The following is a 72,089-nucleotide window of genomic DNA, read 5'->3' as shown; positions in this document are numbered from 1 at the left end:
TTGTCAGTGATCTTGAAATACATAAGGTTACTACAGTGACCTTGAAGTACAGAAGGAATTTGGAAACAGGAATGTGGAGAAAAGGTCATTCAGGTTGAGAAAATACAATGAACCAATTCCATAAGGAGAGAAATCGTCAACAATATCCAGAACACAAGAAGACATTTTGTTGGAGAAGTCAGTCCTCATTTGTGCTCCTCACCAATTATTTCCAGTTCTATGTCTGGGCACTAGGAAGAGGTATCCCTCCTTGATCCCTTAAAATTAGAGGTTGCCATGACACTTGATTCAAACACAGAGATTTAAGTGAAAGCGAGATTTACTACATTTCATTTTTCCTATGTTAGTAGTAGTGCAATGTAGAGTTGGAGCCTCCTTCACCCTGACTCCCTGCCAGTGATCCAGACCTAAGTTTCCTCAGCCAAAGGCACTAAAATGTAGGGGTTGTTTGTTTTCACAGTGAAGTAGGCAGAATTCTAAGAAGGACTCCTGATTCCTGGCCCTGGTATCCACACTTTTGTGTAATCTCCACCCCTTGAGTAGAGACCTGTCTCTAATCAATAGACTGTGGTATAACTAGTGGAAAAATCACATCACTCCTGTGGTTACTTTATGTAATGTAAGACCTCATTTTTAATAGATCTCTATCTGGCTTTGAAAAGGAAAGCTTCCATGGTGTGAGAAGGTCAGGTAGCAAGGAATTGTGGTGGACCTTTAGGGGCCATCAGTGACCTCTAGCTGATTAACTATAGGAAGGACACAAACTACTTCACCTACGTACAACTGCAAAGATTTAAATTCTGCCAAGCACCACGTAAGCTTGGAAGATACCCCCAAGTCCCCTAAAGGGTTAGCAGTACAGCCTACACCTAAACTGAAGTCTGTGAGACCATGACCAGAAGGCTCAACTCAGCTATTCCAAGATTCCTGACCCACAGAGACTGTGAGATAATAAATATACATTTCTTTCAGCTGTAAGTTTGTGGTAATTTATTACACAACTAGAGGCCCAGTGCACAGGCTCATGCACTGGTGGGGTCCCTCGGCCTGGCCTGTGGGGATCGGGCCAAAACCAGCCCGGTACACAGATTTATCTAGGGTGTGTCCGGCCTATCTCACCCAGTCCAGATTGGGGCCAATCTGGGCTGGAGAGGGACCGTGGGAGGTTGGCCAGCCAGGGAGGGACCACGGGAGGGCTCTAGGGCATGTCTAGCCCATCTCGCCCAGTCCCGGTCAGCCAGACTCCAGCAGCAAGCTAACCTTCCGGTTGGAGCATCTGCCCTCTGGTGGTCAGTGCATGTCATAGTGACTGGTCAAACGGTTGAACGTACAGTGGGACACTTAGCATATTAGGCTTTTATTATATAGGACAATAGAAAAAGAAGGTATGCAGCATAAACTAGCCTTTCCTGATTAATACAAAAATGATGACAATTAAGTCAAGAAGACTTGAGGCTTCCCCTTCAGAAGGCCTTAGATGTCCAGCTTTTGAGGCAGAGCTGTTCTGTGGACCATAAGAGCCTTCAACGGTGTTTGAGCAGAGGGACTGTGTGGTTAGAATGATGCATTTAGAGGAATGATTTGCAGGCATAAGGATGGAAAGACACATTTGAAAAGAGATGGCCATTTATATATATTTTTAGATATCTAGGAATCAAGAAAATAAAGACAATTGCATACTCTTATCAAATTATTCACATACAGAAAGTAACCTGTTGAAAGAAATAATGCTGGCATTTTTTCCCATATCAAGAATGATGCTGTTTCTACCTGGAATCCTACTTTAGCATGATTAAAATGCCTCTAGTCGGCCCCTGGAGTTAAAATGACAAATGTACCCAGTTGCACGCCTCCATCTTGTCACCAGGGGCCTGTTCCATTTGTTAACAGGCATTGCTTTTTGCCAGGAATTTCGTTTTCAGTCCAAAGTAAATTGCCTTTCATCTACACCAAAATTTGAAGCATGTACAGAGTGGTTTATGTTTTATTTACCACTTATACTAGAAAGGAGGTGGGTTTAGGAGAGCTTCAATTCACTTTCAGGAGTCACGTGGGCTTCAGTAAGAAACTGTACCGCTGCCTTTTATTTGCCACACGCTAATGCTCATGGGGGCCAAACTATTTGGCTTGTGTGAATCTCAATACAGCAAGTGCTTCAGAGACATAGCCAAACCAGCACAGGAGAATTTTTCTTTTTCCAGTGAAATTCTCTTTCAAAGAAGCATAACTCAGATGATCTTGAGTTCCTCAGTCTGAGTTTCTCAGACTTTAGTGGTCACTTTTCCCTTTAAAAGGTTACAGTTTTTGCCAGACTGGTTGGCCAATTCCTGGTCAGGGTCAGGACACATGACCTGGTTGCAGGCTTGATCCCCAGTAGGGGGTGTTCTCATCGTTGATGCTTCTATCTCTCTCGCCCTCTCTCTTCCTCTCTGAAATCAATAAAAATATATTTAAAGGGGAAAAAAAAAGGTTAGAGTGGACATATGCTCACTCTTCATTCTTTCTATTCCGTACCTTTTTTCTGGCGAGCCATCCTCAACCCCACTTCTACTCTGCATGGATCACCATCACTAACTTGAGGGTGAATTGGGTCTAAGCTGAAAAGCAGCCCCTTCTCTAGGCCAGCTTAAACTGGCTAAGCCCGGGAAATCTAAGGCCCTAAAAAAAGCAGCTCTTCCTCTTCACCTATATGAACATAAAATGATGCACTGCCATGATATCGCCGCTGTACAAATCTGCAAAATAGCAGACTACGAGGTCCCAGTGACAGTGTTTGAGCCTTTACTCCAGCAAAGCCTGAAGTGAGGCATACCCCTTGGTTCTGCTTTATTTATCTGAGCCAACAAGCACTCCTGTTGATCTCTGCCAATCTGAGGAACGCACACTGGGCACTTGCCCCTGCTGCCAACGGACTTCGTTTTGCCCACAGTTGTTTCAGAACTGTGTGTATCAGCTCTTGCCCTCCCTTAATTAAATGTCTACTCACATTTGCTCCCTCTGTCTTCACAACACCATAACCAAAGAGGGTAATCCAGACAATAGGTAATCATAGTAGTTCATGGTGCATTTTTCAGGGTCGGCCTTGGAATGGTTAATTCACAGACTATATATAGACAAGTGCTAGGGTGATACAGATTGAAGACTTGCATTTTGTATTCTGTTTCATTGAATGGGGTTATGAAATTACTACCAGATCACTTTGTGCTCTATGAGAAGAACCTTCAGGTAAAAGAAAGCAACAACAATCTGCCTCATTAATTGGTACTTCACTATCAGGGAACTAACCAGTTTATACACAAAGGAGGTAAGCTAAGTGAATCATCTATCTATATCTATCTATCTATCTATCTATCTACCTACCTACCTACCTATCATCATTGCTGTGTGTATGTTAATGGTAGGAAGATATGCTGAAGAAAAAAACCTCTTCTTAGTTGCCTATCTAAAAACCCTTCCCATTTCATTCCTTTCTTGCTGACAGAGAATCCCTCACACACATGCATGCACACACACATACATTTGCACACATACACACAGCTGAAAATGCCAGGTACTTATTTTCCAGCTTCCTTCGCTGAAAGCATAGCGTATATAGCTAATCCTGGTCACTAGGGCCCATGAGAATTGGGGGCTTGGAGACATGTTTCCTTCCTCCTCTCAAAGAAAGAAGATGGTGAAGAGAAACTGCCCCTTTTCTGCATATGGGATCCACAGTGAGAATGTGAAGCCTGGAACTGCAGCAGCCTCCTGGGCAAGCCTGGCCTGACTGACCTAAAGGGGAAAGCCAGCAGCCAGAGGAGAAAGGGAGAAGGAGGAAGCCTAGTCATGGCATTGATGATTCAACAGGATTGATATGAGACTAATGTGGCTCTAGACATTGCATGCAAAGTAGTAAATATCTCTATTTCTTAGCATGTTTAGATAGCCTATTCTCTGTGGTTTCAAAGTGCCCGGCTGATAGAGGAGTAATATGATGAAATGAACAGGACTATCAGGAAGACTGAGAGACCAATCTGAAATACAAAATAAAAAAATTATGTTTAGAAAAGAAAACTGCATCTACAAAGTTAGGCCAACTATGGAGGAAACATACACATATGGCAAAAGGATTTAATACACAGTACTATGAAGAAAGAAACCAAGGATATTCATAGGCAAACTAGATTTCGAAAGAGATCATCTAGAATTAGGTCTTATTTTTTCCTGTTATTATGGGTATTGAAGAAGCCACATAACCACTTTAGAATCACCTATAGTAAGTCCTCATTCAAGGTCATCTGTAGGTTCTGCGACTTTAAGCAAAACAATGTATAACAAAGTCAATTTTATCATAAGTTAATTGATATAAACAAAAGTTAAGGCATCTTATCAGTGTTAAAACAACATCAAATGAAATGAGGATATTCGAGGCCCTACTGTATTTAATTTTTAAAACAGAGAATAGCAGCAACATTACCTCCTATTGTTTTGTTGATGTTGTTGGTATTGTTGCTGGTGGCAATGGTGGTAATAGTGTGTGTGTGTGTGTGTGTGTGTGAAGGCCAAATGAAAAATATAAGTGAACACTCTTTGTAAACTGTGAATCTCAAATAAATGTAAGAGTTGATGAGGAGGAAAAGTTGTTGTCATCATCATATTCTTCTCATCAGCATATGTGTTAGAGATATGTGTGCATAGGCCAGGATCTGGGAGAAGTACCAGATCCTGGCCTATGCACACATCCTCTAGGAGATGAGAATATTGGCTGAGAAGAGCTACAGCTGTTCCCTTCTCTGAAGCATGACCCTTGTCTGACAAGGTCTGCCCTAGCAGGGACCTCATGCTTCTCCTTTTGCAGGTGGCCTACAGCCAATGACTGACTGATTAGGGACGTCCAAAGGGTGGCCTTACTCTGTGGCATGATTCACACTCCAGAGCTCCCCAGGGGAACAGCTGAAGCTAGACCCCAGCTGAAAACCACATCCTCCCTGACTTCGTTCCCTTCCCCGCACTGCTTCCCTCACTCCTCTGCAGGATTCCTCTGGAAGCACACCCTCCGTAAGTCGCATGGACAAGATTCCCCATCATAGGCTCCACTTTTAGGAACTTTTTCCTAAAACATCTTCTTAACACTTAGAAACAGAATTCAGAAGTTAGGGAGGCATATCCAGTTTCTGAATGAATATAACAGGAAATATATGTGTAATGGCATTAAAACTTATGAAGATAAGCAATGAAAGAAATAAAAGTATTAATATGATCATCAATACAAGACAAGAGAGAAAAATAATGGAACAAATAAATCTTCAATTCTTCATAATGGAGTAAAAAAATATTGCCTAAAGTTGATGAATCAAGAAATGGTACACAGGCATATTTTTAGATATATGGGGTACCTTTAACAAAAAAGGGTAGAAATGAGAGTCACAGCTGAAAATCCACACACTTAACTGCTTAGCAATACTGCCTCCCAGATCATTCACAATGCCCTAGCCTTCCCTGAGGGAAGTCCTACCCTGAAACTAACATTTGAACTTTTCTGACCATGCCCAAAGGTGTTCATTTCTTGAGATGTAACAATAAAAAGAGAATGAGTTTCAAAACAGTTTAAGTACACGCAAGTGTCAGTATACAACTACTTTCCCATGTTTAATTTTTTAAAAATTTTTATTGAATTTATTGGGGTGACATTAGCTAATAAAATTATATAGGTTTCAAGTGTAAATGCCTACAATGCATCATCTGTATATGGTGAACACATTGTATTATGTGTTCACCATCCAAAGTCAAGTCTCTTTCCATCACCATGTATCCCACCTTTACCCTCTTCTACCTCCCCTCTCTCTCCCTAAGCATCATACTGTTGTCTTTGTCTATGAGGTTTTTTCTTGTTGTCTTTTTTTTTGCTTAGACCCTTCAGTGAATTTATAAAATAAGAATGAGTATTCTAGTTGATGAATTGAATGCTTTGCTATTTTCTATTACTCACAGATTTCCTGACTTTTCAGATCTATTTCAAAGCCTTGGTAAGCTTGCATATAAACAACTATGTGTTTTCCTGTAAGTATCAAGCAGTGCTCTTAAAATGTTTTAATCATCATCTGCTGATAATACTGGGTGTAAATGATGTGAATTGTCCAATTAGGGCCTGTGGATACATTTACAAAGAAAATAGTGTGCCTAACTAGATCCTATTAAAAGGTTTTGTTGTGGTGGTGGTTGTTTTTGCTTTAGGAAGAGCTGCAAGGAGTACCCACAAGAAATAAATCTTGCCTTTCATTCTATACATTCATTTTCATTTTTTCTCTAGCGGAGATGCCATAAAAACCATCCAGCTCAACTTTAGAAATTGAAAATGAATCTTGGAATGTGTTAATGGCTAAGAATAAGAGCAGAACATCCTGGAATCATAGGCATTTCTTGCAAATGAGCCAAAAGAAAAAAAGATAATTTATTGCCCTGTGAAACCCCATGGCTGGCTTAGTTGATATATTTCTTACTTTGCTCAGAGAAAAGTGAATAACTGAATGTCTAAGTATCTTCCAGCCCCTCTCCTAGGAAAATCTGGACATGGTCTTCACCACTCATGGAAGAATGGAGCCCTGAGGTAACCAAGGAGAACACATTTTGCATATGAAACAGCATAACAACCCGGCCCACTCATGCATTCTGAGAGCACTCCAAAGGTCCCAGTGATCTGGTCCTGTCTTCCAGACTCATCTTATCTCCTGCCTCACTTCTCTGGCTCACTGGGCTGCAGCCACACACACTCTTTCTTGTCCTCAAACTCCAAGCTGTCTACTTCTTTTTCAATTGCTCTCCTTCCACTCGGAGAGCACCTGAGTTCTCCACATATTCTGGTCACAGCTCAGATGTCTCTGAGATATCCAGGCTCCTTTCACATACATTTTCTCTACCTCATCCCAATCTTTTATTGACTTCCCCCAGTCTTTAAAAAATTATTTAAGTCCAGAGAATGGTTGTATCTTGGGGGACTCAGGTAATATAATCTTTGGTTGTAACATGGGCAGTGGGTGGGGAATTTGGGACCGACCGGGCTCCCACTTCATCTTCTGCAGTGAAGTGGGTGTGGCTTAGAGAAAGGTTTCATTTGTAGATTAGTGGTTTGGATTCTAAGACTGAAAACAATCTATGCCCACAAAGCTCACCATCTACTTTGTCATGACTTTACTAGTCACCTGTCTTCATCAGCATAGATTCACTATTCCAGAAAAATTTGCCCAGAAATACAAAAGTTGCAAGTAACTTTATTGTGCATTCCAAGAACTTTCTGGAAGATTCATCACTCTTTAATAGAGAACATCATCTGACTTTTTATACCCCAACACTCTTTCAGCAGCTTGCCTCAAAATCCTTGCCTTGATGTGTCCACCAGTTTCAAACTATTATGTCATGATCCTCATCCAATTCTAACAAGACTCCCCTATTCTCTTGAAGGACTCTCCTTAAACCAAACTTCCAAGTCTCAACAAATACCCTGCCTGTTCTTCCCCCTCTGAAATGCAATCATGACTGTCGAGGTAGGCAGTGTTTTCTCTCACCGCAGTGAGTGATACACTCAGCTTTGACTTACCAACAGGTTAGTCATAGATATCTGGGGGAGCCTGCATTGGGCGGTATGGTTTTAGACTATGTCCTTCTTGTCTCCAGGGTTTTATTTATAAATTAAGGAGGTTGGACTCAGTAATCAGTAAGAGACCTTCCAGCTTTGATTTCTTTAAGACTCTTTTGGAAGGCAATTCCCTTTCCACTTGGTGGTCTCCTTCCAAGCTGTCCGCTTCTTAAAGAAAAGGACAATAGCCTCCTGTGGTTGGCAGACAGTGGATTCAGGTCAGGTTCTTGGGGTGGCAGGGAGTTCAGTGGCTGAGCTTTCAAAAGCTAGCTTTATACTTTCCCTCTACTTGTCACCTCCAGGAGACAGAAGGTGGCTATTGTCTGTCTTTGTCTTGCTACACAAAAGAGGATGCCAGTTGGAGGGTAGAAAGAGGTGCTGCCTCCTTGGCCAAGAGCCACAGGATGCCTGAATGGAGCTACCTCCAGGGTGTGCTTCTTCTCATCCCTGTGGGGGGGAACCTTTGGCTGCGGCCACAGCAGCAGGTAGCTAATTGTCTCCAGTGCTCTCTTGGCTGTGGGAACAGAAGCAAGAAGCCTTGTGAAGGTGAGAACTGAATTGACCCCATGTCTCTTCGAACAATGCTAAGATGGATGATGAATGGGTATTTTGGAAACCTAACAAACACAATGATTTATATTCATGATGGACTAATCCCAGAGGGACTTTTGGAATGGGCATATAGCAGAGTTCTTTGATCTTTCAGAGTGTGAACTGAGTGAAAAATGATTTGAAAAGCCATTCCCTGTGAAGTCCAGGGACAAGAGGATTGGGTTCTTTATAATTTGCTTTTTAACCAAACCTCAGATTTGGAAGGTTGAAAGAAGGGCAAAATAACTATTAAAATGCGATTAAACTAAACTGGGGGGGAGGGGGAGAATTTTTTAAAAAAAACTTTGAACTTGAAAATGCAAGCTTTTATCATCATTACTATTATTATTGTAAATTTGAATTAGGTAAGAAAATACTTTTGAAACTCCATAAGCATTTGTTTGACTAATTCAATCATTATCAAATCTGGTTTGGAAACAGAGGATTTTTTTATACTAACAGAACATAATCCCCTCTCCAAGCTCCATGACTATCCCCGTTCCTTTTTTCTACTTTTTCACATGTCTCTTAATATGTGCCCTTGTTAGAAACGACAGGTGGGTGTTTTTAACTATACTCTCAGTCCATGTCATAAGAGGAATCAAATCAAAACTTCTTTCATCTATAAAATGGGATCATAAATGCCACACCCAGTAGCTTTCTAAATATTCAGTTAAATAATGGGTATGAGAGATCCTGACACAGTGCATTACACAGAATTACTCACTGAATACCTTCTTCCTTTCTTTTTAACTTAAATAGAAGAGAATCTAGGAATCCACCACATAGAGAAAAGCTTGACAGAGTTCCCCTTGCCACATCTGTGGTAATCAGCCTTCCTACACTCAACAAATGATCACACACCTTCACCTATTTATAAAGATATGTGTGTTTGAAAAGGGGTGGGGGAGGAGCAGTACATCAAAATAAAATTACGCAATGCGATTATCTTTTCTCTGAATAGAGTTTTCATTTAGCCTGTTTTTATTCAGCCAGCATCTTGAGCATCCTTGCAAATTAACACGGTTAACAATAGGAAAGAATGCACAGTCAAGGCTCTGAATAATCTCATTACATATCTCACAACAATTAAGTGCATTAATAAAGTCCCGGCATCAGAGAGGATAGTGGTAAAGTGGCTCACATTCAGTCACGTCTTTCTGTGCTTCCTGTTCTCACAAGGTTTTGGACAACTCTGTACTGTACCTGAAAGGGTTTGGAATTATTACTAACAACATGATCCTGGATTATTCTGCATGAGTGGCTTCCAAAGTCCCAGATGTTTTTCTTTTGCTTCTCTTTGTAGCAAGTGGGACCATGGCACAGTAGTTTATAGTTTGGTTTCAGGGATCAGAAAACCCTTGGACTCACATCTTGGCTTACCCATTTCTTAGATCTCTGACATTTCTATGTCTTTGTTTCCCTATCTGTCATGAGAGAGCAATAAAAGTCTCAAGCCTGTAGGACTGTCATGAAGTTTACTGACCTAATTAAAGAAAGGCACATAGCTCAGAGCCTGGAATGTAGTAAATGCTCAATAAATCATAGCTAGTAGTAGTAGTAATAGTAGCAATAGCAGCAGTATAAGTTTAACAATGGAGGCCTTGTGATATATCAATAGAGCAAGGGGCCGATAAACAGCAGGCCCATATGTGGAAAGAGAAAATAATTTTACGGAATAGAATATGACCTGGGCAGTTACCCCCCACATGGGCTACTGTAATAACGGTCCCTGTGACATGACACTCTCTCAAATTATGAGTGGATGTGTCTAACAACATGATCATGATTTCTGTTGCCGGTGAAATCACACTAAAGCATGACATGATATTCTAGGCACCATAGGAATGGCAGATGCAAATACTAACTCAAACACAGAAGGTAATGCACAGGAAATAAAGTAGTGCGACAGTAATACCGCAGGGAATGTTGGAGACTGCAGCAAATGGGAGCTGAGGAGGTGGGTTTGGTGTTTGCCAGATGTGATATTTCAGAAAGTTTCAAAAAAATGTAGATTATGATGCAAAACTATAAAATCCCCCAATTTAAAAATATTGACAAATAAAAACAACAAAAAAATCACCTTGACCGCTGCTATAGAGAGCACATACAATAAGTCTGCAGGTAAAATCCAGGCCAAAGGCTGTCTATGGGTACCTCTCCTCTCAATCCTACGCTGGGGGAGTTAGTGAAGCACCCACAAAATCCACTCAGGAAAATTTTCAAATGCTGTTGCTGTTGTTATTACTAAGACATTGTTCCAGATACCATCCCAAGTATTTTAAATGTAAAATCTCATTTTATCTTTACAAGTACCCTGGAATAAAGGTAGTTACCCTTGTTACATTAGAGGGAAAAGAAGACTAGAAAGGCGGAGTGACTTGCCCATTTAGTTACCCATTTAGTTAAGCAAATTTGGTATATGATGAAGCAGGGATCTGAGCCAAAATTATCCCACTCAACAGCCTGTCTTATTATCAAATTACTTCGGTTTCATGAGGTAATGTTTGTGATGTCTTCCCTCTCTAAGAATCCAGGATTTTCTTAATCATCACATTGAAGCTCACATGATCCTCACATTCTCTTCTGGTTCAGAGTGGTTATCTAACCCTCTCCAGAATGAACTGACCTCCCAATGCCAGCCCCACGTGGACCTTAAGGATCTCTTAGAACCCCTCCATGGAGAAACCTCCCCCAGTCATTCTGAGCACTTGTGGTTTTGGGGAAAAAAAAGATTTTACTATGATAATCACCACAAAAATCTCCAGTTCCTTCATTATTCTTTCCAAATGGTGGCAGTGGTGAGGATGTCTGTGAAAGAGTGGGGACCATGGCGTGAAATGGGGAGGAAGTGATTCATACACACGTTTATGTATGATTCAGACTGAAGCTGACAGATGCTTAGAAAATCCTGCAGAAAATGGACAAAGTCAGAGAGCCCCAAGCACATTTGTTTAAAAATCTAAAGCTCTGCACATCAGAGACTCAAAAAATGTCTGAACAGGAAAGGCAGTGGGGAGGTTCAGAAGACCCGTCCTCTCCCCAGAGCTGGGTAATCTGCTCTATGCCCTGACCCAGGGATGCTGGCTCCTATTTTCCCTCTGATGTAGCCCATCAGTAATTAAATCACTGCCCTGACTCTCTGATGCTAAAAATGACTGGGTTTTAAAATAGATTCCCTGCTTGGCAGATTCTTTTGAGTCTGGGCTTTTCATCCCATTCTGATAAGCTTTCTGCCACCTACCGCTTCTCTCCCTTCACAGTTTATTAATTGGGGAGCTGATTCCTTGGAGCTTGTTGGTGCAGCTGGAGGCACTGAGTCGTCCAGGGCAGCTAAAACACATCCCTAGGATGTTTGGGCCAGGCAGGAACGGGTTCAGCCTTTTCATTGGTCAAGCGTGTAAATGGAGGCCCAGTAAAGGATCTGACTGCCACATGGGCAACAGTGACAGGAAGAACCAACATTCAGAATCAGCCCAGTTTTTGCTTTTTACTCTGCCTTGCTCATAAATAAGGAGGCAAGAACTCCTACTGCAATATGATCCTTCATAAATGCTCTCTGGTTTTTCTTTATGCCATTAATTCATATTTACTCGCTACTTACTATGTGCTTGGCTAAGAACATAAAAAGTGATATTGAAATCTCACTCAGTCGTCTCAAAAAATGCCCATGCTTTCCATTCTGCAGATGGAAAATGGGAAGCCCAGCATGGCTCAGTAACACACCTAAGGACAGAGCAAGAACTTGAAGCTAAGTCTCTTTGACACTCAAGCTGTCCTCTTAACCATATGTCACGTCAAGGCTGACAAGTGACATTTTCCAATCTCTGCTCATTCAGATTGGCCAAGAGGCTTGCTATTAAGTGTGATCCCCCCTGACCAGCAGAATCAACACCTCCTGGGAACTTGTTACAAATGCAAAAACTCAAGGCCCCACCCCAGGCCTAGTGAATCAGAGCCTGCATTGTGTAAGGTGCCCAGGAAAGGCACAGCTGATACACTGAAGTGTGAGAAGCAATGGCCTAAGGGCTTGGGCTCTTCCACATAGGGTTCCAGTTAGAATTGCTCTTTGAGAGCAGTTGGTCCAATACCCTGATTTCCTGGGAAAGAAACTGGGGCTTAAAAGAGTGACTTGCTTGGCCCACCTCTAGATCCTTGAACACTAGATTCCTTTTCTTTGGACAATAAGACTGAGAGAAACAAAAAGATTAGGAGCTTTTCCCTGTATACCTTCTTGGCCTCGCCACCTCCTCTCCCACTTCAGGTACTAGGTAAGCGGCAGGGTGTATAGTCCTTTATCTCTAAACCACTCTCTCCTAAGAGATCAATGGCACTTGAATGCAGTCTGAGGTCTTTGTCTCACTCCATTTCTTATATTCTTATTAAATTCAGGCCCAGCTAAGAAGACAAAAAAACACAACAACTATATTCAGAGAATTGATATTTTTCCTCTTGTTAAATTGAGCTGTGGGAGGTATCATATGCTGAACTAGTACATTTCAAAAGACAAAAACCCTAATGTTTTAAGGAGTGTTTTTCCCCGTTAACATGTTGCTAAGCAACATTTTTACAATATCAGCAGCTCTGTAACTACAAGCTGAATGAATATGTGGAAAAGGAGAAAGAAACAGAGGAGCAAAGAACAATAATATCATCCTTATTAGTGTACATAGACTTCCTTTGTTACTGGAGTTGGAGTGGTCTCAGATATGTTAAAGGAGAGATAACAGAGCACTTTCTCCCAATGTAGTTAATATAATCATATCATATTCACAAAGGTTATTCCCTAATTTCAGTAATTTTTATTAGTTTTTATATTATGAAAAATTTCAAATATATACAAAAACAGACAGAATAGTATAATGATCTCCCATAGATCTAACAACCAGCTTTAAATAATTTTCAACTCATGGCCATTCTTATTTTATCTCTTTCTCCTACCTCCCCCCATTATTTGAAGCAATCCAAGATATCACCTCATCTGTAAATAGTTCAGTATTTATATTGGGGGAAAAAAGTTCTCTTTAAGAAGAAAAAAATGCATATTAATATTATACCTCAATCATAAGTTAATAATCATTCTTTAATGTTAATATTCAGTAAATGTTCCAATTTCTAATTATTTAATGATTTCTCTTTTTACCATCTCAATAAGGATCTAAATAAGGTCCATATATTGATTGATTAATGTGTGCCTTAAATTTATTTTAATCTATAAATTTCTGTCCATCTCTCTTTCTTTTTTACTTCTACTTTATTTAATAAAGAAACCAGATCACTTATACCATGGAGCTTCCTGCAGACTGGATTTTGCCGCTTGTTTCCCTGGGCTTCATGCAAATTGCTTGGATTTAAAGCTTGATCAGATTGAAGACAGATTTTTTTTTGGCAAAACTAATTTATAAACAACATGATATTCTTATAGCAAGAGGCATATGAGGTCCGGTTGCCTCTCATTCTGTGATGTTAGCAGACTTATACATACCATGATCCACTAATTCATTACAAATTGCAATTGAGGATATTCATTTCTTAGCTGTCATACTTCAATTAAGTGAAATCGGCTTTCACCATCTATTTGTGTACCAAGTGATAGGGTTCATATAAGAAAAACAGGATAAAGGCTTAATTCTTCTCTGCTATTTTACCAGTCTTCAAAATAAAGGGTTGGTTTATTAGGACCCTCCAATAGTGACCAGTTGGGGTTTGTTTGTTTGATTTGGTATTTTCACAGATGAGACGCTTCGATGTTTCAGTCCTTCTCTGCTATTATCTTTGTTGAAGTTCAAATGGTCCTACATTTGGCCAGTGAGAGCCTCTTAAGTTGGCTTCAGTCCATTTTAAGTGTTACCCTGGGTATACTGCTTGGGGGGGGGGGGGGGGAGTTCTTAAGCAATTTTTTCTATTTCTTCTATTGATTTGTAATCTTTATAGACTTTCTGCTGGAGATCAATTTTGATAAATTATATTCTTCTTTAAAAGTACCCATTTCATTTAGGTTTTCAAATTTAATTGCATAGAGTTGTGCAAAATAGTATTTGTTGACTTTAAATTTCCTGTCTTGAAGATTATTTCCTCCTTGCCATTTTTAATTTCATATGTGTGTGTGTTCTCTTTTTTTTTTTCTATTTATATTAGCAACTAGCTTGTCTATATATATTTTTTAAAGAATCAGCTTTTGGACTCATTTATTAATTATATTCATTCTGTTTTCTAACTGAATTCTGCTTTTATGAATTTCTTTTGCTTTATTCCTCCCCTCCCCCATAGGTTTTGAACTGAGCTTTAAATTCACTACTTTCTTTTTTTTTTTTTTTTTTTTTTTTTTTAAATATATTTTATTGATTTTTTACAGAGAGGAAGGGAGAGAGATAGAGAGTCAGAAACATCGATGAAAGAGAAACATCGATCAGCTGCCTCCTGCACATCTCCTACTGGGGATGTGCCCGCAACCCAGGTACGTGCCCTTGACCGGAATCGAACCTGGGACCTTTCAGTCTCCAGGCCGACGCTCTATCCACTGAGCCAAACCGGTTTCGGCAAAATTCACTACTTTCATAATTTAAATTTTATTTATTTATATTTTCCATTTGCTATTCATATTTTATTAATTTGTGTGATGTTGAATTACGTTTCACAATTATAGTAACATGCACAACAGGCATTAACAGGTTTGGGAACAAGCAATTGACTTCTTAGGTACACAATTCCGCTGGTCCACAGATGTCCCGAAAATAGCCTTGAAAGGAAGTTCTGTGGACAATGGTTTACGAAAAGAATAGAGAATATGCAGTGGTTGAGTGGGTCCAATAGACAAATGTTGGTAAGAGCTTCTGCTGTATTTTTAAGCCAATATCATCTATTGAGTGATTTTAGCATGATTTTTCTAGTTACTATGAGCTGGCTTGTTCGTGTTTTTTTGTTTTGTTTTATTTGTTTTTGTTGTTAGTGTTTTAACTTGCCTTTCTTTCTGCTCAAATACCAAATCTGTCAAGAGCAAAGATTGTTTTATTCATTGCTGTTTCTCCATGTTCATTTAAATGATTGGCACACTGTAAGTGTTCCACAGATATTTGTGGGAAGGATAAGGGTTTTGTCACATAAAATGTATTTTATTAAGGTCTCTATACATTACAAACGTATAGATTTCAAGATATGCAAAAGTATATTTATTTATGTATTACAAACTATGATAAACTATGCAGCAAATGACATTTATTGTTGCTCTTTAATAACAGTAATACTTTTAGCACAGATTTCAAAGAATAACAGCATTCAGAGCTTGAAGTCACTTTAGAAGTAATTTCATTGCTGTAGGCATACACAGACACACACAAAACAATTTAAAGAGCAGTTTGACTGTTATTTCATTACTTTTTTTGCCTTTAGCTATTTTCTTTTGATGTTATAAAATATTTTCTTCCCTCTGATGAAAACTACTTCTTGTCAGATTTTTGAAGTTAAGGAAAGCTTGGAGTAACACATTGTTTCAGTGAAATTCATTTCTCTGAGGCTTAGAAGGTAACAATGGTCTTGTGTTTCCAATTTTGCCTTGCACCATTGGGTAAATGAGCACCTATTGCAAAGCAGTGCAACTAGCATGTGTCAATCTCTAAGCCTTTGAATTCCTGTTTCAAGCCCATCACTATGAAGGCTCTCGGAGGAATATAAAATAGCTGCCCACTCAACAAGCATTCAAAATTTAATTTTTAATGTTATGGGTTTATTTGTGGCCTTTATACTTGAAAGTCAGTTTGGCTGGATATAAAATCTATAATTTTCTTTCTTTTGAGAATCTTGAAAATGTCACTCCATTGTCTTCTAGTATAAAATTTTACTACCAGAAAATTTGATAACACATTTGATTTTCTCTTTTTTATAAGTACCCAAGTACTCAAAAGAATTTCTTTCCATTTTTCTGTAAAGTTCAGTAATCAACAAAAATATACTGTATCTTCTTATTACTCTGTTAATTTTCCCAGATACACAGTGTGTCTCACTATGTTGTTTCAACGTTTGCTTTCATTTTAAGAACAATTTTCCTGGAATATTGTTTTTAGTTTTTTTTGTTTCATTGCTTCAACCATCTTGTACGTGTGTTTTATATTCTTTGCCTACCTCCTGTATCTCCCATTTTGTCTCGAATTCCTCTTTCACTTTACTCCTTTTTAAAATTGTCATAATTTGCTTCAACATTTAATTTCCATTAGGCTGTCTGTGGTGTGTTTATTTGCTCTCAGGTTTAGTCCTCATTTCTTACATGAAATTTATTTTACTTAGGATTCTTGCCTAGATATCACCTCATTTCTGATTTTTAAAATTTTATTTCTAAGTTATGTGATTATTATATTTATTGTGTCATTTAATTTATTTCTTTTAGCTCATTGTGTGTAGGGATGTTTTTCTGCTTCTTCTTTTCCTTTATTCCTATCATAATTTTGTATGGGATTTTGAATGCTATTCTTTCTTATTGCTCATTGTCTGCATAAGATTAGTTTTACTAAACTTTTAGGAATAAAAGTGGGTCAGGATTTCTTTCCTACTGGACTTGCTTTTTCTTTTCTTCCTATTATACCTACTCTACTCAGTTTGGATTCTGTTCTCAGTAATTTTTCTTAGACCTAGAAGGTAGGCTCAGTGGTCAATTTTGAGAATTCTTAAGGTTATCTTGTTTTGATCCCCTCAGACCTTGCCATCAACCCCTTGTTTTCACTCCTGAATTGGGGTGTGGAAAGAATCCTTTTATATATCCTGTTCCTAAATTAAATCCTGTTCCCAGTGATTTCCTACTTGTGATATTGAAGTTCTCCTGTTTCATGCCATTACTTTCCTCTGATTTCTGCATAAACAGGATTTGTAGCTGTTGGTGGTTTGCCTCCAGCCTTCCATATTTTGTGTTTATTATAGATATTATTGATGAATGTTCGGTTTTGCTACTCTAGTTCTCTATTCCTACAGGGTAATTTGGAGAAATTCTTAAAAGTAAACCGTCATCATAATTTTCTCAGAAAAAAATCTAGATTGTCTAGCAATACAAATGCCTGATCATTCTTTTCTATGTTGGCAGTACATCTTGATATAAAATTTTAAGACTGTAGTAGTCTTAACAATCATGTTATCCCTCCACATTTTATCTTCCTACAAATGCTTTTATATCTAGTGATTTGCCAGCTTCTGGGAAACTCATGCTATTGGCAATAGTCTGTATTCACTAAAACACAGTTCTTTGGTTGAAATTAAATTACGTCATTATCCCACATTCTAGGATAACTAACTCTAGGCATATTTTCCTCGCTGGTTCACTTGGGGGAAAATATGCATAATAAAACAAATAAAGAAATTAATTCTCATGTGTCCTAGTTAGTATTACACTTTTCTGTAATACAGTATTACAAATGTCTATGCCAAGTCTGGTTAGATTCATCTTAAATATAGAACAATATTAACATGAGCCAAAAATTATTTAGCATGTACAATATATTCATTGTCCTAAGTATTTTACATATTTTAACTCAATATGTTTTTACATGTTTTAATTCCAAACAATACTCTTTGAGACATTCCATTATTATTTCCATCTTACTAACGTGGAAACTGAGGCATATTTAAACTTGCCCAAGATTATACAGTTACTAAGTAGTAGAGCTGGCATTCAAGCTCCAGCAATATTATTCCAAAGCTCACTAGCTTAACTATTTGATAAATACTTTTGTTGGGAAGGTATCTTCCTAAAGGCAGGATAAATATCTTCTGCTCATCCCAACAAGTTAGTTATAAACAAGCCATGCTTCCATTTTTATTATAATATAAATGCTACTCTATTAGTTCCCATAAGTCAGAGATCAGAGGAAATGGTGTATGGGTATAGAAAATGACTGACCTCTAATGAGCATTGCATTTACTTTAGAAGCATTGCTTTAACAACATGGATGGCTTCTTGGGACTTCTTATCCTTCAAAACTTCTTATTATTTCTCTATAACTTCTTCAGCAACTAATCCTTTTATATTACTTCAACTGCCAGTAACAAATATTTGAAAGTTTACTATATTTCTGAGCACATACGTTCTTTAGATGAATTCTCATTTAATCATTATAATAACATACTGAGGTAGGTAATATTATTTTCCTAATTTTACAAAGAGAAAACTGAATTCAAAGAAATTTTAAAAATTGCCCAGATTATGCTCCTAGTAAACAGTTTGAATCTTAGTCTGTTGATTGGAGACTCTCTTAACACTTAGATTAAACTGACCTGAGTTGTAGTAAGTGCTAGTGGTGTGTTTGTGGAGGCAGAGTATTAGTTTACACAATGGGCTAATGGATGTCAACTAGCCTAATGCTACATCGGTCCCAGCTCGACCATGGAACAAACACTTTGGACACTGGCCCCCTTTTGGATCCACTGGAGTCCCAGCTGATACTTTTTCACGAGTGTGTTAAGGGACATGGGACTTTACAAACCAAGAAATATAAATCCATGCCAATAAAATCCATTCATTCTCCCGTGAGGGCTTCTGGAAATGCTCATTCCAGCAGTACCCCAAGAACCCCACTCCCACTAGTGTCGGGGAAATTGGACCCACTGATTTCTATGGCAACAAATGGACCTTGAGTCCATTATGCTAAGTAAGATAAGTCAGAGAAATGCAAGTATTTCATGATACCACTTATATATGTAGAATCTAAAAAAGCCAAACTTGTAAAAACAGAGAGTAAAATGGTGGTTACCAGGGGATGGTTAATAGGGGGATAGGACAGGTGTTGTTGAAGGGTACAAACTTCCAACAAGTTGTAAATAAACCCTAGATATCTAATGTACAATACAGTGAATATAGACAACAATATTTTATTAAAATCACTAAATTTACTTAGAGACTAGAATTTAATGAGTACACACACTAAACACTAGTAATAATAATTATGTAATATGCTAGAGGTGCTAATTACTAGCCACTACAATGGCTATTACAATATATAAATGTATTAACTTAACATGTTGTATACTCTACACAGTGATATATGTCACATATATTTTAACAAAAAAAATACACATCTTGATTGTGGAATTTTATTTAATAATTTTTTTACTCCATCCCCTTCATATCCAATGTCAGTTTGCTTATTCAACTTAACCAAAGAACAAATAGTTTAAAGAAGTGGTTTCAAAATCAAATCAAATGCTTTTGTTTATTTATGTATGTATGTATTTATTTATTTATTTAAATCCTCATCCAAGGATATTTTTCCATTGATTTTTAGAGAGAGTGGAAGAGAAAGGGAAATACAGAGAGAAATATCGATATGAGAGAAACACATCGACTGGTTGCCTCCTGTATGGCCTCCTACCAGGGCCTGGGCCGGAGGAGGAGTCTATAACTGAGGTATGTGCCCTTGACCAGAATTAAACCTGGGACCCTTGGGTCCACAGTCCAATGCTCTATCCACTGAGCCAAACTAGCTAGGGCAAAAATCAAATGCTTTTAAAGGCCAGAAGGGTAACACATATGAGTGAAACAGGCTGAATGAGGACTGCCACAAATCATCTAATAAGGAGCAACAACTATTTGAACTTTGAACATAAGTATAAGTGGAACTTATCTTTGAGCCCCAGTCAAATCATGTGATTTTTTTTACGAAACCAGAAATCTGGATTTGATTATTAAATCCTCAGACCTTTAGATGACTGACAACTAAATATTAAAAAATGCTTAAAATCTATGTTGTCTAAGAAAAGGCCCTGCAATCCCATGTCTTGCCAGTTCTTGGCATCGTCCCTAAAGAAATTTGTATGAATGCAATTATAATAAGCAGAAGAAAACAAGATGAGAAGAGAGTGGTATAACCAATGGCTTTCATCCTTTCATTGGTACGCACCTACTATGTGCCAGGCCTCATGCTGACCTATTAGAATCTGATGGGGAATGAACCAGGCAATGTTCCAGCCTTAGTGAAGCTCAGAGACTATGGTGGCAAATAGGCAAGTACACAGAAATGACAACATGGCAAGGAAGGCAGGGCAGGGGAAAGTTCAGGGTGCTAGAAGCTCAGTCAAGGGACGTATAATTTAGATGTAATGAGTAACAGATTTTTTTTTTTTTCTGGAAAAAGTAGCAGCATAGCTGAGACTTAAAAGGATAACTATAATTATTAAGTACGGAATTATGAAGTGTTAATAATACTAATTACTTTCTAGACATGCTGCTAATGCATTTAATTTTTATAACATTCTATGGATAAGTTTGATGACGATGTGCATTCTACAGATTAGGGAACTTCAGTAACTTGCTCAGGATTCCACAGCTAGCAAGTGGCCACGCCGATTCAAATTAGATTTGATTCAAGTGTGTCTGACTCCAAAATCTAAGCATTTTTATAATGATAATACCAAGATTAATATTTATTAAGCATTTAGCACCTGCCAGTCACTGTCTTATGTGTTCTACATGGGTTACTTCCTCATTTCTTTCCCATGACAATCTTACCAGATACTGTTATTATTCCTATTTTCTTGATGAGGACACTAAAACTCAGAGAGGTTCAGCACTTTTCCCATAGTTTTATACCAATAGTAAATGTAAGACTTGGGATTAGAACTAAGGGAGGATTGCTCTTAACCACTGGACAAGGAGATAGATGGTGGGCTGGATGAGGGTGGTAAATGTTCTAGGTAGAAGAAATCCCAGATGTGTAGACTTGGAAGTAGAGAATATGGCCCTCAGAAGGGATTACAAAAAATTAGTATGGATGAACCTGACAAGAGAGTTATGAAACATAATTTGATATTCAACTTGGGTACAAAAATGAGACTGTATAGGGCTTGGTCTGCTTTTTTTCTAGTAAGTGCTTGGAGAGCTTCACCGTTCAGATGGGAACAGCTGATGGGACACCAGTTCCAGCTTAATTCCATCTGCTGATGTGCCTAGGAAAATTATCTTTCTGTTCCAGATGGGCAGAAGTATGGAATCCCAAAATACTTGTAAATTGGAGCCTGGTTTTAAGAGTCCAGGTTATCAAAGGCAGCATTTCCTAACAAAGAGTCTCTTGATTTTTGATTAATGCCATTTGGCCAGCAGTGCCTCCTCCTTATCACCCCATCTCTTTCTCCAGAGAACATTTAGTCCCCCACATTGAAAGTACCATTGTAGAAGGCAGGGTTCTCAGCCAGGAGATTTTGAAACATAATGCCCCAGCTCCATTTCACAGCACCAGGATGTTGTCAGCATGTGGTCCACTTGGGGAACTTTTTCCCTTCTTTATGCAGCATTTTAAAAATGTAAGAGAGAGGATCCCAATGGGAGAGGGGGGAGAAAGATGAAAGCCTTTTCCTCCTTGTATAATAAGGGCAAGACTCAAGAAGACTCGTTAAAAGAAGATACAGAAGATTTTCCTCTTTATGTGTGGTTTCGATTTTTCCAGCAATGCCTGTGAAATTTCCATTAAGACGAGGAAACAGAAAGGTGGTTGTCAACCAGGGATCAGGTAACCAGGTGTCCAGTCCTGCCTGTGCTACTGACCTTCTGGGTAATGTTTAGAATATCAGTTCACCTCATATAGCCACTGGTTTCTTATGTTGTACCCTATGTGGTTGTGCCTTTTGCAGAATTGGATTTATTTCTGATGCATCATGTTGCTCTCCAGCCCTAGTGTATAACATTGCTGAACCAGAGTATTTCTAACATCAACCTCAAACATTCAGTGGCTCCAACACTTCAACAGAGAAAATGAATAATCTCTGGCTGTTTGGGGGGAAAAGTTGTGTTTTTTTAATCAATAGAGAAAAATTTTATAAAGCATTGGATTTCTGGACATAGTACACACTAAATATTCAATAAATTAACTTATCTGGCTGCTTGGCATAGAACATTTATTTTATAAACCAATTTCTCCTGAAGGTAGAGTGAATCGAAGGTTCAATTTTAATCATGAAAAACCTGAATATTCCTGGTAATAAATATTCAACAGAACTCCAAGGAAAGCAGTGCATCTCCCTAAGTAACGTGGAGCCAGGTTGAGAAAGCAGGAGGTGACAGAGCTAGGTTGGCTCTGGCTAAACCATGCTGATTAAATATGAGTAAGTAACTTATCTTTCTAATGGCTGTATTTTGCCTGAGGAAACATGAATGTGTGTCTGATTATCCAATTTCTATGATGTCATGGAAAAAGTATCGACATGCCAATAAATTAATAATAACTAACATGTACCAAGGGCTCACTATGTCCCTTGAACTGTGCTCAGCCCTTTTATTAACTCACTAGAGGCCTGGTGCACAAAAATTTGTGCACTCGGGGGGCGGGGGGGGGGGACCCTCAGCCCGGCCTGTGCCCTCTTGCAGTCTGGGACCCTTCAGGGGATGTCCACCTGCTGGCTTAGGCCCACTCCCCAGGGGATCAGGCCTAAGCTGGAAGTCAGACATCCCTTTGGCAGCCTGGGAGCCCTCGGGGGATGTCCACTTGCCAGTGGGGAGCAGACTTCAGCTGCAATCAGACATCCTTAATGCTGCTGAGGAGATAGGGGAGGCTCCCACCACCTGCTGTGCTGGCAGCCGGCAGCCTGGATTGTGGCTGAGCAGAGGTCCTCCCATGTGAGTGCGCCCTGACCACCAGAGGGCAGCTCCTGCATTGAGCGTCTGTCCCCTAGTGGTCAGTGTGTGTCATAGTGACCAGTCATTCCCAGTCCTTCTGCTGTTAGGGTCAATTTGCATATTACCCTTATATAGGATAGAGGCCTGATGCACGGGTGGGGGCTGGCTGGTTTGCCCTGAAGGGTGTCCCGGATCAGGGTGGGGGTCCCTCTGGGGTGCCTGGCCAGCCTGGGTGAAGGGCTGATGGCTGTTTTCAGGCTGGACACATATCCCCAGCGACCCAAGTTTCCAGCCTCTCCTTTTTTTCTTTTTCTGGGATTTATTTATCTTCTATAATTGAAACTTTGTAGCATTGAGCAAAGCTGAGGGCTGGCCAGGGCAGGTGGGAAGCTTGGCTTCCTCCATCGCCAGGGGCAACCCAAGCCTCCTCCTTGCTCTAGTTCTGTGGCCGCCGACATCTTAGTTGGGTTAATTTGCATACTCGCTCCTGATTGGCTTGTGGGCGTGGCTTGTGGGTGTGGCTTGAGCATAGCGGAGGGACAGTTAATTTGCATGTTTCTCTTTTAGTATATAGGATTTAATCTGTATAATAACCCTATGTGGGTACAGGTAGTTTACTTAGGAGGTGATCCCAGTAAGCAGGAGAGAGGAAGTAGGGAAAATGAGATGAGAAAGGGAAAAAAAGCAAATATGAATGCATTGATTTTAAGCAATAGGAAATAGATTCTTTCTATGAGAAGCATCCAGAATTCCTTCTAGAATTGTTCACATGAAGGCCAGGAGGCCGGGGTTTTTAGCCAGTCAAACCCGCTGAGGGTTTTTTGCAGGAGTATTAACTCACCTGAAATTCTGTGCTGCATCTATATACAGGCTAAGTGGGTCCTCTGGTTTGGGAGAGAGCCCTGAGTTATAAGAGATGGAAGACAATGGCAAGCCCTTGAGGTAGAACACTGTCAGCATGAATAGCACTGTTCTCCACATTGCAGCTGAAATAAAAGGTGGGTCAAGGGCATGAGGCAAGGAGCCTACCTTTTATTCATCTCAAGACTCTATTTTGGAGACTTTAACAGGAAGTCAGTAGAAAGGGAATCTGAGAAATGTAGTTGTTAAAGTCCCATGACCAGTAACAATGAGCAGAGTTTCAAATAGCAGGTTTTGTGCTGAGAGTCCTTAGGTAAATAACCAGCACAATATCCAAGTAGAGATGGTTAGTAGACCACTGGATGTGCAAATCAGGAAAGAGGTCTCAAATAGAGATATGCACCAGAATGTAGATGGTATTTAAAGGCAATATGGGATGAGATAAACAAAAAAGCACATGTAGATAGGAAGAGCAGTGGACACAGAATGAGGAACTCATCATCAAGAGAATGGGAGGAAGAGGAGGAACCAACACAGGATATTAAGAAGTGGTCAGGGAAGTAAAGAAAAACCAAGAGAGCGTATATCCTGGAGTGGGTGGAAAGTTGGATTTAACCAGGTTGTGTTTTGTTATACCATAGAGAGGGAGAAGAGAATCAAGGAACTGGTTACAACAATTGAAACAGGATAAGAAAGATAGTAAAGGCATAAGGGTAGGAAGGTTACTGTGAATTGGGAAGGATCATGGAGTGGAGGACCTGTGGGGTCAAGGACCATTGTAAGAGACAGTGAGTTAGAAAGAGAGTAGGATTTGTCAGGGAGTGGATAAATAATGGAGAGTCTGAAGTTACTGGTCATAAATAGAACTTAGGAAATCTGATTCCAGAATTCAGTTTATTACATCTTAATGATTCTTTGGCTTGGGATTTCTTAATAATTGCTTCAGTTCTGGCTTGTGTCCACTCTGCACATTTAAACACAATATAAATCAGCTAAGCTACTAACATACCTATGTGAAGCAACAGTGGTTTGGAAGATACAAGAGCGAATCTCATTTATTTTGTCATGCATCAAGATTGAAGGGATTTCATGCTGATTTTTACCCAAGTCCTTCTTATTACCTCAAATGACCTTGGAAAATTGCCAGGGCAATTCTGTGGATTCCAGTTAACATATCATTTTACAATGGGTTCAAAATGCTTCCTTTGAAGAGGAAGCCAGTTCCAAGGCTCCAAAAGAATGAACATGTTGCTACTTTTGATAATTCAGGAACTCACGGTTCTGTTACAAACTGGTGTTAGGGATGAGTTGGCTGTTTCCCTTTCAGCTTTTATTGCAACAGCCTCCTAACTGTTTCTTCTTCTGTAGTTTCTTTCTCATTGTAATCCATCTATCTTGCAAACTTCTTAAGGTGCTGATGTACCCTTTTTTCCCCCCTTCTTTTGAAGCTTTCAATTGCTCTCAGTGATTTAAGGGTAAAATTCAAATCTCTTAGCTTGGCATTTGAGGCCCTTCATGACTTAATTCCCATCTTTTTTTAAAATGTATCTTTATTGTTGAAAGTATTATAGGTGTCCCCCTATTCTCCCCATTGACCCCCTCCAACCTCACACTATTATCTATACCAGTCTTTTTAAATTACTAACTTAATACTATTTAGATTTCATCCAAACCAAGTACATGCCTCACATTCTGAATTTATGACCAGCATTTCCTAATTTGATGACTATTCATATTTTTCTTTATCTGCCAGAAAGGCCCCTCTTTCTCTGCATCTTCAAATATCTAATTTCAATATACCTCTTGGGACCCTGTGGAAGTCCTTTCTTCTCTCTCTCTCTCTCTCTCTCTCTCTCTATATATATATATATGGCTAATATGCTGTGTCCATCCAACCCATAGCTATTATGTGCACTGACCACCAGGGGGCAGATGCTCAACGCAGGAGCTGCTGTGATGAGTACTGGCCATTTACAGAGAAACAGCACCACGGATCTGGCGCCCACAAAGCAACACTCAGCTGCCCCCAAGTGGGACACAGGCCCCACCACCACCTCAGAGTGACACCCCACCAAATCGCAGCGACCCTGCTGAGACCCCATGGCATAAAATGCGGCCCCCAGCCCAGCCCAGCCCAGAAATGGTCACTGTGGGCACCAGGTAATGACATCACATAGCAACGTCCAGCTTCCTCTTCCTAGCAACTACCCTCCAGCCCAGGAACGCGACTTGCTTTCTAGCCAGGTGCAAACATTTTACACTTTAACCAAATGTCTGTGAAGCATTTTCCCGTGCCTCATCTCATTTGATCCTCACAGAAATCCTGGAGTAGGTAGATAGGAGACTTGGTGGAATCCTATTTTATTTTTATTAGCCAGAAAACGGAGATTTAGAAAGCTTAGAAACTTTGACCCAACTAGAAAGAAGAAATGGTGGACCTTGAAAATGACTTCAGGTTTTCTCACTGTGCAGAATATAGTCAAACACTGCTGCAGTTAAATATTTTACCCTTTGTTCTCCCTGCACAATCTACAATAATGATCTGCTTTGTGTTGATATTTACTGCTGTGTTGCTGACAATTACCTGAAAGTGAAGTCGGGGTGCTTCACTGGAAAAAGTTTAGCTAAATCAGAAAGCAGGTCTAATTAAGCAAGTTTATTCTATATACATATAAGGCTAAGTTGACTCACGCATGCACGATACATATAAAGCTCATGCTGGCGCCAATTGCACACATGTGTTTCGATCTGTCATTGTCGATTGTGAATTTGGTTGATACTTCTATTATAGAGAAAGGGCGAATAGCAATATTAAAATATTTCCTCTAATTAATTTCCTTTCAATGTGCACAAATTCATGCACTGGGCCACTAGTGTTCTTATAATAATCTCAACTGGAAGGGACCTCTCTCTTCTCTGTGTTTTGTCATGCACTCCATAGTTCTCCTTTGATACATGGTTTATGGGGGAAATTCCATTATTTATAGGTCACAGTCTTTATATAAAAGAAAGGACATTTTACACTTATCCCAAACCTTTATGGGTTGGTGCTGTCAAAGGCTTAAAATCCATAAATCAGGAGGTGAGGAATCCAAGGCACAGCAAGGAAGGATGGGGCAAACATAGAACCATGATGATAATGAGCAGCTTGAAGGCTCACCAGGTAAAAATATCTTTCCTAATTATGGAAACAGTTTATTTAGTCAACAAATATTATGGAATAAATACCACATTCCAGATTAAAAGGTAAGCAAAAATACAAAACAAACAAAAGTGATCCCTGACTTCATCAAGATTAAATCATGAGCAGGTGGAGAGTTGGGTAGGGTGCCCAGGAGCCTCAAGATCACCTTCAACGCTGATTCACTAGAAGGCTCACAGAACTCAGAAAAGCTATCACATACATGATTACAGATTATTACAGCAGAAGAATGCAGAGTAAAGTTACTAAAGGTAAAAGGTGCATGGGACAGAGTCTAGGAGAAGCCAGGAGCAAGCTTCCAGCTATTTTCTCCCAGTGGAGGCAAACAGCAGCGCATACTTTTTCCAGCAACAATGTGTGACAACATGTACACAGCAATACCAATCAGGGAAGCTCACCAAACCTTGGTGTCCAAAGTGGAGATCAGTCAAATAGGTATGGGATACCTGGATGACTAGCCTTAGCAATTCACTATTCACTACTGCTCCCCAGAGGTCAAACTGACATGTCATGGTCCAGGGCCCCAAAAGAATAAAAACCAGTACTTATCATAAATTATTACATTGTTAGCATAAACTATCGGGCATGGCCTAAGTCCCTACTTATACAAAGATACTCCTATCAGACAAGATATCCCAAGACCTTAGAAGTTGTCTTTCAGGAGCTAGTCAAGGACCAGGCTGTATGGGGTTTGAAGAGCCCAGGCTTACTGAGTTAACCCTTTGCTGTACGGATGGGATTGCATTTCCTAGTCATAAACAAAGATATTGGAGTCATTAAATCTTAAGGTTTGTGGGCATAGGTGCAGGAAGAGTATAAGTTTGTATACACCCAGTGCAGTCTAAGTCACCAGGTCTACTATGCAACTTGAGCCTTTGTAATTTTTAAGAACTCCTTCCCTTGATTCTGACATCTACTCTGGTTCAGGACCACAGCACATAGTTTAGAAGCCCAACTTCTGGAATCAGATTGCCTCATTTTGAATCTTAGTCTGCTACTTACTAGCTATTTAACTTTGGGCAAATCATTTACATTCTCTATGACTTAGTTTTCTCATTTTTAAAATGAGGATAATAAATTAAAGGGGTAATATACGTATATTTAGAACAGTGTCTGGCCTATAGTAAGGGTTGTTTGTTATTATGACAAAGAAGATTTCCTATTCTGATATTCTAGTACTTTGGGAAACAGAAATATAGCAGAAGTGGACTTTGGAGGTAACTTCATCCCTTAGAATTAACGAGCCCACCATGTGTCTCTTTTAGCTTTTTGCTGCCTATTATGCTGGGAGTTGGATAGTTGGATAACCAGAGGTGATGGCCAGCATCCTTATGGTTAAGCAGTTCCTTAGCAACCATTGATCATGACTAGCACTTAAATGGACTGCTCATCCTTTGCCATTGATGCCCTATTATATTTTAATAGGTAGTAATAATTCTTACAGGATCACTGGTTTCATGAGTTGAAAGCCAGCTAATAGATCTGATTTAAGAAATCCCCTCTTCACCAAAAATCTGCCTGATATTTTAGGATTTAATGTTTATTCAAATGCACACTAACTTATTGGCAACATATGGAGATGGTTTAGCATTAACTGATGGATTCTAGGGCTGACATGTTGCCTGATACACTTTAGATCAAGTATGTCAAACTCATGGCCTGTGGCCCACTACGAATATTTTTGTGGCCAGGCCAATATAATGGTATGTAAGAAACGTTTTAATAAAAATTTCATAATTTAATTTTTACAATATCCTGTTATATATAATTATTAATAACTACAATGTTCGCTAATGACTGATTACTGTAATCATGTTGCATTCATTTCTGTTATATGCCTTATGTGCAGGCGCACCATTTCTCTCCACTAATACTAGCAGTGAATATTTTAGCTGCTGATTGCCACATCATAAGTCTTGGACTGACTTGTTTTGTGTGTGCAATAGGAAATATTTCGCTTTCGGAGAACAAGAAAAATAGGTTTATTTTCGTTACGCTTATTAATTTGTGCAGATATTCAGTGTCTGGTAAGTTAATGTTCAAGAAAAAATATTAATTTTTATTAAAATGTTATTTTATGTTAATGATACTCATTTATTTCAGCCCTTTGTATTCAGCATGTCACTATCGAATAAACTGATATTTCTATGAAAATTGAAGCTTTGTTTTTTTTGCATCCCATATAAACTTAAACCTTGTTTATTTGGCCCGTGTTAGCCTTTGAGTTTAACATACTTGCTTTAGATAGATTGGTCCATACACACAAGAGAGTGTCAATCTTAAATAGCTTCCCCAAGAAATTTTTACTTCTTAAAGAAGTGATTTCCAGACATTTTTACTGAATACCATATCAGTAAAAATTATATTTACAAATAAATATGCTTATAGTCTGGAATATGCATACTTATTTATCCATAAATTACATATAAATCCTACTATTTTAACATATCCTGCCTCATAAAATATATTTAAATGTTTTAAATGATAAATAAACATTAAATTAGAGATTATAAAATAATAACTGAAATAATATTTGATTGTATATATTTATTATTGTCATAAAATGCAATAGAATATTAATTCTATAAAATATTGATATAACATTTTATGGCAATCAAGTTTAAAGCTTTGATTCTAAATTTCATGTACTTTTTCTGTTTAGGTCAATCCTTAAATTTATAGCTGAAAAAGGTTCTTGCAAAGACAAAATTTTCCATAACTTGATGGAAACAACATCTACATATATATAAAAGCCTAAGCGACCATTATGACCGAACGACCGGATGACCAGATGACTGGCCAGTAGCTATGACACACCTTGACCACCAGGGGGAAGACGATCAATGCAGGAGCTGCCTCCTGATGGTCAGTGCGCTTCCACAGACAACCTCCCATGGCTGGGCAACCTCCTGCGGTCCCTCCCGCCAGCCAACTCACCCTGATCTGCTCCTATTGGCACTGGGCAAGACAAACCTGATTGTCCCCGATCACCAGTCAGGTTGAGGGACCCCAAACGTGCACGAATTTGTGCACCAGGCCTCTAATCTATATATATAAAACCCTAATATGCAAATAGACCGAAGGGCGGAACAATCGAACACCTGAACAACTGAACAATCAGTCACTACGATGTGAGCTGACCACCAGGGGGCGAGCGCGGAACATGGCGGGCGCTGGCCACAGAATGGTGGAGCAGGTGAGTAGGGGTGCCAGACCAAAGCAGGGCGCCAGTCACTATCATTGGGGTGAGCCTCTGGTAGTTATTGAAAATTCTTCGCTCACATGCACCGCGGTCCCACCCAGTGCTCACACCTGCTGCAGGCGCTGGCCCCGCTCACTCAGCACCGTCAGTGGGTGCGAGCGACAGCTGCTGGCCCCGATTGCCGCTCAGGGCTTCTCCTCCTCCCCCTGCACCAGAGCCGTCATTCACACCCACTGCAGGCGCCAGCCCCACTCACACCCGCTGCTGGCACCTGGCACTGGTCCCAAACACTCAGCACCGTAAGTGGGTGTCAGAGGCGGCTGCTGGCCCCAATCGCCCCTGAAGTCTTCTCCACCTCCCCCTGCTCCTGAGGGGTGATCAGGGCAGCAGCTACTGCTTTCACCCACAGACGGCGCTGGCCCCGCTTGCACCTGCTGCTATCAGCACGTGGGAATGGCAGTGGTGGGAGTGGGGCTGCTGGCAAACAGGGAACTGGGGGCTGCAGCAGGAGGGGCTGGGCGGGGGCACAGAGGATGGGCTGAGACCCACCCCTGTGCTCACTGTAGCCTCATGGCCCACAGTTCCTTTCAAGGTGCACGAATTCATGCACTGGGCCCCTAGTGTCAAAAAACATCATACCTGACTTAATTTTGGGTTATCTGCACAGAGGCAGAGGCTATCTTAATCTGTGCTTTTAAAATAAGAATTTTTTTCTTTCTTTCAAAAAACAGTCTCTGAAAGTAAATATAGAAAAATTCCCCTTGACATAAATTCCTGATGTCAAATATCTATGAGCCACATTTTATATATTCTTTATTGCCCCAATCTGAATGACCAAATACATATTTCTTGTAAATCACAACATTGCAGCCACATGATTAATTTTCTCTGTTCTGTAATTCAGATGAGGAACCGTGCTTGATATATTCTGCCATGGTTAAGGACTTCTGTGCCAGATCAATTCTCCTATCACTCAGGTAAAGCTTGGTGGTGGACATATGCCCTAAATTCAGGCATTTGGTTCCTCTCTCTCAGAACTTTGCATCTTGGGGGGTGGGGGGGTGGAAGGAGGCAGAATATGAATTGGTTCCTGCATATGTCCATGACTGGTCTTCTAACCTTCCCGTTGGTTTTGTGTGTTGTCAATATCCTTTAAGTAAATATGTTAAATTAGCAAGATCAGGTTTTTATTACTTATAACTCTTACTTTCTTTTTTAAATATATTTTTTATTGATTTCAGAGAGGAAGGGAGAGGGAGAGGGAGAATGAGATAGAAACATCAATGATGAGAGAGAATCATTGATTGGCTGCCTCCTGCACACCCCCTACTGGGGTTTGAGCCCTCAACCAGGGCTTGTGCCCTGACTGATAATAGAACTGTGACCTCCTGGTTGATGGGTCAATGTCAACCATTGAACCACATCAGTTGGGCTACTTATAACTCTTGATAGCACTCTAATAATAGTAGCTTCCCATATAACCAACAATTTTGGGGTTTTATAGAGGGCAGTACAGAAAAAGATAGACCTAGATACACTGATCAGAAAAACCAACATTGAGACATAGTTTGAATTTGGCACCACATTTATATCTAACTTAATATCTGGAATTCTAAGCTCCATCCTTTTCTCTCACAACCAAACCTCCTCTCTCGGCTGATTAAAGCAGGCAAACATATTGAGTTACTAAGTTCATAATTGGGTTGTTGAATTAAAGAACTCTATTAATAAAAAACTAGAACCCCAAATACTTCAGATGTAGATGGCCTTAGGGAAGGGACAAAATCAATCTTCAACAAGTGGAAAAAGAAAGGAGAAATGAAGGTGAATTCATTTATAGGAAACAGTTGCCAGAGTATTCATTATGCTAACTGATTCTGATGAGTGGCCACTTGATCCAGGCAAGAATGAGAAAGGCTTATGGCTTATGGCAAAGGATAACTAAAAATATCAAGAACATTTATTTGAAATTTTTAACAGAATTTCCTGCCATTTTATAAGTAATTATTGGTGCTTTATAAATGAAAAGTAGTTATATTTCCAGCATGGAAATATCAATTATACCCCCATCTTGATATTGAATGTGAAGGTCTCCATGGAAGCCAAAACAAGAAAAAAAATTACAAATGTTCCAAACATGTGCTCAATTTAAAATCTAATGGAGATCTCCCAATTATTCTTCTTTCATTAATGAAGTTTAGAGTGTTAGCATGTGGTTTCACAAGCAGGAGGCCATGCACGAGGCATTCTAGTGCCAGGAACATTTCCAAAATGAGCACAATGTTGGAGCCATATGGGAGGTTGATGGGAGAGATGGACCCTTAGACACATCCATAATTTCCTTGATTTTATCACCATTCCAGTCCAGGAGTTTCTACCCTGCCCCAGATAAATTAGAAATGAGCCCCCAAATCACTCGTGATCAGCTTTGACATTGCCTATACCATGAAGAGAAATATATTGATCATGTTTCTTAAAACCACAGTGCTTTCCTTTCAAGAAGCAGTCTCTGAATATGAATGTGGAAAAATTCCCTTTGCAGATCCTGATTACACATACACAAAGCAACATGAATATGGTCTACCTCATATTGCTGGAGGGAAAGGAACGACACATTTCAAATTAACATTCTTGGAACTGGTTTTCATTAAGATTTCAAAAGATGGTTTTCTCACTTAAATACCACTTGATTTTTTAAAAAGCATATTAGCTGAGAAATACCAACCAGTAATCTATCTAGATCTTGTACATGATGCTTAATCTGCAGTATTTTTTTTTTAGTCATCACTTATGTTTGAAAACCCTATGTAATAAAGAGCTAATATGCAAATGGTCATCACGCCTTCACGCCCTCATGCCATCACACCATAATGGCTCAGACACTCAACACTGGGGAGAGAGGAATAGGGACCAGCCAGGCACAAATGAGCTCACGAGAGAAGAATGGAGACCAGCCAGGCTACAGACTGGGAGAGGGACAAGCCACTCACCCCACAGTCCTGGGCACCAACAGCTGCGCCTGTGCCTGCGGCCCAGGAGAGGGACAAGCCACCTGCCCCGTGGCCCCCTGGGGAGAGGGACAAGAACCTGTGGCTGTGGCCTGGGTAAAGCTGCCTGCCCACGGTCCCCTGGAGCTGTAGCTGGCCTGGGCAAAGTTGGCCCAGGTCCCAGGTGCCTGTGACCAGCTGGAAGAGGGAATCCTGGGTCCCGGGTGTGGGGCAAGGCAGAGGTGGTTAGGGGCAATCAGGCAGTCAGGCAGAGGGGTTAGAGGTGATCAGGCCGGCAGGTGAGCAGTTAGGAGCCAGTGGTCCCAGATTGCGAGAGGGTGCAGGCCAGGCTGAGGGACCCCCCCCCCCAACACACACACACACACAGAATTTCATGCACCGGGCCTCTACTAACATAAATAAAAAGAAAATTTCATGTGGATTAGAAAATGATGCAACTACATTTGGAATAATTTCCTCTGAAAACTGGATAAACAGGAGATTGGTGCCACATGCTGAGAGAGTATTTGTGAAGTTTATCAGTACCAAAACTTTTGATAATATTCAATCTTTGCTTTACACAAAGATTTGTAAATGATAAAAAAAAACTGATTTTTTTGTCATTTGGACATCTTTTGTTTTGTTTTATCTTGTTTTGTTTTGCTTTTGCTTTTGCTTTGGGGGTATGTGTCTGTGTCTGTGTGTGAGAGAGAGCAAAAGTAAGAGATCTTGAGGAAGATGAAGGGGACACAATAACTAAATACTCAACATTAAAGTAACATGAATATGGTCCACTTATACAAAATGACATAAAATTTGGAGGGATAAAACACACATTGATTCTTAGATCCGTATCCTGTTGGTCATACTTGACCACCATTCAGTAGAGGGAAAAGGTGTCATAAAAGCTAAGCATTAGAAAGAAGAACTTGGCAGTGCATGAGGTCAGGCTGATTCAGGATGGCAGTGTAGGACAGTCCTGGATCAGGAAGACCTTGGACACACCTCCTCCCATGGACACAACATATATACAACTATGTATGGGATAATTTTCTTTGAAAATGGGATAAATAGAACCTCTGCACGAAGGAATAAAAGGGCAGAATCCAGATGGGTAGGAGAGGCAGAGACATGCCTCACCAAAGGTGGGGCCCACCACAACCATGGAGATCTATACTTATAAAATATTTCAAAGGTACAGAACTTTTCTCTGAGGAGGAAGGGGTTGTGCTCCCCACTAGGCACCCTGACCTCTACATTCTGCACAGGAGAGATGAATCCCTAGAACACCTGGCTTTGAGAACCAAGTAAGAGTATGTCTAGGAAAACCACAGAACTATATAGAACCTTCTCTTAAAGGACTCACATACAAACTCACTCACCCCAGGACCCAGCTCAAAAGTACCAGTTCAAAGGATGCCTAGACCCTATGTGAGGAGGATCCACTTACTAATCTTATACATTGGCTAGAGAAGGAGAAAACTGTTACGACTCTCTCCAGGGAGGAAGGCGTAAGCAGGCACTATTTTTGTGATCTCATCCTACTTTGCTAATGCCAGTGGGGACAGGGACCTTCAGATGCTATTTTGGAACTCTCCTTCTAATCTGGAGCCAGTGAGCATGCTCTACTGAGAGCTTCACCTACTGCCTTGTCACAGCAGCAACTGCATGCCCCACAGCTGGAAAAGCAAGAGACCCCCTACCACCACTGCAATGACCTGCTGTCCACCATATCAGGCAGGTTCACAAGCTCACATAGGGGATGGCCTGAGCACATAGCTTTGGTGGCCAGAGAAGATTGTGCTTCTGGGATCCATGTGATACTGCCTACACAGGCTGTTCCTTTAAGACTGGGAAAGGTAGCTGGTTTACCTAATACATAGAAACAACACGGAGAGTCTGACAAAATGAGGGGACAAAATAAAATGTTCCAAAACAAAGAATAAGATAAAAACTCAGAAAAAAAAAACCAAATTAATAAAATGGAGATAATCAATCTCCCTGAGAAAAAGTTCAAAGTAATGGTCATAAAGATGCTCACTGAACACAGGAGAAGAATGGGTGGACACAGTGAGATCTTCAACAAAGAGACAGAAAAATGTAAAAAAAGTTACAGAGCTGAAGAATACAATAACTGTACTGAAAAATACACTAGAGAAGTTCAATAGCAAAATGTATGAAACAGAAGAATGGATCTGTGAGCTGGAGGACAAAGCAATAAACTCACCCAGACAAAGGAGCAAAAAGAAAAATAATTTTAAAACACAAAGATATGTTAAGGGACCTTAGGGCTAGTATCAAAGAAAATGACATTCACTTATAGGGGTTCCAGAAGGACCACTACTAATATAGTAACCTAGATGTTCCTTGCCCGTGTGATCTTACACTACATAAAGTATTATGCCGTGACCCCTCTCTTTTAGACCATTGGCCATGATAACTACAGAACAGTTATGCCCAGCCTAAGTCTTAGGAAATGAGAGTTCAGGAGATTCTACTACTTCGTTTGAAAGTCCCCCCACACCCTCAAATCCTGTTATGTTTGTACTGATTGGTGCTAGAGGCATGTAATGACAGAAACAAAGAACAATGTAGTTTCAAACACCAGTCTACTATACTTGGAGTTGGTAGAGATAAAGCATCTCAATCATAATAAATAGATGAACACCTACTTTACTTTTCCCAAGTAAAGCATGAGGCCCTCAGGACAATGAGGTTCTGATCAGCTCCCCACAGATGGAGAACTGTGAGTAGACTTTATAATCTAGAAGCTAGTAAGCATTTCTAGAGGAGAATCTGGTTTTCTGCCGTAAATCACCTAGATGTCTTTGTTTTCCACAGTGAAAATTGCCTCTGATATGATCCCTAAGGACACTTCCAGCTCTGACATTCCTCAAGGCAATGCTCAGTCCTGTTAAACCCTTACTCCAAAGAATAATTTTATCTTAAACATAGAAAAATCACACAGGAACTGCAACGGCTGAGGCATAGAATGAGGCCTTTTTGTTGTTCTTATCACTGGTTAAATGCATTTGAGAAGAATGGCCTATTGAGAAAAACTATTAGCTTTTTGTACAAACTTGAAATGCAGAGTAGTAAAAATCTGTCAAATGCAGAATTTTATTGTGCATAAATCTATACACTAGCCAATATTCATTAAATGGACCTCTCACTGTTAGCAATTATGTTCCGCCTTGGCACACACAACTTTTAATTCATTGTGTTGGCAGCGTTGTGGGCTCTCGGTTCTTGACTTTGTGAAGAAAAGAGTTTACAACACTCATCCAGGTAATTTTGAGATTGTGTTTATTAAAGCTGAGTGCAGTGAAGCAAAGGAAAAGCTGAAGATAGAAGAGGCGAGATCGCAGTAACAGGAGTGAGCCTAGGCAGAGCTGCCTTGGCCCTTGGGAAACATGAGGAAGAGTCTGAGCTTAGGTGTGGCTGCCTTGCCCCTTTAGAAAGTCACAGAGGCAGGAGTGAGCCAGAGGGGATGTGTGGACTCAGGAAACAAGTTACAGAGGCTAAAGGGGGCCCTTGGAGAACAAAAGCAAAGACACTCGCCTTAGGAAGAAGGGGATGTGAAAGGTGCCGGTGTGCTCAAGAGAGAGAGAGAGAGAGAGAACAGTGGGTTCTTTGCCTTAAGAGTTTTTATCCATTTTCTAAAGGCAGGAATTTTAGGGGAGGTCCCAGGAGAGGATTTCAATAGAATATGCATCGACTTTCTAGTTGTGTCCTTTCAGGGTCTTGGTCTCTACTGATTGGCCAACGCTGGAGTAGTTATTCATTGGTCATTGCATCTGTCCTGATGTCAGCCATGGTGTCACTTTGTCTGGTTTTATTGATTTTCTGGGCCTGGAGCTGAAACACAACTGAGGCCTGGATATTATCTCTAAGTTAATCAAAACTGTCTCTGTGGTTAACAGACCTGAGACTTTGTTCCTAAGATTATTTGATGTTGATCAGAACCTCATTGTCCTGAGGGCTTCATGCTTAAGAGAGTAGTTGTTCAAGGGAGAAGGGGACAGGTGAGTCAGGGAGCTGGATGAGGCAAGTTTGAAACAGCCCTCTGTTTTAGTTTCCCCATTTCACTTGAAAAGGAATTTTCCTGGCTTCTTATTATCCGGCCTCTATTTAAACTCAATACTTTCTTCTAGTGCAAGTGTTTGCTTTTGGCAATGGGCTTATTTGCAAAGGGCTCAGGGGCATGTTTCTCCCTAATTTGAAGTCTAAATTTATTCCAAGTTCTCTTTCTAACAGGTTAATTTTTCTCTCATCTCCCTTTGGGTTCTCACAGTCTCTAGGTCCATTCCCTTCTGTTGTGTTCTCAGATGCCCTCAGAGGATGAAGAGGACGGAGAACTATGGGGAGCATGGTACAGAGATCTGGGCTCTAAAGAGAACATAATTGATCAGAGCATCAGAAATTCTTCTGGGAAACTCTTAAAGTACAACAATACCCTAGGTCAAACAGTTAAAAAAAAAAAAAAAAGAAAACCATAAAACTAAACAGATTAAATGTAATAAGTGCTGCGCATCATGTATAGATGTGTCATTTAATTCAGTCTTCATTACAGCCTATACAAACTAATATTATTATTTACTGTGAGGACACTAAGGCTAAGAGGGTTACATACTTGTCCAAATTTTTGCAGCTTACAAGTGCCAGACTTACACATTATGCCCTGGTCTGAAACTGAAGTCTCCACTTTTAATCACTGTATTAACCACTCTATACAAAGCCTCCATTCAACAGCCCCAAAGTTAAGAAAATTTGATTAACATTAGCAAGTCAAATGCTGTTTTCCACAGTTTGAATAGGCTATATTGTTATTTTAATTACCACCTTTGACTCTTGATAAGCAACAATCAAATTTAGCTTTAAGTTTCTTCAATGCCCTTCTCTTTGCTGTAATCCTATATAATAAAAGCCTAATATGCAAATTGTCCCCTCAATCAGGAGTTTGGCTGCAAGTTCTACCACTTGACCAGTCTCTATGATGCGCACTGACCACCAGGGGGCAGACGCTCCGACCAGCAGGTTAGCTTGCTGCAGGCACTGGTGGGCTAGACTGGAAAGTGAGGTATGAGGTGAGAGCCATCAGGAAGCTCCCAGGGTTTGGCCCAAGCCCCAGGTGGAGGTGGGCAGGGGCAGGAGCCATGAGGGACAGGTTGCGCAGGAGGCTGTGCAACTTACAATCTTCAGAGCTGCTTATTTTTATTTAAGTTTCACTAACTACTCCAGGAGAGTGGTTAGCATCATTATGGGGAGACAGGCCAGGCATGCCTGCCTAAGGCTCAGTGGAGGCCTCAGGCCCCCAGGGATGCAGCAGAGAGGGGGTGGGGCTGGGGCCGAGTCAGGGAAACCCAGTCCAAAACTTGAAAGGAAGCGGGAGGCAGCGAGGGGCGGAGGGCAACAGCTGCACAGGGGCCTAGAAAAGCTGTTGGGTGGGGGCAGCCAAGGAGCCTGGTGCTTCTCTCATGGGACAGGCTCCACATCCCTCCCTCCTCCTCCCTGTGACCCATCACCCCAGCTCTCCTCTGAGACACTGCCTGGGTTCACCCTCCACAGCCCCGCCCTGCCCCACCCCACCCACACAGCCTTTGGGGAGCTCTGCCCCCCGAGGAGAAAGGGGGAGGCTGCAGAAAGGAGATTGTAGGAGAAGGAGGCAGAGCAGGGCCCACCAAATTAGATGGAGGGGAGGGAGAGACCCACAGGACTGGGGACAGAGATGGGCGGGGAAGGAGGGCTGTGCGGTAGAGTCACCCTTGGTTGAAGCAGAAATCCTGACCCCATTTTACAGACCCAAGCAGAGTGTGTGAGGGGGTGGGGGACGAAGACAAAAGAGAGTGTAAGGGGACTGGATGGATGGAGAGCAGTGACATTTGATTCATGGCCTATTTATTTATATTAATATATTTTTATTGATTTCAGAGAGAAAGGCAGAGGGAGAGAGAGATAGAAACATCAATGATGAGAGAGAATCAATCTGCTGCCTCCCGCATGCCCCCTGCTGGGGATTGAACCCGCAACCCAGGAATGTGCCCTTGACCAGAATCAAACCCAGGACCCTTCAGTCTGCAGGCTGTGGCTCTATCCACTGAGCCAAACCATCTAGGGCGACACATGGCCTGTTTAAAATCACTGCAGTAGGCTGAGCAGGGGTCTTACCACGATGGTGTTACCTGATAATGAGGGTGTCTCTCCTTATGTTGGGGTAATCGGAACTGCAGTGAAGTAAAGACACATCCATGGAGCCTGCAAAGAGTTTCCATGCACACAATGCAAATTACTTAGTGTGGCAGCTAAAGAGGGTGAGCAGAGCCTTGGAAGGACATGAGGTCTCCAAGACCAGGGGCTGGAGGGAACATGCATGCCGAGCGTTCCGAAGCGTGAGTTACAATCTATATATATAAAAGCCTTTTAATATGCTAAGTGTCCAACCCACTGGTCATTATGACGGGGCAGATGCTCCAACCAGTAGGTTAGCTTGCTGCTGGGGTCTGGCCTATCGGGACTGGGCAAGACAGTGCTGGACACCCCCTTGTTCCCTCCTGCAGTCCCTTCCTTGGTCCCTCCCCAGCCACCGGCCCCAATTAGTCCTGATCGGAAATCGGCGAGACAGCCCTGATCAGCCCCAATTGCTGGCCTGGCAGAGGGATCCCACCCATGCACAAATTTGTGCACCAGGCCTCTAGTTAAAAATAAATGTATACTAAGGAAAATTTGCTATTTTCAAGGTCCATATGCAGAAGAGTTAAAAATTAGAAGCATATTGTAGTGTGAATAATTGATTCTATTTTGTGTGCTGTTAAGTGATTTTTTTGTATATTGTGCATATTACTTTATGTTCCATCTGAATAATAGACTAGAATAATGCTGAGGATGTCACATTTTCTGGATGTTTGAATGATTATAACATTGGACCTTCACTTCTAATGACAATAGTGAATGATTACTGGATGCATTCCCATATATTACCTCATTTGACCTTCACCACAAGCCTACGGGGTTGTCGCTATTATCCTATCCACAAATTCATGCAAAGCTGTCATACACACCAAACTAATGATCCAGCAAGGGTTGGAATCTTGGTTCTCTGATTCCAGATCTTATTCTAGGTCCATTCCATCACTCATAACTCCACATTTAAAATATTCCAACACTTACAACCTTGCAATATAATAGTGTTCCTATTTCCTTCTTTTGGGCTTCCATTTGACTTTTCCAGGTTTATAAGAGTAGTGAAGTTAAGAAATACTAAAATCAATCAGATTCTTCTGCCCTAAATCCCCTGTACTAAATTAAAATATTTTCTTTCTGGTGGAGGGTTATAAAAAGCAGGCATAGAACTTTCCAGATTAGAACACAGTGAACCTAGGGTTGAATCCTATTATAGCCCAAGATCTTGTAAATAGAATGTCTTCCACAATCAAGCTGCTCTGCCCTTTAGTAGCTGCCTGGACTACTTGGAAGTCATCAAGAGAAAAAGTTATTCCTATTTCAGATAAAGTAGGGGCAAAAAGACAGTTGCTGACCTGAAGATACTTGGTTAAAGATTTAAATTGCAGTAGTTATTTGCTGGGTAGCAACACTATATTTATTCTATTTTCTTTCATGTATTAATCTGAAAATAATAATATACATAATCTTTACTATTTATTCCATGTTACTCACTTTACCAAAATTTCCATTAATTAATTTAATTAATAATCATTTTAAGAAACAATGACATAGATACTATTGATATTTCCATTTTATGGACAAGGAGACTGAGACAAGATAGTATAGTCAATGAGCCCTTGAGTAGAAGAAACCCTAAGAAACTCACTTAATTCTCTGACTCTCAATTGCCACATGTTAAACATGGAATTAATAGCATAATCTCAGTTCTACACTGGGTATTATGGGATCTACAAAATCAATCTATTGTATCTTCTCTTTCAAGAGCTGAGAATTAATTTTAGTGAGAAGCTTTTCACATGTTAAAAATTAAAGATGAATTTTAATACAAAATGGAAAGTGAGGTAAAATGTGATAATGCAGAGAAAAGACAAGAATCACTGAGTACTATTTTACCCTCCTGGATATATAAAGGCTCTGAGTCCTGCATGAAAGGAAACTGTTGACCTTGGCTCAATTAGTTTCCCCAAACATTTGATGGAAAGGGACAAGGTGAGGAGCTCAGAACGTATCTTCCCAACCTCATTCTAGGGTATTGGCTCCCTAGACAACAGATAGGAGACAACCTGAAATTAATTAAACATCTGGGTGTTTTTTTCAAAGATCACAGCCGAACTAAATAAACTAAAGGGAATTATAATAAAAAAGGGAAATGTGCTTCTGATAAAGCTTACCATTGTTAGTGAGGGTTCAGGGGGAGAGCAAGTTTACTAGAGGGAGAAGGAATTTGATCTTGATGATGAAGAGTGCAAATTTGGGGACTTGCAGTGCACAAAGGGGTGATAGAGAGCATTGCAGTTATAGGAAAGCACAACTTTCCATTTCTATTTATTCCCTTGGACTATGGTTTTTTCCAATTTGTTATGCCTTTCTAATGATGCCACACTGCACATGTCTTAATTAACAAGCATATAGAATAATTCTGTAGCTGCCTCCTGATGAATGTCCAGAACACAAGGCAATGAGATCCAAGAGAGTCAAAGACATAAATTGCCAACTCCTAAACTGATGTTGTCAGTGTGTGGCTGAGGTTGACAAAAAGTCATTATTTTCCTATTACTGGGCTTCTGGGATCAATTAATTCAATATTTCACAGGCTCCCTAGACAAGAAATAGGAGGGAACCTGCAATTAATTAAGCATCTATTCTTTCCAAAGATCACTTCTGAAGCTCAGTAGCTGAACTAAATAAACTAAAAGGGAATTGTAATGAAAGAAAGAAAATATGCTTCTGATAAAGCTTATGATTGTTAGTTAACTGGAAACTGAATCCACACTAGAGCCCTGAGGTAAACAGCAAAACCTACCCAGAAAAATCAGCCCCCTGTTCCCTCAGTTTTGAATTAGGTGTCCAAGGCCAGGGTCTCAACCTTAATGCTAACATTAATTCAATCAAAATTCTGAAGGTATCACACAGCCTCAATGTGCTTATTTGTAAGTGGATTCTGTGAGTTTGGTTTCAAATCCCCATGGAGTGTTCTGAGGATGAAACAAGATCAGATAAATGGATTTTGAAAGCTCTGATGGATCATAATAATGCAAGGGATAAAAGAACAGCCTAGAAATTTCAGGTTAGAGACTAGAAATATGTTTTTTTTTAACTAATAATTATTCTTTCAATTAATCTCACATCATTTGGTTAATGACTGTCTAGTTTGTCCCCTTACTGTGACTATGTCTGCACAAGCAAAATTAAATGGAGCCACAGGTATGTTTGCTACTCAGAGATTGTAAGTAGGTTCCTGATCAATTGACAATGCCTACCTGAACCCATCTGTTGAGAAGTTGGAAGCCACATCTGGAAGTGGCATCAATTAGTGTTGTCTGCCATGGTCATAGAATTGAGGTAGGAAAGACCTGCATGCCAGCTATAAATCTCCTCTACCCTACTTCCATTAATTAAGTCCTATTATTCAGATAATTACATACTTCAGATTTAAGACCACTTAGGCGGGCATTCACTGCCCTCCTCTGTGAATTAAATCTCTTTTCACTTTCTGGCTGAAATGCTCAACACTCTCTTTCATGTATTGTTTTCAAACCACACAGGTCTCTTATCCTCTCCCTTTACCCTGTATTCTCATGATGTCCACTGTTTGAGTCCTGCTTTTATTAATATTAACTATTTGTGGAGTGGTTATGGTATACCAGGCATTTTCCCCAGTGCTTTACACATACCATCTCATTTAATTCTAGAAGAGTAATAAAAATATATTACCATCTTCATTTTTACATATGAGAAAACTGAGACTTACACAAGTTATGTAACTTGTCCCAAAGAACATCTATATATATAAAAGCCTAAGCAACTGAACAACCAAATGGCCATTCAACTGGTAGCTATAAAGCTCACTGACCACCAGGGGGCAGACGCTCAACACAGGAGCTGCCCCCCAGTGGTCAGTATGCTCCCATAGTGGGAACACTGCTCAGCTGATCCATGGGTGCCAGAAGCCAGGCTCACGGCTGGCAAGAGCAGCTGCAGCAGCATGAGCCTTTCCAGCCTCAGTGGCAGTGCTACCAAGCAGCAGCAGTGGCAGGCATAGCAGGGGCCAGTATGTGTGGGAGTGGCCTGGTGCCCGGCCCAGACTTGGGCTCCTCCCCGGCCACCTGCTGTTTCGCACACTACTACATCCCTCTGGGGATGTTGGGCCAAAACTGGCAGTCTGACTTCCCCTGAGGGGTCCCGGATTGGGAGAGGGCACAGGCCAGGCTGAGGGACCCCAGTGGTGCATGAATCCGTGCACTGAGCCTCTAGTCAATAATAATTATTAGTCTAGAATCCCCTCCTTGCCTTGTCCAGTGGTCTAATCCTATCTAACTGACACTTCCTCGATGAAGCCTTTCTTGATCTTCCCTGTCTCAAGGTTCCTTTCCTTTCAGTGACCACTACAGCAATCCACCAGTTCTACATTCATAAAGTTATCCCATATAACCCTGAAATATTCAGATTGATTAAAAAATATTTATACATAGTGAGCCGTGCTAGGCACTGGATATTCAGAGGTGATGAAGACAGTGTCTGCCATTGAGTAACTTACAAGCAGGCAAAGGGGAAGACATGTCAAAAGATGTAATAATATGGTATAATATATGCAATAACTTATACACATGCACACACACACAATGTAGCTAAAATTCTTAGGGAAGGCAGTTAGGAGGATTAGACACCTGAGCTGAGTATGACAAGAAAAAAATATTTGGCTTTTAGCTTTCAGGCTTGAGCAAATGGGTCAAAGATAGTATTTACAGAGTAGGATAGGAGAGGGCTGGCTCATAAGTTTATTATGGGACATGTTGAATATTTGTGAGATATTTAAATGTTTCTGTCTTTTTTATTTGAACATGCTCAGGTGAGAAGTCTGAGGAAGTTCTAGAAGTTTAGGAATTAGCACTTAAAAGAAGAAAGTAGATGGCTTTACCTCATCACCAGCAAAAGGTTAAGGTAATATTATTCACTTTTGTTTAACACATTTCTCCTTTTGATGAAGGTATAAGCTCCATGACCTGCCTCCTTCCACCAGGAGTCTCTTCTCTGCCTCCTCCAAGGGACTTGTCTGAGCCTCTGCCTGACTTGGGCATTAGCACTACAGGCAAAGTCAGTGAAGGATGGCAGAACAGAACCCCATCAAACATTAGCATTTAAGGGTTAGACAGAGGCAAGTGAGCCTACAAAGGACAGAGAAGGTGAAGCTAGTGTGGAATGAAGGAAACCAGAGAGAGTTGTCATGGAAACAAAGGTAGAGAGCAACAGAAGAAGGAAGCAGTCAATGGACTACTGTGAAATGGCCAAGACAGGTAAGAATATACATATATATGAATTCAGATATATAGGTACATAGGGTTCCTCGGGGAGAAAGAATATGATACCAGATGTAAGCACGGAAATGCAATAAACAATGACAATCGTAACAAACAATCCTATATAATAAAGATGTAATATGCAAATGATCATTACCTAACGACCAACCACATAAGGACCAGATCATGATCAGCAGGAGGGTGGGGCAGCGAGCTACAAGCCTGTGGCAGAGAGCTACAGGAGGGGCAGGGCAGCAAGCTATGATGGGGGGCGGGGGAGGTGGGTGGGGAGAGCTACAGGAGGGCCACAGCGAGCTACTGGCGCACAGATTCATGCACAGGACTACTAGTATTAATATAATAAACAAAAATTTAAGAATAATGTTTTGTGGTGTTAAAAGGATATGTACAGTTAAAAATTTTAAACTTTCTGGTTTTCTAGTAGTGGGTAAGTTTTGTGTATTGATTTTCAAATTTTTAACCAACTTTGCTGGAGAGGTTTTTTTGGTACATGTGTGAAGGAAGGAGGGAAGTGGAGGGGAGGAAGGTGGAAAGAGGGAGAGAATTTATAGGCTGATTCCACAATGTTGTAGATATTTAAAGGGACAAGAACAACCAAGATTTTACTTAAAGAGAACAAATTCGGAAGACTTATTCTCTAAGTATCATAGTATATTATAAAGTAACAGTAATAATGACAAAACTATATTAGCACAAGTATAGAAATAAAGAGATCAATGAAATAAATAAAATGGAGTCCAAAATAAATAAAAAGAGTCCAAAAACAGACACTTATATGTATGGTCACATGACTGATGACAAAGGTAACTACAGTAAAGTAGGAAAGCCATGGTCTTTTCGATAAATTACGTTAGATAAATTGGATATCCACTTGAAAAAAATCTTAAGTTCTATTTTCTACTGCATACAAAAATTAATTCTAGATATAGTGTTAATCTAAACAGAAAAAGTAAGACAATAAGCTTGTAGAAGTTATTATAGGAGATTATTTTTATGGCCATGAGGGAAAAAGACCTGGCCGGTGGGTAGAGGCTGGGAGGAGGGAGATAAAGGGGGGCGGGGGGGATGGGAGATATTTGTAATACTATCAACAATAAAACCTATATTTTAAAAAAGAAAGATTTCTTATACAGGAATATTTCAAATTTAAATTCTTCTCTTATCAGAAAATAAAACAGCATAGAGAGTGTGAAAATTCAAGCAAAAACAGTGGGTAAATATGTTTGTAATACATTTATCTAACAAGGACTCATAATACATTAAAACTTCTAAAAATCAATTAAAAATAGAAAAAAATGGCCAAATAGACATTTCTCCAAAGAGATATCCAAATTACTAATAAACATATGAAAAAAGCTCAACTTCATTATTTACTGAGGAAATTCAAATTAAAACCACAGTGAGATACTATTTCACATCAGCCAAAAAGGCTAACATGAAAAAAACAAAACTAGTTGTCAGGGATGTGGTACAGCTGGAGCCCCATACACTGCTTTTCCAAAACAACCTTTTTGGGGAACACTTTGGTAATATATATTTCTGGTAATACATATTTTATTTTTAAAAATATATCTTTATTGATTTCAGAGAGGAGGGAAGAGGGAGAGAGAGACAGAAACTTCAGTGATGAGACAGAATCACTTATTGGCTGCCTCCTGCATGCCCCATACTGGGGATTGATCCTGCAACCAGGGCATGTGCCCTCACCAGGAATTGAACCATGACCTCCTAGTTCATAGTCGATGCTCAACCACTAAGTCAAGCTAGCTGGGCGATAATACATATTGTATTTTATTTATTTATTTAAATATTTTTATTGGTTTTGAGAGAGAGAGAGAGATGAAAGAGGAACATCATTGATCAGCTACCTTCTGCACACCCCATACTAGGGATGGAGCCCACAACCCTGGCATGTGCCCTGACCAGGAATCAAATCAGCGACCTCTTGGTTCCTGGGTTGACAATCAACCGCTGAGCCACACCAGCCGGGCCCGTAATTCATATTTTAAAGTGAAAGTGCATACCCTATTATCCTCATAAATACATACTCAACAAAATGCTTAAATGTATGCACCAAAGGATACAAAAGATTATTCACAGCAACATTAATCCTAGTAGCCAAAACTAAAAACAACACAAATGCCAAATGTCCATCAACAGAATAGATTTAAAAACTGTGGTATATTCATACAAGGGTCATATCCAGAAATGAAAATAAAGGTTACTATACCCAACAGAGATCAATCTCAAATATAATATTAAGCAAAGGAAGCCAGATATGAAGGAGTACATTCTGTGTATTTCCCTTTTTTATAAAGTTCAAGACAGATAAAACTAATACTGCACGAAAACTAAAATTGTGAACTATAGAAAATACTGACTGGGTTTAAGGGTTTTTTGGGATGCTGGTAATATTCTAATTTCTGGTGTGGGTGCTGGTTTCATAAGTGTATTTATGATGCTGTCCACTATGATCTATGTATCTTTATGAATATGCAGGGTGGGGCAAAAGTGAGTTTGATGAACTTGCCTAGGAAAAGGAGAGTGAAAAACCTTGCCAACCAGCAATATTTACACCTGACCAGAGGAGGAGACCTTCCATGGAGGCATTAGTAATACCATTATGATTAGCTAATTATTAATAATAGAAAAAACAAACAAAGGGAAAGCTAAACTTTATAGGCATGTCCCCTGAAAAACATTGGGGGGAGGGGGTGAACAAAGGGAAGACAGCTACAAGCTCGGTGAAGTTGGGATGGCATAGGGAAGATACTTGCCTGTCAATCACACCCGGGGACAGAGATGGTTGGCCAGAATGGGTATGGCCACTATAAGCTTATGAAGATTTGTGATACTTAATTCCCTGAACAGAAAAGCTCCCTCTCTTATGCTCTGGGTTCCTATTGGCACTCTTGGCTCATGCTTGGCTTCCTGGCATTCTCCCGTGGTGCCCACAGCCATCCGGACGCCCACACATAATGGACTAATGGATTGAAGCTAGCCTAATGCTGTACTGGACCCTGCTCCAACATGAAAAGGAAACCTTGGACACTTGCTCTGATTTTAGTTCTACTGAAACCCCAGCTATACTTCTTGTATGACTGGACTAAGAGAAACAGGACTTTAGAAACATGAGATTTAACTCCATGCAAATAAAAATCACTCCTTCTGCATGGGAGTTTCAAAAAATTCCTTTTCTCAGAAAATTGTAAAAAGTCCTCCTTCAGCAGCACCCAATGGGGAAGAGGATCCCCCTTTTTATTTGATAACATTAGGAAAATTACAGTGAAAACCTAGCTATACATTTCTTACCAGTATATTCTCTCTGACTCATTTTGGCTTTCAGCTGGGGAACCCAGAGCAGTGCTTTCATTCATTTATTCACACACCAATTCAACAAATACTTTGGAGCACTGACCCTGTGCTAATCGCTGTGCCAAACTCTGGCAATATAACAAAAAACAACAAGTGAGTGCTGCTTTTGAGGAATTGCATGCTTTGTACCTCGTATATTAAACTACTGTGGGTAAGCAAATTAATGAATGAATAAACATAAAGGGGTATTTGAGGATTGGATGACTGGTTAATAATAATTTTTATTGATGATCTGTGGACATGACCAGAGGCTCCCTGAAACCAAATATAAAAGTTTAGTTTTCTGTACTAGAATTGGATTTTGTAATCCCTGGTTCCCTTATTGGGCTACAAGACGCATCTTGATGTAATTCTTCAAATTCTGACTAGTTTTGTTCCTTGTGGCATCTTCAAAATATGAAACATCAAAATGTCTAATTAGAAGAAAATGGATGAAACACACAGTACAAACCAAATCTCATACAGTAGCTCTCTGTATTCCTCTCTCTTCCCATAGAAATATCAGTTATGAAATGAAAGTGTGTGAAGTTGTGCTATGTAAATACAAATGTGGAAAATTACAATGAAATCCTAGCTACTCATTTTTTACCAGGATATTTTGCTTTACTTATTTGCAGAGAAACACATATTCCTGTATTTCCCAAGTTCATGGCTATTTAAAAACTCCTTTGAAATGTTGTTTCCCCCCCCCCAGAATATTCAGAGAGTGATGTGTTATCATTTGTGTTTATGTATTCAGACAGGAACAGTAATCTGCATGGGTCTTGCTCAGAGGTGAAAGAAATACACAAGGAAGATGCAATCATCATCATCATCATTATGCTATGGGGCTTACAAATTACCTTGCCATCTTTATAGCACTTTCATCACGATTATTTCTTTCATTGCTTATATGACACTATTAGGAGTGTATTTTTATCTTTACACACACACACACACACACACACACACACACACACACAAACACAGAGACAAAGGCCTACCATTGAGAGATGTGAGATGTTGGGCCCAAGGTCACATTAGTAAGTAGCATAGACAGCACTAGAATCCATAATTTTTTGTCTTCAAATCCAGGTGTTTTTTTTCCCACTTACCCAATGTATTAGAAATTTGTCACAGACTGGGTTTTCTGGGAAGTATCCTTGGAATTAACACCTGTAAAAGGGATGGGGTGGGATAGAAACAGGATTCAGCAGAGAGAAGTTGAGCTGTGAAGCAATCCCAATGACCTCCTTGGCCAATCCACAGGGAAGTCAAGAACTAAAACAGCCCACAGTATCCTAAAATGGACAGGCCTATATCCCAACCTTGAATGGTCATCCCAGTCCTCTCCTTCTGAAACTCCACTTATACTTATATTAAGTACTAGAGACCTGGTGCACGGAATTCGTGCACTTGGGGGGAGGGGGGAAGGGGGCCCTCAGCCCGGCCTGTGCCCTCTCGCCGTCCGGGAGCCCTCGGGGGATGTTCAACTGATGGCTTAGGCCTGTTCCCCACAGTTGGACATCCTTAGCACTGCTACGGAGACGGGAGAGGCTCCCGCCACCGCCACTGCGCTCGCCAGCCATGAGCCTGGCTTCTGGCTGAGCAACACTCCCACTGTGGGAGCACACTGACTACCAGGGGGTAGCTCCTGCATTGAGTGTCTTCCCCCTGGTGGTCAGTGCCCAATATAGCAACCAGTTGTTCCACTATTTGGTCGATTTGCATATTACTCTTTTATTATATAGGATTTTCACTGTGTTTCCATGTTCCTTCTGCTCTGCATTTTCCTCCTCTTATCTGTGTTTCAGGCTAGATATTTTCTTTTGACCCTCCTTCTACTTCTCTACTCTACCGAATATACTGCTAAATTTACCTATTGTGTTAAACTGAAATATAGTTTTTCTTCTCTTTTGTATATATTTATCCTTTTTGCAGATATGAGTTTTCCATGGAAATTCTCCGTCTTGTCATTTAAAATCTTGGGGCATATTAGTTAATTATTTTAAAATCATAATTATTAATATGTGAATCTCTGTGGTCTCATTATGCTCTTGAAGTCATTGGTCAATTTTTGTCTTTTTGACACCCAGTGATTTTTAAAAAAATTTTTCAAATCCCAGAGGCCTCAGAGGCTGTGGATAATGTAGTCTGTCCCCAGAAATTTGCTTCTGCTCCTAGCAGGCAGTTTGAGTAGGGACAGATCATTTTAACACGATTATGTGTTTAGTTTCTCTAAAGGCAGACTTCCATCTTTTATAGGGGTTAATTTATTTCTGGTTCACCCTTACTATTAGAATAAGCTCACAATTAAAAACCTGGAGTATTTTCTAGGGATCTTCTGCTTGATGGGCTTTGAACTACAATTTGTCTCTCCCCTACCCACCCTTAGCTCCACAAAACTCACAAAAGTTCTACTCAGCTTTTTAGTCTTTGATGGGCAGTTTTTAATTGGTTAATGCCTTGAAAAAAATGGTGCTGAATGTCAGTTTTAGCTGAGTTCCTCTTCTCCCTGGGACTTATCCCTTGAATGCTCACTGCCTTAGTACCTCTTCGATATATTTAAACTGATTTTTTGGGGTATACTTTTCTGGTATTCTCAGGGGAAGTCATTGTTTCAAACAAGAACATTGCTGGAAGTAGAAACCTCCACCTATAAATCTGGATCTATTTTATACTAGAAGGACAAATCAGTATAACACACTGGGTAAAAGCTCACACTCCAGAGTCAGATCGCCCCAGGTTTGCATCTGAGTGCCACCATTTATTAACTGTGTCACTGCTCTAGTAACCTGGACTTTTTGAGCCTTTTCCTGTAACTATAAAATGGGGAAATTGATTAGTGTATAACATATATTTAGTGTGCAATAAGCATTGCTTGGCATCACAATCAGTTGAACTCTAATACTTACTGCTCCTATTTTTACCACTTTACCACCATGAAACAATAAAGTTTAAGTCTCTTCACATGCAATACTTTGTACTCTATAAGAACTCTTTTAGATATTACTATACTAACCTACCCACTTTCAATTTCAGACAAACGGAGTTTTAGATCATCTGAGTGACTTAGTACAGAGATTACACTACTAATAAGTGGTAGATCTGACATTTACATACTAGTTCCTTTGATCCCAAATTGTGAGTTGTTTTTATGGTTTTTATAAAGAGCAGTAATGATATTTAGGATCTGTCTGGCTTAATGTTGATGTGTCCTAGACACATGCCATATTTAGATTCAACAGTTAAAGATTACCTAATTTTATACCATAATTCCATAAATGGGGAAATCAAGACTTAGAGGGGAACAGGTTTTTGTCTTGTTCACACAGCTCAAAATGGGCAGAGTTAATGGAGCTAGAGCAAAGCCCACAGGCTTTTCTCCACTTCCGATAGCTCCTTCTACGGCAAAAATATTTGCCTAGCAATAGCTGTGATTTTGACCCTGAAATATTAGTAGTAGCACTACACTCTTCCCCTTCATAAAGTGGAAAAGGAACAGAGAGGTGATCTTATCCCTCATGCTAATGCCTTATTATTATATTACACCAGCTTAAGGATTTTATCATGAAATTTAAAAATTTAAGGCAGCATTATCTGCTCAGCCAGGAGGCAAAGTCAAGATGAATGTTTATGATGTGTTCAATTCAATTACTGGTTTATTGTGTGTGATCTGGGCTATTATAAATCAATTCAAGTACAGGTTTCCCCTGCTATCGGAAACTAGAACCTTTCTATGAAACCTGAACCTTTCTATGAAACCTGTCCTAAGCTAAAATGGCATAAAGCGAAAGGTGCCCCTCACTTTCTGAAAGTTTGCATTTAGGCCACTTGGCTTTTATGACAGACCTATATTAGGGCCTGTTTTTCCTAACCGGAAAAAATCCAGAGAGGTTTTTCACTTTTACAGAAACAGTTGTCACCCTATTAATGTAGATCTTTTGTAAAAGCCAAGTGGTGTAATGTGAACCTTCAGAAAGCAGGAGGTACCTGGCTATAATATCAATTTCTCAAATAGCCTTAGAGTCTTATGTGTTTTGTTTTTGCTTTTCAATTTCATGGAGTATGCAGTAACTCTCCATGGAACAAATAACATCAACCTTTATTAGAAATACAAACTGCCTTTGGGTAGTTACATGTTAAAATAATATTGTGGCCTTATTAAACTTTGTTGAATCATTTATTAAGAAAACAATTACTGGGTGCCTGAAATCCTAAGGGAGAAACTTTTTAAAAAAATTTATCTTTATTGTTGAAAGTATTACAGATGTCTCCATTTTTTCCCCCATTGATTCATTCTAGCCCACACATACCCGCTCCCCACCGCAGGCCTTCATCACACTATTGTCTGTGTCCATGGGTTACGTGCATATGCATATAAATTCTTTGTTAATCTCTTCCCACCCACCCCGCCTTCCGTCTGAGATCTGACAGTCTGTTCCATGGGATCAGTCACATGTTCACTCCTAGACAACAGTTCTGGCTATCTGAGAGGATCATGTGAAAGCATGCCTACAGCAAGCATGTCAAACTCAAGGCCGGTGGGCCGTATGCCCCAAGGCCACAAGTTTGACATGCTTGCTCTACAGGAATCTTAGGAGTGATGTTTGAAAAAAAGACCTTTTTTCCAAAAGAATCTTTTGTTTTGGAGGGGCAGGATAGCTTGGCATAAAAGCAATAGGTCTCCCATAGAACTGAACTACTCTCTGCATCTCATTTTGTGCTGAGTCATTCAAGTTGCTGATGGGGGAGAACAATATAGCTTGAAGCTAATGGAATCCTAGATGAAAGGAACATTTTTGGTCTTTATTCTAATGGGTATTGTCTTGCATCTGTTGCCATCTTCTTTTTTAAGCCATTTCCTTTTTTTCCTTCTTTTTCTCTCCTAATCAAAAACATTTTTTTCCCTAAGTGCACACACCTGTAGAGTGAATTATTTTTTAAAAATCTGTTAACAGTCCCTTATTTCTTCTGAGTAGTATTCTTTTCTCAATTTCAACTTGGAACTAGTTTGTGAATGGAACTGGGCCATCCCGCCCTTCGATTATTCACCTCTCCTCCCTTCAGCATTTGCTGCAGCTTTAACTCATAGACTCTAAATTTAGTAAACACTGTCTTTGATGACTTCCTACCTTCTCTCTGTTCCCTTCCGCTTCAAGTCTCTACTTCACTTTTCAACCCCTTCTTCAAAAACTTATCACTATTGTAATCATCACATCAATTGTCATATTTCAAACAAAGGATTAAATAATTCACTCTAAGTTGAAAATTTAAAGTATTGATTCAACATAAGATTTGGATTACAAAGCCAGTCAGAAACTACAAATCTTATCTCCAAAGATTAAATAACAGATTTGGGGGGTAGAGGTAGGTATTTGGAATGAATGATCCTTCTTAGTTCCCCTAAAATATTATCGAATTTGCCCCCAGGAAAGTATGACTCATGTCATGTCAAAGAGGAAATAGTAACTTTCCAGACTATCAACTGGACAAATAATAAGTCCATATGTATGTACTTTTGCCCTAAATATTCTGTGGAAAGGATATATTACCTTTTGTCTTTTGGGAGAAGCTTGTCTTGTCCCGAAGGGCACAATTTCTCAAGGTAAAAACCAACAAAAGGTTAGGCTGAGACACTGAAAAAAGTGAGGTTATGATATCTGAGGGCTTTTTCAAAAAATACCAACTTTACTGAGATATAATTCACATACCATACAATTCATAAAATTGTATACTTCAATGACATTTAGTATATTCACAGGATTGTACAATCATCACCACAACATTCAGAACATTTTCATCATCCCGTAAAGATACTCTGTATCCATTAGCAGTCACTCTCCAATCCCCATTCTATGAAAATTAGTCCCTGTAGGAAGTTCTAATGGTGAACACTGTATGTCTCACACTTGTTCACTTATTTTAGAGGACCAGGAGCCCGAGAAGGGACTCTCATACACACTCCACCAATGGCATTCTTTGCAGGGCTTGACTGAACATTGGTAGTTCGAACCACAGGTACACTGAATTGCTGGGTGGAGTGTGATCACTCAACGTGCATCTGAGCTCAGCCCAGAACCCTGGTGCCCTGACTCCCAGCTTATGGCTTTTTCTACCATCACTCCGCTTTCTTTGGAATAAACTTTTAAAGCTGTGGGAAATGCTTCCTCCAAATCCAACACCAAATTCCTCCCCAACCTGTTGGACAATGCCTAATATTTCTTTCCTGGAAATCCTCACCCTTCCTTGTAGAAAATGGGGCACGTAGAGAAAAGAGGCCAAAATGCACAACAGAATACAGTGAGTTACATTCTGGGCCTCCATAGAAGCATCGGAGGCTTAGGCCTGAGAAGGATAAAAGGACAACCAGCAATCCTTGGGAGGCACTGACTCTTTCCGACTTCCCACTGACCGAGGCCTGCTCTGAGGCAAGTGGCAGAAACTGGTTTATTTCCAGGATGAATTGCTCTGAGGCTCAGTAACAGTCTTCAGTGCTTCAGTGAATTTGACCAGGTAGAAAAAAACAGTCCTTGTTTGTCTTTCTTGCTAAAAAATTACTGAACAGGCTGCCAAGTTCTTCACGTCTGAAACCAACATAGCATCACTGAAAAAGGTATACATGAGTAAAAGTTGAGGTCCAAGGGTACTGCTTTGGGACAGAGAAGTCAGACTGATGCATCCTTTCCATTGGAATAACATGAAGCTCTATGGTTACTTTTGCATTAAAAGATCAAGTCTATTTTGTCTGATTCTTTGAAAATATCTTGCCTTAGGAAGAGAGTGTAATGGGAAAGGTATAATCTTGGGCATATCAAACAACATACATCATGGCCTTGGAAAATGTATTTCTTCTAATAAGTTTATATTATCCTTCAGATTACATTATGCATCATGGAACTGGTTTGAAGAATAGATGACAAGATGTCCCTAAAATTGTGTAATAGTGCCTCAAACACAGCAAGTAGCTAATATTATGACTATTATTGAGTCCTCCTGCCACAATATATCCTCATGTTCTCTCTCTTCAATCCTATTCCCAAAGAGAGTGAAAACTTAGTTTATGCCAAAGGGATAGTGATGAGAGGGAATTAATATTTACCCCTCCCAATGACATTTGCAATCACCTAGGGAAAGTAAAAGACATAAATGAAATGTTTATCCAATGGTGGAATTCAGCTGTAAGTCAACCACTGGAGAAGCTATTTAGGGAAATGTGATGGGCCCTCAAATCAATATAGTAAAGAGAGTGCCTCCTTTCTTGATGTATAAAAGTACCCCAAAGGCTTACAGTAAATGTCTTTGCTCCAGACATCAGCTCCAGTGTGAGAGACTCCAAGATGAGTCTTCATAATGACAAAGTTCCAACATCTGCATCAGTCACGAGTTACAGGCAGGCTCTAGGTAAGAAATAGAAGTTTGTGGGACTCAGTTTTTCTGTCTGTCAAATGAGTTTAACTGGCTCACTCCCAAATAAGTGGGCATGTGTAACTCTCCACCAAGTTTAGAGTACTGGATGCCAGGGCTGGATATGAGGAGAGAATTTTCCTAAATGTAAGAAATGAACTGCTATGGACACCAAGCTATCACAAGAACTCTATCTTGCTGCTCATCTCAAAGAGTTGTTCTGCAATTCAAATGAGACAATCTGTGTGATGATACTTTGAATGTCAGAAGTATTATTATTGCAAATTTATGAGAAACTTTTGTTTTTACACCAGAGGGAGAAAAATGCCTTCACCATTAAAGTATAAACCATATTTCACAGCTATTTGATGCATTCAGAATTTAAAGTTAACATAAGACAAATAAATTAGTTATACTATAGTTATGGGTCATCAAATCTGAGAACACAGAGAGAACATTGTGTTTACAGATCAGAGTCCTGTGTTGGAGACCTAGCGATCCCACTTAGCAATTACGTGCCCTCAAGCAAGTAGTATAACCTTAGTTGTACCATCTGGGGAAAGAACAAGGGTAATTATGCCTGGCTTAGAAATATCAGCAGAATCTTGCTAGGATTAAACTAGAGATTGCAATGTAAAAGCACTTTGCCAATGAAATGTACTGTGTAAATGTAATAATGGGTAAAACTTAAAGCTTGAAATAGCACCTTTTATAAATGTCACCAGGCTCAAACTCACCAGCAATTTTTGCCCTGGCATTGAAGATGACATCCTTCTGATAAATCTACTTCATGTCCATCCCCAAACATTTAAACACACACGCACGCACGCACGCACGCACGCACGCACGCTTGCACGCAGGCATCTCAATCTGTCAAAAAGTCAGATTGGTCCTCAGAGAACAAGTGGATGAAATCCATGAGTGGGCTAGACCTAACCCTTCTGATCCATTGCTATGGAGGATACACAAGGAGCTTTGTCCTTCTCCTGGAAATTACTAAGCTCTTGTGAGCATACCTGGGATAAAGTACTCTGACTGGCTGACTTCATCCTGAGGCTATGATAACACTGAGGGCACCTGGAAAGGCAGCAGGACAATATCGAAAGATTGCTTCCTTCTCTATTATTAAGAACAGGCTCTCCTCAGCTGACATTCTTCAGTAGGAGAAAAACAAGTGGCATTCAAAGGCACACAACAAAGTGTTTGATTGGAACACTGACACTGCATGTGCCTTCCCAGAGCTGCCATCCTCTGATGACCCATGCCCTCACCCTTTTGGGGTATGGGCATTTGCAGTGAAAACCAAGTTGCCAGCTTGGCTCATCCATCATGACCTATCATATGGCAACATTTAGGGCTGTACTTAAATGTCTCCGATAAATTAATAATTTAAAAAAAACGCACCCTGCAACCTGGTTGGTGTGGCTTAGTGGTTGAGTGTTGACCTATAAACCAAGAGGTCATGGTTCCATTCCCGGTCAGGACACATGCCAGATTGTGGGCTTGATCCCCAGTGTGGGGCATTCAGGAGGCAGCCAAACAATGATTCATTCTCATCATTGATGTTTCTATCTCTGTCTCCTTCTCCCTTCCTCTCTGAAATCAATAAAAATATATTTTAAGAAACCTGCAGAAAAATGTTCCCCAAGTTTAATTAGGCTTTATTTATTTTGTTTTAATTTTTTATTATCATGGACAAATTTAGAATGAGGCAGAGGGTGTAGGGATTTGTTTCTGTACTAGATTGGGTCTTAATTTTATTTTTGTTTTTACTGTGTGATTTTTAGTTTGCACAATTAATGTGTGCAAGGGCATTATCTCAGATAATATAAAGAATCAAAGGAAAAAGAGGAATCTTTCTTAATATACTACTGTTTAAGATATAAGAAGTTTTTTTTTTTTTCAATAAGAACCAACAACAGACTCATATAAGAAATTACAGTTAAAGTTAGAAGCCAAAATAAAATATAATTTTAATTAGATCCAGACATGGAAAAACAGTCCTTAATAGATCAGTTCAATTTTAGTAAGACTGTATTCTGAACAATTAGTATAAAAGGAGATTTCAAACAAATTACTAATTATATTTTTATGGATAACTAATAGTAGCTAAAGTAGAAAGGTGCAAAATTACAGCAGAATAGAGTTAAAGAGCAGTCTATTATTTATCAGGCATCTAGAGCAAATGCCTAGATACTAGTAAAAGTAAATTATGGTATTTATTACTAGATCTATTTAATATTCATTGCATCACTAACAAAGTTCATTTTATTTAGGTGTTTATAGCTACATAATTTATCTTTGGTTGAAGTGATAGAAATACAGTCCTTTCAACAAGGGATCCAAGAACACCCAATAGGAAAAGGATAGTGTATTTAACAAATGGTTCTGGGAAAACTGGAAGAACACAAACAGAATAATGACACTGGTCTCTATCTCACATCACTCACAAAAATTAACTTGAAATGCATCAAAGACTTACACAGAAGGCCTGATACCATAAAACTCCTACAAGAAAACATAGAGAAGAAGCTCCTCAATATTGGTCTTGGCAATCATTTATTTGGACATAATGCAAAGAGCACAAACAACAAAAGCTAAACTTAACAAATGGGACTACTTCAAACTCAATGGTTTCTGCACAGCAAAAGAAACACCTAACACAATGAAAAGACAATCTAAAAATGGGAAAAAATGTTGCAAACCATATATCAGATAAGGGTTTATATCCAAAAAGAAGGGTGGGGGGGGGGTTCCTTGCTTATAACTATAACCACTTAGCTTAGCCTTCAAGGCAGAAGTTCGTACAATGCATAGTGCACCAAACAAAAAGTGCAGTTAACACTACAAAAAGAATATAGCATGGTCCACATTCTCAAGGAACTTAAAATATTGTTTCAAAGACCAAAATGACCCATTAAAACTAAAGGGAGAATGAAAATAAGGAAGGAAGGAAAGAAGGAAAGAAGGAAGGGAAAGGAAAGAAGGAAGAGAGAATCAACACATAATTATCATTCCATAAAATAAAAGGAAACATGGGAGAACAGATAATCTAGTTACTGAGGATTTAGGCAAGTTATTTCCTCTCACTGGGCAGCAATTCTCCAATTTTAACATAAGGAAATTAGATCATGTCAATGATTTCCAGGTTGTTATATTCTCACATCAGTGAAATTTCAAAAATTAAATTTAGATGACCAAGATAGAACCCTTAGCCTTCAGTTTTATCAGGTAAGAGCATTAAAAACAACTTCTACCTTTCACTGCTATTTCCTTAAAATTTTCTTAACAGCAAAAAGGGACATAATCACAGAAAAAAGAATAGCTCTTCCCAAAATAGGACACTGCATTTGTTCATTTACTCAAAAGATAGATATTCAATGCCTGTTTGGCATTATGCTCTCCTGATGGCATAAATACTGTGGTGAGAAAGCACACATGTCCCAAGGAAGATGTGATGAAGATTAGGAAGTGACAACTGTTGCAATCCATACATTGTACAGATTTATTTATTCACTCTGCCATGGACTAGTGAAAACACGCAAACATCCATTCTTATATCAGAATTTTGAAACTACTGGTCCCGAGTACCAATAGTTCCCAGATCCTATGGTTAATAGGGTGCAGAGTCCCTACCATCCTATATAATAAAAGGCTAATATGCAAATTGACCGAAAGATGGAACAACCAGTCGCTATGACACATACTGATCACCAGGGGGCAGATGCTCAACGCAGGAGCTTCCCCCTGGTGGTCAGTGCGCTCCCACAGGGGGAGCACCCCTCAGCCAGAAGACGGGCTCATGGCTCCAAGCTCAGCAGCTGTGGCAGGAGCCTTTCCCGCCTCCACGGCAGTGCTAAGGATGCCCAACTGATGGGTTGGGCCTTGGGGGATGTCTGACTGATGTCTTAGGCCTGCTCCCCACCGGGCCTAAGCCGTCAGTCAGACATCCCCCAAGGGCTCCCGGAATGAGAGAGGACACAGGCCAGGCTGAGGGACCTCCTGAGTGCACGAATTTCGTGTACCAGGCCTCTAGTCTATATATATATATATATAATCCTAATATGCAAATAGACTGAACGGCGAAATAACCAAACAACCGGTTGCTATGACGTGCGCTGACCACGAGGGGGCATGCGCAGAACATGGCAGGCATCGGCTGCAGTGGGATGGTAGAGGAGGTGAGCAGGGGTGCCAGACCAAGGTGGGCGCTGGTTGCTGTCATCAGGGTGAGCCTCTGGGGGTTACTGAAAATTCTTTGCTCCCACATGCTGCAGTCCTGCCAGGTGCTCACACCCGGTGCTGACGCCGGCCCACTTGCACCCACTGCCAGTGTCAGAGCCACCACTCGCACCCACTGCCGGCACCCAGCACCAGCCCTGATTCTCCACTTCCCCCTGCTCCTGAGGGGCAATCGGGGCTGGGAGCCAACTCTCGAACTCACTGCCAGCAACAGCCCCACTCCCACCTGCTGCCAGACCCACCGCTCACACCCGCAGCTGGCGCCAGAGCCACCACTTGCACCCGCTGCCAGCGCCCAGCATTGGTCCTGATCGCTCGGCACCATCAGTGGGTGCAAGCAGCAGCTGCTGGCCCTGATCACCCCTGAGGGCTTCTCCACTTCCCCCAGCTCCTGAGGGGTGATCAGGGGCAGCAGCCACTATGTGCACCTGCTGATGGTGCTGGCCCCACTCACACCTGCTGCTGGTTCTGGCCCCAATTGCTCCATACCATCAGCAGGTGCGAACGGGGCCAGTGCAGTCAGCACGTAGGAGCAGGTGGTGGCGGGAGCGGGGCTGCCGGCAGACAGGGGACCAGGGGCTATGGTGGGAGGGGCTGGGCGGTGGCATGAAGGATGGGCCAAGACCCGCCCCTGTGCCCACCACAGCCTCACGGCCCACATTTCCTTTCAAGTTGCATGAATTTGTGCACTGGGCCCCTAGCCTATTTATATAAAAGGCTAATATGCTAAGTGTCCCTATGATCATCCACTATGATGTGCACTGACCACCAGGGGGCAGAGAGTCAATGCAGGAGCTTCCGTGATGTGCTCTGGCTGGCACCACGAACCTGGTGCCAACAAACCAACACTCGGCTTTCCCCAAGTGGGACACAGGCCCTGCCACCAACCCAGAGCAACACCCCAGCAAATCACAGCCAATGCTGCTGAAACCCCATGGTGCAAAATGCATCTCACAGTCCAGTCCTGAAACGGTTGCTGTGGGCGCCTGGATAATAACATCACGTACCAACACCCGGCTTCCTCTCCCTAGCGACTAGCCTCCTTGGAGTTTCTTCAGCCCAGGAATATGACTTGCTTTATAGCCAGGTGCAAACATTTTACACTTTAACCAAATGTCTGTGAAACATTTTCCTGTGCCTCATCTCATTTGATTCTCACAGAAGTCCTGGAGTAGGTAGGAAAACTCAGTGGAATCCTGTTTTCTTTTCATTAGCTGGAAAACAGAGATTTAGAAAGTTTAGAAACTTGACCCAACTGAAAAGAAGACATGTGGACCATGAAAATGATTTCAGGTTTTCTCACTGTGCAGAATATAGTCAAACACTGCTACAGTTAAATATTTTACCATTTGTTCTCCCTGTGTGATCTATAATAATAATCTGCTTCATGTTGATATTTACTGCTGTGTTGTTGACAATTACCTGAAAGAGAAGATGGGGAGCTTCACTGGGCTGGAGAAAGTTTAGCTAAATCAGAAAGCAGGTCTAATTAAGCAAGTTTAATATATATATATGTGTGTGTGTATATATATATATGTATATATATATATACACACACACACACACACACACACACACACACACATATGGCTAAGTTGACTCGCACATGCACGATACATCTAAAGCTCTTGCTGGTGCCAATCATACACGTGTGTTTTGATCTGTCATTATCGATTATGAATTTGGTTGATACTTCTATTATAGAGAAAGGGCAAATAGCGATATTAAAATATTTCTTCTAATTAATTGCCTTTCAATGTACACAAATCCATGCACCAGGCCACTAGTAAATAATAAGTGAGAATGGGGAATCGATGTTGGTTGGAATAATTTAAAACTAATAACAGAATCTAAGAAGACACAAAGGCATTTTATTTTCATTTGAGTTTGGTGGAAAATTAGGTAAATAACAAATCCTCCACTTTATTTGGAATTTGTTTTTTCTTTATTCACTGGCAGAATGAGTAATACATTCAAGGTATTATTAGTTATCAACATCATCTTTACTATATCACCCTCTCTCTGGTAATGCAAAATGGGGGATGGCATTTTAACATTTCCACAATACTGATGGACAAGGATGACATAATGTTTCTAGGAGAGAACAGAAAAGCAGTTTATTTTACTTTGGGTAGTGTCTTTGCCTTGGGAGGTGTGATTATAAAGCCACTGGATTAACTTGCCCAGATTTTTTCCAGGTCTAAATGAGAAGGTGAGTGAGTGTACTGATTGCAGTCATTGCCTGACTCGTGTTGTCATTTGTTTGTCCATGTGATGAAGGCTCTGACAAGTTTATTTTGGGTTCCTTGATAATTATTTATAATAAAAGACAGTGAGCAGATGATCTTCCATGGCTTTCAAAGAATCATTTCCGTAGCAATGAGATTGGCAGGATAAAGTTGTTGTCCCTCACCCTAAAGTTCCTGCTCAATCAGGCCTACCATGCAAGATAAATGACTTTAGGAGAAATTCAAATGAATATAACTGGAAAATATACTCAGGCTTACTACTAGGCTGACAGGATTGGCTGGAAGGAGGGTGAGAGGGAAATGAAGTGGACTTGTAACATAACTAAGTATAGACAACACAGCTCTTGTCAGCATTGAGTCATGAGAGGGATGACTAAATGATGCCCAGTTGTCATGGAGAAGCACAAAGTGAAATAGAGTAATAATGATGATTAAGTGCAAGGACATGGTAATGAGGAAGGCATTGACACTGACTCAGGGGACATGGAGACCTTTGTTCTAGTTTTGATTCTGTTGCTAATTCACTGCAGAACATTGGGAAAATCACCTGCCTTCTTTCTGTTTCAGTTATCTCTTTGCTTTATGTACTGGATGGGTTACATGATCCTGTTTCATGGAATGATGGATAAATGGGTGAATATACATACACATTCAGGAATCAATATAGTTGGTGATTGAGAGTGAAGATACTGTAGTCAAACAGATCAGGGTTCAAATATGGACCTACCACTCACCAGGCACATAGCTAAGCCATGTTATTAATCTCTGCCTAATTCTCTTAATTGGTGATACAGGAATAAAAGTAAAACCAACATTATATGTTTTTTTGTGATGATTGAATAAAATATGCATGTAAATCACTTAGCTCAATGCCAGGTACCCAGTGGTATTAGTAATGTGGGCACTGCAGACTGGCCTTTCAGATCAGTCATATCCCCAGCAGGCAGCAGCTGCAGCAAAGATAAAGTCTCTCTACCTTTTCTTCACCATCTGACTACGCAAAATAACAAACCCAAAAGCCTGATTGAAGGAAGTGAACTCAGAATTATCATCAGATGTGAAAACTAGTAGCCAGCACATTTCCCTTGTGCATCAAAAATTATACGTATACGCAATAGGAGCTTCCACAAACTAGAAATCACAGAGTTTGCCACCTCGTTCCTGCCCCCTTGAGTTCCCTGGCTTCGGCAATGTGATTAAAGCAGAAGAGATGTCAAATGCCACAGGGCTAGGGAAAATGAACAAAGGCAACCTCTGTTTCCCTTAAGGATAAAAATCCTTTCTGGCAGAAATCTGAATCAGTTCCAATGTTTCTCCTCTGGAAAGACAGGGCTGTTTTCACTATATTGAGTATTTCATCAAATGTTCCCAAAGTAAAAGAAATTCTATTTAACAAATATTGATTGCATACCTATCACAAGTCAGGCACAGCACATGGACTGTGCAAGGAGGAGGTGTTTGTAAGATGACTACGACAATTCCCCCTGCTCTCCTTTCCCCTCACCACTTCTAATTACAAACACATAATGCTTAGAGAATTGAGAAGCATAGAATACCCTGCACAGTGGTCCTCCAAGTTTGTTCCCCCAACCAGCAGCATTAGAATCACAGGGGATGTGGTGGGGGGGGGGGGGGGGGGCTGTTGGAAATGCACATTCTCAGGCAGCCCTACTTTCTATACAGAATCAATATTTGACCTCGAGGAAATGACTCAATGTTCTTTTTTTAAAAAAATATATTTTATTGATTTTTTACAGAGAAGAAGGGAGAGAGATAGAGAGTCAGAAACATCGATGAGAGAGAAACATTGATCAGCCGCCTCCTGCATATCTCCTACTGGAGATGTGCCCGCAACCCAGGTACATGCCCTTGACCGGAATCGAACCTGGGACCTTCCAGTCCGCAGGCCGATGCTCTATCCACTGAGCCAAACCGGTTTCGGCGACTCAATGTTCTTGTGTCTCAGTTTCTCAAGTATAAAATGGGAATGTAATATATTTCCTACTTTTTAAAACATATGTTTTCATTGATTTGAGAGAGAGAGAGAGAGAGAGAGAGGAAGGCAGAGGGATAGAGAGAAACATTGATTGCCTCCTGCAAACATCAATTGGCTGCCACCTGCACGACCCCCACCAGGGATCAAGCCTAAAACCAGTGCACGTGCCCTGACCAGAAGTTGAACCAGTGACTTCTAGGTTCGTGGGTCAATGCTCAACCATTGAGCAATGCCTGCTGGACTATCCTACTTTTGAAGCAGATTTGTTATATACTCAGGGCAGTCTTCAGACTGTTCTTCGCTGACCTCCTGCTGCAGGAAGTGTGACATAGGGTCCAGCCGATCCCCACATCTGCACTGACACCAGGACTCCTTCTGGCTGCCAGCTGATGACTGGGTCCATAGATGATGCTAAGACACACATCCTAGGAGACATGGACTCTTCAGATGGCTGGCATCGTCTTAAGACTATCTGATGGCTTCCCTGCACCTTCTCTAGACCATATAGCAGTTTAGGATTATTCATCTAGCCTTCTATCTCTTCTTAGTGCTCATTGCATCTTGACTCGCCCCATCTTTGTAATTTCCTCCCCATTTCCTTTTACACAGGCATTTTCCCCCATTAAACTCCTGTCACATTTAATCCCATCTTTGAGCCTATGTCACAGAGTCCATAGATTAATGCCCTTATCTCAGCGAATTTTATTTTTAAAAAAATACACCCCCTTCCACAGGTGCCAATCATAAAGCATCAATCCCACTGTATTAGATTTATTATAAGATAATATAGATATGAATGGAATCAAGATGTACTACCTCAAAGTAGGCCACTTTGGCATGGAATAACTTTGCGATAATTGCAATTGAGAATTAACAGCTTCAGGAAGAGTTCTCTGCCCTCCCATTTTTTGCCTAAAAGCAGAGCACAAATCTCTTTTTATAAAGGTGGCATACATTTCCCTGTGAAGGTATCTCCCTCTCCCATACCAAGAAGAGAGTGACTTTTCACAGGAGATGGACAGTCAGCACCAGGATGACACTGCATAAACAAGCCTTACTAAAATAACACTTATCTTCCATTGGTCCCCCTACCCCTCATATATTTCCGTCACTTGCCCACAACTTATCATTTCTTGAAGATCTTTCCTTTGTTAAAATGGTATACAAGCCCCCAAGTCTAGCTATTCTAAATTTCACTTCTTTTATATGAAATCTACTAAACTTATATACCCTTTGTTCTATTAATCTGTCTTTTGTTGGTTTAATTCATAGACCCCATACCCACTGAACCTAAGAGGATAGAGGAAATGTTTCTCCCTGACAAATATAAAGGTGGCATTGTACAGTCTCAAACCTAGATTCCAGTTTTAAGAACCAACTTCTGCTTCATTTAGAGTCTGCACCCCAGTCACTATTCCTGAAATCTCTTCTTCTGGTACCCACAGAACTCTGTTAGGGTTGTGATCTGATCTTTCCTATAATTTCCCCTTTTATCTTTGACCTGAACCATGGAACCTGCTGAGAGACTTCCTAGAAGTTCACTGATCATCTTCCTGAACATGTGCACTACACTTTCTCCCAAGATTTCCTAACAGCTCTACTTAACTGTGGGATCACTTGCTCCTTTGCTCTAGCTTAAATATAATAGTTAAAAGTTCAAGCCCTGGAGTTATGCACACTTGAATTTCAATTTCAATGTGTTGCCCCAGTAGATGGATACCACTGAACATACTGCTAACAACCTCTCTGAGCCTCAGTTAAGCACCTGACTCCTGGAGTTATGGAGAGTATTCAAGGAGAAATTCTCACAAAGGGCTCAGCACAGAGCCTGACACTTAGTAAGTGTTCAACATATAATAACTGCCACTATTATCACCATTACTACTTGGATGGACCATACATTGAGCACCATACTTTGTCTTGAAGTACAATTAATTTTTTAAGTTCTCATTCTACTTTGAGGGGATGGAGGATCAATACAGTTCTAGACACTGGTTTTTTCTGCTGCCCCTTTTTGTTGCCTGTAGAATGTACCCAAGTCCTAAGATAGAATGTTCTCATATCTCACAAGGAGTTGTGTTAAATCAACCCCATCAAATTAGGGATGTGAAAGGCCCTTGAGAAATACCAACTAAAGTTACCTGGAAACAGAGATAGTACCTTAATTAATCTGGCTTCCTTTAGTACAAAGCACAGTACCTGGCACTTAGTACAGCCAAGAGATATTGAATAGAAAAGCAATTAACTATTCAGGGAAAGGAGATGCTTCTTCTACTCTTGATGTGTCCTTCCATGGGGTGGGGATGTCAATATATATGACACTTCTAGATGTTTCTGCTCATGTATTGGTTTCACCAAGAGTCAAAGGACTCTTACATGATTGTTAATTTGGGGGAAAAGAAAGGATGCATGCTCCCCTCAGCTGCTCTCTTATTTTTCCTCTTGTGAGTGCACTGCCCACAGGAAGCAGGTACTCATTCTCCTTTGCTCCTACATGCCATAAGTCTAACCATGGGATTTGATGAAGAAGCCCATTGGCTTTTAAGTAACATATATCCTCCAATCTAGTCTTAGCAATTGTGAGACATTATAATCTCCATCTGCCTTACTCTTTTTCTTAGTTCTCAGTTTGAAGACTTAGAAGGCAAGATATTTCAATAGCCTAAAAATGGGTTTACTCTTTGACATGCATATTCCAAGTCCAGGAGTTTATACTAAGATAACAATTAGTAATTCAATCAAAGACTTTAAGAATTAAATATCTCTATGTGATAAAATGATATATAATCCTCCGAAATCATTTTTAAAAGAATATTAATGACATTAGATAATTCTTGTGGAACAATGTTAAGAAGGCATGGCTCAAATAGTGTAAACACACACAAATATTAAATATACATCTTAAACCTATATATTAATCATATGGGAACAAACTAGCTTTGTTTCTCTTTCCTAACAGAGAAATCCTGAGGGGGTGACTACTATGGCCATTTAAATGGTAGCTCACCCCTAAGGTGATGGGGAAATAGCACAAGATTGAGAGAGCAGAGTCTGGAAGGGTGGAATTCATCTGATTCTGCTCCTGTCCACTGCAATTACTGTGTCCTTTCTGCTGCCTATAAAACAATCTATAACAATGATCTCTAAGACCCTTCCCCTATGCCCACATGTTAGGATCCCATGATCTCATCACTACAAAAATTATGCTGATTAGCCAATTAAGCAATTGACAATTCTTTAGTGAATCAGAGTTCTGTTACCTAGTTAAGTTACTGTAACACCCAACACTGCACCAAATAGATTTAATGGTGCATAATACCTCCATATTTACAATTTTCTTGTTTTGTTGCTCTCTCTCTCTTTCTTTCTCTCTCTCTCTCTCTTACAAGTCCTCTGAAGAGGAAGAAAATATGTTGGCCTTTTAAAAAATACATTATCATTTAAAACCCTCAATGACTTTATTAAAAAAATAAAAAGACCTGCTCTAATGAATATTTTTTCCCTGCAGATGCAAAGGTACTTACAAAGCTATGAAAAAAAACACATAAAGAAAAATAATAGATATCATTTTTTATTTGTTTTTAAAACAGAAAAATAATTATTTCCATTTAGTTGCTCATTGAAATGCTATTATTCTTAATTTCTCATTGTTTCTTCGTCTGACATAACTCAGCAAAATGAGTTAGTTGTCCCCCGCCCCATCTCTGCTGATACTTTCCTAAGCTCTAGTTGTTTCAGAAGGATAATGACCCAATCAGCAGGTGTGATTCCTGCTGGGTCCTTTCTCCCTGAGATGGGACATTTCTCTACGTTCACCTCAGCCCATACCTTTCAGGTAGAAGAGGGACTTTAATAAAATAGAAATAACCATGACTCTCTATTTTTCCAGAAATGAGGTCTCATATTTCACTATGTTTTAATTAAGTAATAAGTTAGATGTCAAGAAAAATTAAAGCCTTGAAGGTCAAACATTGCTTAATTAAAAAATTGGAAGGGCTTCTTTTTGTTTAACTATTTTGAAAGCACCAGAGACTTTTAACAGTTACCTAGGGAGTCAAGGGAAATAAAGTCATGGTCAAACAAGCTAATACTCTGCCTTGGAATTCAGACTCATGCTCCCTCCTGCTGGGCTGCACTGGCCTCCACAAAAGTCTATAAATGTGATACATAAATTGAATTTATGGCGTTATGACCTAAGGCAGCAAACAGGTAATGCTCTGAAAGTACTATTAAATGGCAGAGAATCTCAGCATTTGTTAGGTTTTTAACTAATGTTACAAAAATATTACAAAAGAATCAATCTTTGATGGACCCTTTTTCCCAGTATATTTTCATTTTTTCAGGTATGATCCTAGAAGCACTTTCATTAGAATCCTCTTAGGAGTCTGATAAAATACAGACCTTACAGCCCCACCCCAAATCAATGAATCCAAATCTCTGGGAATAGACCCCTGGAATCTGCATCTTATTAAGTCCTCTAGGTGATATTTATGCACATTAAAATTTGAGAAACTGCAGATCTAGTCCATTTTTCTCATTTTATCAATGAGAAACTAAGACTCAGAGGGATAAAGCATCTCTGTTAACCACTTTGGGGGTTCAGAATTACAACCTATGTCTTCTAACTTCATGTTCAGATCCACTTCCACCAAACAATCAGACTACCTATGTGAAGCCATACAACAGAGTTTTCCCACTTTTAGGTTAATACGTATGCTTTAAGAAGCACCCTTGCCTCAATGGTTTATTTGTCACAGAGGCAATATTCCTATATTCAAGATTTAAAAGGCATTAACCACTGTATATCATAATCCTGAGTACCACCACTCAACACTTTTCTTTGCTGTCATCTTAAAATTATATTTCTATCATTAACATTTGCTGCTTTGTCAAACTTTAGCAATCTGAAATTTTCCTGTACTGAGAGGCTCTGCACATTCCTACAATCATACTCTCTTTATAATTGTAACCACTATTGTCTGAATAACACAAGCACCCAGATATCATTGATCTTATAAATTCACCCAACAGAAAGAGCACAGACCTAAGAACGAGAAGATTTGATTTCTAATCACTTCTCACTCAGTAACTCACTGTAAGCAGGACATTTTCCTTCTGAGTGTCTATTTCCTCATTTATAGAAAGAGGGAAATGTTATTCAAAAAGGTGTATTTTTAGTTATTTTATTCTGTGAAGGAAATCGCAAAAACCAGGACCCTTAACTCACAATTGTTCTTGAAAAGTGTGAACAATCAGGAGATGCAAGTATCTCTAATTATATCAAGCTGCCAAAGAAATAACTGTCAAAATATTCTATTATTTGGCTGGTGAGGATCTCCAGGAATTGTTGAGTTCCCTGTGGTTAGAGGGGAAGAGTAAATGAACTTCTGCAGGAGGTGTTAATGAGGCCTCAGCATTTGTGTGGGAGGGCAGAAGAGGCTAGGATTGGGAGAAGGGGAGAAAATATCTCCAGAGGACTTAGTCTACCTCTTTCTGCAAAGGCTAAGGAGGCTGGGGAAAAACAGGCTCCTCAAAAAAAGCAGAGCAGAAATTTGATTTGCAGTGGAGGCAGTTCAGCTTAGAACAAACTGTGGCTAAACTGTTCAAGCTCATTGAAGCATTCTCAAGTGACTCAGGAAGAAATGCATGTGTGAGTTTGGTTTATCTTCAATAATCCCACAATCGAAAAAATAATAATAAAAATGTGCCCAGGGCACCCAATTACCAATGATTATGATGATTATCCTGAGATGATAAGGAAATCTGTAGATTTGCAGATAAGAAAGCTGATTTGAATTTCACCTCTCAAGTCACTGTATAAGTTGCTGGATGCTTCCTAAGACTCCCTTTCTCATAGACTGAGATTAATAATGTCTTCCCTAGAGCTCAGTCACTGCTCTTTCATTTCCTAAATTGGTGAGCATGTGAAACTCAACTGAGATATCTTATCCTCTGTTTCTTAAGCCAAAATTCAGGAATAAAATTACTACTTTATGAGGAGATTGTTTAGAAAACTAAGATGAAGTAAAGTACTGTGCATGCTTAGTTTAGAGTATGTAAGAATGAATGCTAGCCATGATCATCATCACTATTATGGTCAGTAGATCATACTTACACTTTGCTGGATCATAACAAAGTTCAAAGGACATGAAAGAAAACAAATGTATAGTCAATGCTTTGCCTCAGGTAATAATTTTCTTTTATGTTCAGGGGATAGAAAATTCTATCCCAATCCAACCAAGAGCCAAAGGGAACTTTCACAGAAGAACTGATGTTGACACAGAGAACTAAACCCTTTACTCCTAATAGTGCAAGTGTGTTCCCATTTCTGACTGACAGGTTTACCATATTCCTAACCTTATCATTTTTCCATTTCACTCCTTTATGTGAATTTTTAATATTTTACTCCATTTTTACTGTGGAGTATAACACAAATATGAAGACATTAAAGCATAAATGGACAGTTTAATATGTTATTGTAAAATAAAGATGTGTATCTATCACCTAGGTAAAGAAATAGACATAAATGGCACTCCAGAATCACCTACCTCCTCACCTTGCACTTCCCTAACTTAATTTCTTCTTTCTCCCATAGAAAACCACTGTCCTAAATTCTATACTATTCACTTCCTTTGTTTTCTTTATAATTTTACTGCCTAGGCATGCATTCCTAAATACTACAGTTATGGTTTTTTAATATAACCATATTATGGAAATACAATTCACACATTATGCAATTTGCTCATTTAAAATGTACTATTCAATGGTATCATTTAAGAGATAGACGTTCCTAATTTCAGTGTAGTCAAATTTCTATCTTTCATTAAAATAGTTTATGTAGAATTAAAATTATGGTTTTCCTGAAATGCTGGTAGGAATTCTCCAGTTAAGTCATTTGGGCTTGGAGTTCATTTTGTAGAAAGGTTTTTAATTACAAATTTAATTACTTTAGAAAGTATTCAGTTGTCTTTTTGTTTGTGTGTGTGGTTCAATTTTGAAATATTTGGTCTTTTAAAACACTTTGTGGCATAAAATGGCTCATGGTGACTCCTTATTCTTTTAATATTTATTGGATTAAAAGTGATGTTATATCTTCCCAATTATTAGTTGTGTCTCATCCTTTTTTTTCTTTTGATCTGTCTTACAGGTGGTTTATCAACTTAAGAAGTATTTCAAAGAAACGTTTGGGTCTGTTGACTCTATGACATTTGAAATCACTTTACCACTTTAATTAATTTTTACTGTTATCCTCTCTGCTTTCTTTGAATCTATTTTGTTTTTCTAACTTCATTATGTAGATTCTTAGCTTATTAATTTTCAGTCTTTTTTAACTTCTACTATGTATTCTTATAACTATGAATTTCCTTCTAGTCACTATTTTAGCTGCATAATTTGTGATGTGTAGTATTTTCCTTTTTATTCTATTAAAATATGTTCCAATACTCTTTATGGTCTTTTCTTTAACCAAAAGGCTACTTAGAAACATATTTCTTAATATCCAAATATATGAGTTATTGATTAATAGAATAATTGCTTTGGGTTGACAGAAAAAACTCTATATAAATATTTCAAACACTTGGAGTTTATTCAAACTTGCTTTATAACCCAATGTATTTTTGAGTTTTATAAATGTTCTACTTGTGCTTGAGAACACATGTTCTGCAGTTATAGCACTTATTGTTTTATGTATTTTCACTAGGTAAACTTATTTAATGATAATATTGAAATTTTCTAGATCCCTACTGAAGTTTTATTAATTATATTCATTATTCTATCAGTTTCTAAGAGATGTGTAATCTATTAGTTTCTTAAATTATTCTATCAGTTACTGAAAGATATGTGTTCTATTGGTTTCATAAATTTGTCTACCTTTCCTCATACTTTCTGTCCATTATCACTTTACATATTTTGAGAATTTATTATATGCATAGAAATTTAGAATTATTATATTTTATGGTGAATTAAACCTTTTAACATTATCTCTTGTAAATTTTTTTTGCCTTAAGGTCTATTGTTCCTGTCATTAATACTGTACTAGCATTCCTTTGGTATTTGCATGTAATCTATTTTGTAATCCTTTTATTTTCAACCATTTTGTACTTTTTGTATAGTTTGCGTCTCTTGGGTTTGGGAGGAAATCCCAAATGTGTTTTTATTTTGCTCCTTTGAAAAAAAATTTATTATAATATTTTTTACTTCTACATGGATCATTTAGGTCCATTAAATTTAATCTATTTCTCTTTGTGTTTTATACTTTTCTTGCTTGTTCTATGATTATTTTACTCTTTTTGCCTTGCTTTG

Source organism: Myotis yumanensis, unplaced genomic scaffold (assembly GCF_028538775.1).
Source record: "Myotis yumanensis isolate MYYU_CA2020_CCGP unplaced genomic scaffold, mMyoYum1.0.hap1 SCAF_5, whole genome shotgun sequence".
Classification (NCBI taxonomy): Eukaryota; Metazoa; Chordata; class Mammalia; order Chiroptera; family Vespertilionidae; genus Myotis; species Myotis yumanensis.
The sequence above is the reverse complement of the archived record's forward strand: the minus strand, read 5'-3'. Positions refer to the sequence as shown.